We start from the raw sequence: 71,893 nt of genomic DNA on the forward strand, positions 1-71,893 counted from the left end.
CGGGCCCAGCCACTCTGCGGCATGTGGTATCTTCCCGGACCGGGGCACGAACCTGTGTCCCCTGCATCGGCAGGCGGACTCTCAACCACTGCGCCACCAGGCAAGCCCTCCCGTTCTGTTCTTTAAGCTCACTCCTTTCAGGCCTTTGTGCAGAAGTCTTCACTGTTGGAAGCTGCTACATTCTGATCACCCTAAATCAATATTCTCCCAGCCTTTTAAGTTTGTTCATTTGTTCTTTCATTAATTCATTTATTTGTTCATCCCCAAACATTTGAGCATCTATTTTGCAAAAAAGACGCTAAGCCAGAATGTATGGGAGAAACAACAATAAATCAGAGGTGAAATTTTGGGGAGCTTACGTGATTGCATGTGGTGGGGTTGTCAGGCTGAAATAGTGATAATACCATGGGCCTTCACCGGTGTAGGCACACTTGAAGGAATAGAGGAGGAAAACATATATGTACTGAATGATATATTAAACATTTTGCCAGGTATGTATATATTATCTCACTTAATGTCCGGGACCCACAATGTTCCTCCCTCCAGCTGTGTTCTGGACACATCCCTTTTGGCCTAAGCGTTCTTGATTTCTCTCTCTCAAGGTCTCTCTCTCTCTCTCTCCTATGTTTGTAATGTCTTCCTGATGGTTCTTTCTCTTCAGCATATAAATTTAAGTATTATTATCAGTAATAATATTTTGAGCTCTTACTATGTGCCAGGCAGATACTACAAGTGATGGGCTGTGTAATGTCTCCCCAGAGATATCCCATCCTAATCCTCAGGAATATGTGGATATGTTGTCATACATGGTAAAAGGGACTTTGAAGATATCATTAAGTTAAGGATTTTGAAATGGGGAAATTATCCTGGATTATCTGGGTGGGCCAGATGTAGTCACAAGCATCCTTTTAGAAGTCAGACAGAAAGCAATGTGACAACAGAAGCAGAGAGACAGAGAGACAGAGATTGGAAGATGCTCTATTGCTGGCTTTGAATATGGAGGAAGGGGGCCACAAACCAAAGAATACAGGCAGCCTCTAGAAGCTAGAAAAGGCAAAGAAACAGATTCTTTCCTAGATCCTTCAAAAGTAATGCAGCCTTGCCAACCCATTTTAAGACCTCTGATTTCCAGAACTTAAGATAATAAATTTATGTACTTTTAAGGCATGAAGTTTTTAGTAATTTGTTACAGCCACAATAGGAAACTAATACTCCAAGCTAAGTCTCTCTTATCTTTATTTTTTTTTTTTAGTGTATTTATATATTTTTTTCTTTTTGGCTGCATTGGGTCTTCATTGCTGCTCACAGGCTTTCTCTAGTTGCGGCAAGCGGCAGCTACTCTTCATTGCAGCGCACGGGCTTCTCATTGTGGTGGCTTCTCTTGTTGCAGAGCACAGGCATGTGGGCTTCAGTACTTGTGGCTCGTGGGCTCTAGAGTGCAGGCTCATTAGTTGTGGCGCACAGGCTTAGTTGCTCTGCAGCATGTGGGATCTTCCTGGACCAGGGCTCGAACCTGTGTCCCCTGCATTGGCAGGTGGATTCTTAGCCACTGTGCCATCAGGGAAGAAGGAAGGAAGGAAGGGAGGAAGGGAGGGAGGGAGGGAGGGAGGGAGGGAGGGAGGGAGGGAGGGAGGGAGGAAGGAAGGAAGGAAGGAAGGAAGGAAGGAAGGAAGGAAGGAAGGAAGGAAAGGGGGGAGGGAGGGAGGGAGGGAGGGAGGGAGGGAGGGAGGAAGGAAGGAAGGAAGGAAGGAAGGAAGGGAGACAGAAAAAGTCCCTTCCTCAATGTGTGTTGTCTCTCCTTTCCATCAAAGTCAAGTTTCTTGAGAAAGGCCCTTTCCACCTCCTTTGTCCTGCACTTGCTTCTAACCCCAGTTTGATCTGGTATTCATCTCTACCGATGAATCATTTTTCCCCAGGGCCAACAACAACCTCTTCATCCCAAATGTATGAACACTTTTCAAATTCTGTCCTGACATTTCAGAATTGACCAATTCCTCTTTCTTGAAACCCTTCGCTCCCCTTAGTTTTGGTAGACACCTGCACAATTTCCCTCCTACCTAGGCTTCTCCTTAGTCCCCTTGCATCCCATTGCCTTTTTATATGCTTGGTGTTTCCCTAGAGTCCACCCTCAGTCTCTCAATCTCTTTATCTTCTGAAATCCTCTCTGAGTGATTTTGTCCATTCTCACGGTTTCAGTGACAACCTGTTGCCAATGGCTCTCCAATCTGTATCTTTGCCCAGATCTCATTCCTTACCCCATACTTCTAAATGTAACGGCCGATTGTCTTGCCTAGTTGACTATTCAACGTTACTATGAGCATCTCAAACCCTCACATCCAAATTCTTTCTAATTATCTTTCCTTTCAAGCCTGCTTCTCCTCTATACTCAGTCTCTGAACAAAGAAACCTGGGAGTCATGAGAAAACACTCTTTCTTCCTGAGTCCCTGCACTTAGTTTCAATACTGTCAATCCCACTTCTGAATCACATCCCCTCCTCTTTATAATCATTGCTTCTACCTTAGTTCAAACTTTTATTTCCTGGTACTTATTCGTTCTTGCCTGGATCACTGCAATAGTTTAACAATTGGTCTTCTTAATTCTTCTTCTTTTTTAAATTGAAGTATAGTTGATTTACAATGTTCTTCTTACTTCTAGTAGTCCTACGCCCTTATAATCTATCCTACTTCATGTTAACAGAGTAATATATATAAATAAGTCAGACCATTTTACTCCTGAAAATCCATCATTTGGATCCCTATTATCTTAAAGTCCAAATGTCACCATGTGGTATATAAACTCTTCATTCACTTTGTCCTTCCATGCCTACTTGCCTAGTTCCTTTCCCTTTCATGCTTTCCCATGCATATTATACTCCTTTATGAAAGACAACTTTCATCAAACCGAAGTAGCAGGTAGCAAAGTGGTGGAGGGCAGCGGTTCTGGACTCAGACTTCCTGGTTTGAGTCTTGGCTTCATCACTTATTAAGTAAACTGTGATTGGGACTTACCTGGTGGTGCAGTGGTTAAGACTCTGAGCTCCTAATAGAGGGGGCCCGGGTTTGATCCCTGGTCAGGGTACTGGATTCCACATGCATGCCACAACTAAGAGTTTGCATACCACAACTAAGGAGCCTGCGAGCCGCAACTAAGGAGCCCATGAGCTGCAACTAAGACCCAGCCCAACCTAAAAAAAAAGAGAGGATAAAACAAAAAATAGGGTTTCCCTGGTGGTGCAGTGGTTGAGAGCCCGCCTGCTGATGCAGGGGACATGGGTTTGTGCCCCGGTTCGGGAAGATCCCACATGCCACGGAGCGGCTGGGCCCGTGAGCCATGGCCGCTGAGCCTGCGCGTCCGGAGCCTGCGCTCCGCAACGGGAGAGGCCACAACAGTGAGAGGCCCGCGTACCGCAAAAAAAAAAAAAAACAAAAAAAAACAAAAAGAAAAAAAATAAAAGTAATTGTTTAAAAGAAAAAGTAAACTGTGATCTTGTTCAATACATTTACTTCACCTCTCCCTGCCTTATTTATACCTTATACCTTAACCTCTTCATCTATCAAATAGGCATACTATGTATTTCAAACAGTTGTTCTGAGAATCAAATGATGTAACACTTGTCGAGCTCTTAGAGTGGCGTCCGACAGTGTTCAGCAAGGGTTTGCTTCTGTTATTTCCTGGCCTCTGTACTGGGTGTTTTTTCTGCCCACAATCCTGCATCTCTCCCCTCTCCCTTCCGGCTTGGTCAATCTCTACTTTAAGGCTAAGCCAGTGTTATTTCCCCTGGGAAGCTTTCCCTAACCTCCACCATCTCCAGGCCATAGATGCAAAGCTCTGTCATGGTTCCTGGTGATGAAACTGTTTTTTTCCCTCACTAGATTGTACCTTGAGAGCAGGAATTGTGTCTTCACTCTAGTGTCCCCAGCAACTAGCATATAAATGCTGCTCCACAAACATTTGTTGGATAAATGGGTAAATGTGATATTCTGGATAAATTCATGTTTCAGCTAATCCAGGAATTTGGCTCTTCAGACAAAATGCTGCCCCCATTTTAAAACAGAGAGTAGACAATTCAGGGCAGGGGACATTAGGAGGATCTTTTGTCTGGAACTGCTTCCTAAGAACGATATCTTATTTCATGCCAGGGCTCTGAGAGCCAAGGGGCATTTTTCCACAGGCCTGTGGCACAGCTCTTCCTTTCTGCTCCATTGTGGGGGGGTGGACAGGAAGGAAAAGGGGAGAAGGAAGGAGTGGCTCCAGCTCCTGAGAACTCTACCTAGTGTCCGAGCACAGGAATATGCTTATTTTGGAAAGCTGTTCATCCTTCATCCTGTTGCCAGTAGCATGAAGGGCCCTGGTTCGACATACATTAAAGCTCCCTCCGCCCTTCTAGGTCAGTTAAAAATATTTTGTTGAACAAATGAATGAAGGAATGTTGCAGCCAGAGGCTGCAGTGCAGTCATAGGAGAAGCAATCCTTTCCATTCCAACACAGAGAAATAGTGGGAAGGGAGATCCTACTGGATGGAGTCAAACTTCTAAACAACTGGGAAAGGGATTCTGGGCTTGTGAGGAACGGAGCCAAAGTTTAGGGTAATCCCCCATCCTTGGCTATCTCACAATTTCCTCTCTTGCAAACTTTGCAAATGCTTACAGGGCAGGTTGATCAAATAAAACTAATGTATAAAAGCGCAGGTTCTAATACAGCACTTCAGATGTTTCAGAGATGTTCTAACAACATAACCTGATATGTAAAGTAGGAGTAGAGCACAACAGTTCTCAGGGACGTAGAGGTAGCAGGGACAATGGCATGTCAGCAGGACCCTAGGCTCTTTCAAATCACACAGACTCTTTGCCAAAGCCTAGGAATCCTTCATTCATGTATCTAGTGCTATCTGTGTGTGAGGCATTATGAGACAAAGATGAGCAAAACTGACGCTGTCCCAGCCCCTGTGGGGCTTGGTCTCATGGGGAAGGTATAGCAAGAGTCATTTAGAACATAACATACTAAGTGTTATAAGGGAGGCAAGGGGACCTTTGGAAGTGATAGATCAGTGTCCTGCCTAAGGCTTGGCAGTGTTAAGATTTCTTCCCGGCAGCGATGCTATCTACGTTGTTACATAAAACATGAGAAGGAACTAGTCACAGACAAAGGGAAGAAAAGAGAAGGTGTGAGGTGTTTGACAAGTGTTCTCAGCAAAGGAGATGGCGTTTTTTTTTTGTTGTTGTTTTGTTTTGTTTTTTTTTGCGGTACGCAGGCCTCTCCCGTTGCGGAGCACAGGCTCCGGACGCGCAGGCTCAGCGGCCATGGCTCACGGGCCCAGCCGCTCCGCAGCATGTGGGATCTTCCCAGACCGGGGCACGAACCCACGTCCCCTGCATCGGCAGGCGGACTCTCAACCACTGCGCCCCCGGGGAAGACCGAGATGGCGTTTTTGTTGCAGGACATTAAGTAGGACTCATTCGGTACCCTGAAATTGTCAGCTATTCTGCTAAACCAAGAGGTACCATGAAGAGGTGGCAAGTCAGTTCTGTTATCCCAAACCATAGCCCAGTACCCCATCCTCTACCTCCCCAGGAAATAAATAGAAGATGGTGTGGAGGTGGAAAGGGAAAAGGGATTGATGGAATCATGTGTCTGTCACCAGCCAAGGGACTGAGTGCTGTGCGTTTTGTCCTCACCTCCCCCGAGTGAGGGGTCTCCAAGGGAACCACTCATAGAAATTGATGGGCTGGCAAGGAGAGACTGCATCTCAGTCGCTGGTTGGATACCTGCTGTTGAGCTTGCTGATCTGTTCTCTGTGATCGTTGGAATAAGGAGTGAAGGTTGACGGGGAAAAAGGGCTGTCACTCCTACAATGTGGTTTAGCAGGGACATGTGAGTTTCCTGTAAGTCAAAGGAACAGTGTGAAAATCAACACAGCTGGAGCCATCTTGCTGGTCCTCCTCCCAAGAAAACCAGTAGCCAGGGGAGCTTAGTTATACAGCCAAAGGCAGGACCTGAGGCCTCGTGGGAAGCAGTTAGGCTGGAGCAGATGTCCCATCAGGGGACTGTGCGATGGAGAGAGCTCCCAGGAAACTAATCCATGTGCCCATAAGAGTTAGCATTTGGGCACCTTCCAAATGGAAGGTATCCACCATCAGTCAGCTTTAGCCTGAGAGGCAAACAACCAACTGATGATTGCCATGACATGCCCAGTTAGGTAAAAGGATGTTTTGCCCTTCGTCCCAGACCCTCTTCCAGGTCCCAACACAACGAGTAGCTTAAATTAGCAAAACAGAGAGTTCTATTAAAGGACAGAATGCACCAGTTCCCCAAACTGAGTCCCACGCTGAAGACTGGCTGGTGCTGAGGGGAAGGAAGGAATGTAAACTTGATATGAGACTGAAGTTTTAAAATGGACTAACTACACTAGGCTGGACTTCTAATAACTAAGCTAACAGAAAGCTACAGAATCTTTCAGAGCCGAAAAGGGAGAACTGACAGAGTATGGCGGATGGCATCGCTTAAAAGCAAGCCAGGACTGTGTTCAGAAGAGTTCAGAATGCTTATTACATTGTTTCCACAGGCAAAAAGGCCCTGAGGTAAGAAGCAGCCTCTGTGTTAAAGTACAACCTTGAGGATATTATGCTAACTGAAATAAGCCAGTCACAAAAGGACAACTACTGTGTGATTCCACTTACACGAGGTACCTAGAGTAGTCAAGTTAATAGAGACCGAAAGTAGAATGGTGGTTGCCAGGGGCTGGAAGCAATGGAGGGATGGGGAGTTATTGTTCAAAGAGTTCACAGTTTCGGTTTGGAAAGATGAAAAAGTTCTGGAGACAGACTGTGGTGACGGTTGCACAACAATGTACATGTAATTAATGCCACTGAAGTGTACACTTAAAAATGTTTACAATCGTAAATTTTATGTTATGTATATTTCATCACAATAAAAGAAAAACATTTTAAAGATTAAAAAAAAAAAAAAGAACGTAGTATTTGAAAGTGATTGGAACATAGAGTGAGAGAAGGCTGGAGGAGTAGGAAGAGGCCAGGCAATGAAACCCTTGTTAAGGTGTTGGTACTTTATTTTAGGGGCACAGGGAAGTCATGACACATTTTAATGATCACATTTGCACTTTAGAATAATCCAACAAGTGGTGGGGTGGGAACTGGAGATGGAGAAATCATTTAAGCAAGAGATGATCTTGATCTGTGAATGACAGTAGGGATGGAGAAAAGGGGTCAGATGGGTTGATATTCAGGTAGAGAATTATCAGGAATTGCTGGTAGAGGGGAAAACCCAACAAAACTTCTCTTTCCCCACTTCTCCTTCCAGCTGACCTCCCAAATGCTGTCCCATTTCCAGTTCCTTTCTTTCACTTCATTCGACGATGCTGGACCAATGCTCAGCTGGATCATTTGGTTCTCTGGGGCACTACGCTTAGGAGGCAGCTTTGCTCTCCTACGGGGACCTGGAGGGCTGTGGGCACCAGCAGTTTGCAAACAGCCCTCCCAGCAGCGCGAAGACACAGGCTGAGTCTCAAATGTCACCCAGGTTTCACATACCAGTAGGTCCTAACGGAAGATTAACTGACTTGCCCAATACCCCACAGCTGATTTGTTACAAAGCGCAAATTTCAACTCCAGCTTTAGGGATTTTTTTTTTTTTTTTTTAGGGATCTTTTAGTAACACTTCATTGCTGCTTCCCGATGTTAAACAAGAGAAAGAAAATGAAAAAAAGGACAGCATTACCCAAACTACAATGCCCTGAGCACAGCAACGGAAACAACCAGATTGACTGTCGGGTCTTCCTCTAGGTGTGCGCGTGCTGCAAGTCCGAGGCCCGCCGCGGCGAAGGTCAAGAAGTGAGTACTGGCTTCCGGTACGAGGCCAGCCCCGGAATCGGTGGGACAGTGCGCTTGTGCTGCAGGTCCTAGGCCAGCCCCGGAAGAGGTGGGGAAGGAACCTAAAAGGAGAGGGTTGGCGCTATCCGTCAGCCTAGGCAGCCCACGTTCGGTTAGCAGAACCCATGCCATGGACGACCCCTTCCTTACACTTACGACGGCTGCCTTACGGTCTGGCCGTAAACACTGCACCTTTAGATTCCCCGAGGGCCAAAGAGAACACGGTACCGGAAGCACCCTCTTCTCTCGCGGCTTTTCCGGGGGCAGAGGAAATTGGCGAAGCCCATTGGCTAGTGGGGATCAGAAGAGGGTGAGTCACTCGGCCTGCGCGTGGGGCACTATGGGTGTTGTAGTTCCGGGCACCAGGGTCCAGTCTTCTAGAGAGAAATCTTGGAGTCCAGTGGGTGCAGGGAAGCTGCTTGCACAGGGGAATCGGTGTGGAGTAGCTGCGTGGGTGGCTTTGTTCTGCTATTTCTTTTGGGTGAGACCTTGCTCTTTCTGTCTGCCTTCAGGGGCCTTCAATTTGTTCCATACTTGGGGCTTCCCCCTTTATAAGCTCCCGTCACATGCAGATCCCTTTTACAATTCCAAGCTGGCTCCGACTGATCTTAAGTTCCTTGTCTCGGCTATCTTCCTCACACCCAGGCCCTGGAATCCTCCTTCATCCTTCTTTCTCCCGTGAGTACCTTTTCTTGTCTCTGTCCTAGACAGAGCCCATCTTAACAGTGCCCTTAGCCCATGAGGCATGCCAACGGCCCCAAGAAAAGGCTGTCACAGCAAATGTTTGTAGGCACAGAAGATCTGAGTTTTCCACTTCAGCAGCCTTGCAGCTCACTTCTTTTTTGTTTCTCTTGATATTGCAATTGCCTCTTTTCTGATTCTACCTCTGTGTAGTCTCTCTTCTTAAGTCTGTTGGGCAACCTTGGTCGTAGGTGGTCCCTCTTTGGTCCTGTCAGTTTGTCTCTGGCCTCACATTTTGGTTATAGAACAGAGGGTGCACACCTGAGCTGACTTATACGACAGAGAGGGGGAAATGAAAGAAACTGGGTAGAAAAAAAAGAATTCGCAGAACTAGGTTTTATAGAAGTCAGAAAAATATATGGTGCAAGTGGGGGAAGAGAGCAATCCTTTTCTTCTTGTACCTCCACAAACAGTTTAGTGCTGGCTGTGAGCAGGGCCCTGGGGGCTCCGTGCTGGGGATGCACTAGCCGGAAACCACCTAGATACTGGGGGTCCAGTCCAGGAGGACACAGACATGCAGGTAAGCAGCAGTGCAGGATGGCATCAATCTCTGTCCTACCTTCCTGTGCGTTCCTCTGCTCATTCTCATCCTTCCCTCAGCTCATTCCAAAGTACTTTGCCTCTTCATAGCTCCCTCTGTTCCATGTTCTTCTTTCCACTCCCAAGCTCCCTCTCCCCTTGTTCTGACCCAAGCCATTTCTTTTGTATCTTTCTGTTTTGTCACTTTGACACCAGAAGGTGTTGCAGGGAAAGCCATGCTCATGGGGGATTTAGTAACACAGACTGCTCCATGCTTAGCCTTCATCCTTGTGTGAGAAATGTCTATTAATCGTCATCTCATTCCAGGGTGATCTCTTAGCATTTATACACACTGCTTGGACTAGAATCACTTGCAGATCTTTTATACCGAATGCTCCAGAATCATGGAATGTCATGCAACCTAAATTGACTTAATTCTGCTGCCTATTGAGCAATGGGAGGAATCTGAGGTTTGAAGAGTTAATCTCATGGAGACAGGAGGGACCCATTGATTTGTGATAAGAAGTAGAACCCTGCATGACTGGGGAAGAAAACCCTTAGCATTTTTTTTAAAGCATGCCTTAATGGATTGGCTGGGCTAGAACAGAAATATTACCTTTCAAAAGATATTTCTGAACCGTAAATTTAGAAATCGTTTTTTATTCCCCTAGTCTATTCTAAATTGTCTTATTGGAGGCAATGCAATAGGGGGTGGTGGTGGATAGATTTCCAAATAATAGATAATCTAATAACCAAGCTTATTTAAAGAATGCTCTCCACAGCTACTGAAGGCTGTGCACCCTAGAGCCCGTGTGCCACAACTACTGAGCCCATGCTCCGCAACTACTGAAGCCCATGTGCTCTAGGGCCCACGTGCTGCAACTACTGAAGCCCGTGTGCTCTAGGGCCTGTGTGCCGCAACTACAGGGCTCTCATGCCACAACTACTGAGCTCGCATGCAGCAACTATGAGCCTGCACGCCTAGAGCCCATGCTGTGCAACAGGAGAAGCCACAGCAACGAGAAGCCTGTGCACTGCAAAGAAGAGTAGCCCCTGCTCGTTGCAACTAAAGAAAGTCTGTCCACAGCAATGAAGACCCAATGCAGCCACAAAAAGAAAAAAAAAAAAAAGAAGAATTCTTTGCAATGCCTTTGGACAGTAGATTTACCTCTAGGATTGTTTATGACTGATACTATTTCATTTGCATTCCTTGAGAATGGGACGCACCATAAAGAAGTGAAATTTCATCTTCTATTATGCTTAAAATAATTCCCCTCTAAGTCCCTCCATCATCTGATCCCCAGTTACCTCTCTAATCTCACTTCCTACCCTCTTCCTTATGGTCACTCTACTCTAGCTACCCTGGCTTTATTGCTGTTTCATAAACATCCCATGCATACTCCCTCTGCCTGGAATACTCTTTTTCAGGTAACTTGTTCAGGGCTTTACTCAAATATTCATTTCATCAGAGAGGCCTTCTCTGATTACCTTATCTATAATAAAATAGAGCCTTTATTACTCTATCCCTGTGTTAAGTAGTATCACTTCTTGAAAATATTATATATTTGTTTACTTGCTTATTGTCTGTTTCCCAGACTAGAAAATAAGCTCCATGAGAGTATGGTCCTAATCTGTTTCCTTTGTCCCTAGAACATGGTGTATAGAAAGCACTCAATTGTAGGATGAAAGGATTTAAAAAAAACATTTACAGAGCACTTATTATGTGTCAGCCACTGTGTGTATAACGAATAGTGTGGGATCTACAGAGACGAATAAGATAATAGTCCTTAACTTTGAACAATCTGCAGTCTAGAAAAACTATAGAACAATCTTAGGATCTTTCCTTAAATTGTAGCTAAGCCAAAGGTCATGTCTCAGGAGCCAAGGTCACCTGTGGTGTATTTGGAATGTAGTATCATTTGTCCCATTTGGCATACTTCTGAACTGGCCTCTGTGCTGCTCTGTTATTTCTGGGACCACTTCCCACCATGTCCTTGTGTAGAAGGATGAGCCCGCCTAGTCAAAGAGCACACAAAAGTTGTTATTGCTTTACTTCTGTCTGGCCTCCTGGCTGCCGATCTCACTCCCCTTCTAGGGCATCCAGTTCACCACCACCAGAGTGACTGTCACCAACCACAGGTCTTACCACATCTCCCATTTTAAGCCCTTCAGTTGGCAACTCCTTACTTGGCATTCCAGGCACCCCCTTCTCCCCTCCCCTAATCTGACTCCTGTTTACCTCAACAGCTTTATCTTCCTCTGTGCTTTTCCTGACTTGATGATTCAGAAATATGAAATTTGCAGTTCCCTGACTATGTTACTATTTTGTTTTTCTCTGTGTTGTTCTCTTTGCCTAGAATGCCCTTTCCCTTAATCCTTGCCTTACTACAGTGGTCTTTCACAACTCAGCTAGAGGAACACATCTTCCAAGAAGCTTTAACAGTTCTCCTCTCCTGCCCAGGATGGATGAGTTTCCTTTCCTATGTCCCTCTCCTTTTCTCAGAACAAAACAACATGGCAGTACTCATTAATCTCTTTCTACTTACTAGATTGTAGGTCCTTTGAAGGTGGTCATGTGAAGGGCTTACTGCATGGTATTTAAGAGTACAGACCTTGGAGTCAGTCAGACCCAGGTTTGAATTCCAGCTCTGCTTGTTGGCCGTATGTCTTTGGGTCAGTCACGTGACTCTTTGAGCCTGTTTCCTCTTCAGTACAATGATCTAATTGTACTCACCTTTGTATCCCCAGTTTCTGGTACCATGCTCAATGAATTCAACTTGGTTGTCTCTTTGTAGATTCCTGTTTTTTTTTTATTTATCTTTTATCCAATAGCGATTTATTTATTTAAATTATTTATTTATTTTATCTTTGACTGTGTTGGGTCTTAGTTGCAGCATGCAGGATCTTTCTTTGCGGCATGCAAGCTTCTTGCTAGTTGTGGCGGTCGATTTTCTTTCTCTAGTTGTGGCGCACAGGCTCCAGGGCACCGGGCTCCATAGTTGTAGCGTGCAGATTCCAGAGCACATGGGCTCTGTAGTTTGCAGCATGCAATGAAATTGAGGAATGAAATTGAGTTATTTGTAGTGAGGTGGATGGACCTAGAGTCTGTCATACAGAGTAAAGTAAGTCCGAAAGAGAAAAATAAATACACATATATATGGAACCTCAACCAGGCTTCCTGGTTGAGGTGTGCGAGTTCAGTAGTTGTGGCACGTGGGCTTAGTTGCCCCATGGCATGTGGGATCTTAGTTCCCTGACCAGGGATCAAACCCATGTCCCCTGTATTGTATGGCGGATTCTTTACCACTGGACCACCAGGGAAATCCCTGTAGATTTCTTTCTTTTTTTAAAAAATATAAATTTATTTTATTTATTTTTATTTTTGGCTGTGTTGGGTCTCCATTGCTGTGCGTGGGCTTTCTCTAGTTGTGGTAAGCGGGGGCTACTCTTCGTTGCAGTGCGTGGGCTTCTCATTGTGGTGGCTTCTCTTGTGGAGCAGGGCTCTAGGTACAGGGGCTTCAGTAGTTGTAGCACGCAGGCTCAGTAGTTGTGGCTCGCGGGCTCTAGAGCGCAGGCTCAGTCGTTGTGATGCACAGGCTTAGTTGCTCTGCGGCATGTGGAATCTTCCCGGACCAGGGCTCAAACCCGTGTCCCCTGCATTGGCAGGTGTATTCTTAACCACTGTGCCACCAGGGAACCACTGTGCCACCAGGGAAACCCCCCTGTAGATTTCTTTACGTTCTCCCTCTCTTGTTCATACAGGTTCAAGATGGCTGACTCTTGGTTATAAGAGCAGTAGGCCTGACCTGAGTGAGTGATGGGTGATTGTGTGTATCTGAGAGAGAGAGAGAGAGAGAGATAGAGAGAGAGAGAGAGAGGGAGAGGGTGGGAGGGAGGGAGAGGGAGAGAGAGAGGGAGAGAGAGAATATTAATGTATCAGTAGGTTATATTGCACTCAATCTTGCTCCATTTGAGAGTTAAAAGTGGATAGTATGTGTCTAATTAGGGTCAGATGGTGGCAGTAGGAATGATGAGTAGGTTTGGTCAAGCAAAATAAGACTGGGAAAGATTAAGCTTTCAAACCATTTACCTGCTTTTATACACTTCCAGTTTAAAACCCACAAAAACAACCAAATTTGAATGTGGTTAATTAAATTGACATCTTAAACTTTAAGGTAGTTTTTATTTTGATTCATGGTATGGAAACTTTAACTTAGTCATTACTTTTGTTTCACAAAACCATGAGAGAAGGAGATTTCAGGTCTAAAAGTTGTCATTTGGTTGATGCTCTGGTAGATCCACTTTAGAGAATGGGTTATCGCATATTAAAGTCTCATTTCAGCCTAGCTTTTAAAAAACTTTTGGTTGTAGAACTTCCAGAATCTTCTTTTTATGTCCTTCAAAGCATGACATATGCAATAAAGCAAGTATTGTGCTTCTCTTAAAAGAATGTGGTTAATAAGAGTTGACAATAAAGGGAGTTGGGTCTCACGGCCCCAACGATTCCTCCAAGATAATGCAAACACATTACATCACTGTTCTACTCCCTTATGATGCTTGAAAACTTACTGTACATATTCCTCTTAAAGATAATTCAGTGCAATTTAAAATGGTGCCTAATTTCCTCAGAAGAAAACTGCTCACTTAAAACAATTAACCACTCTAAAAGGCCCACCTCAGTTGATCTTTCTTCCTACCTGAATAAATTCTTTAAAAAAAAAATAGAAAAAAAAGAGTTGGAACTTAACAGTTGAGAGTGGACCAAACATCATTTTGATTTTCTTCCTTTGTTTTGAATTCTTCAGAAGAAAAATGTTGGATTCTCCTAGTAACTAATATAAGGCCTGTTATTCTTTATTTTTTTCTCAGGTCTAGATGCAGAATATTTCCAGGGTATCTGAGCATACTGAAACATTACAAGAAAGGTCAATAAGTGTTGCACAGCATCCAAACTGGAAAAAGTTCAGCAACAGGAAGGCAGTGAAAGATAAAGAGGGTACCACCAAGAAAAATGTGTCAGTGCTTTCCCCTAAGATGTTCTTGTCTCAAAGAAGCAGTCCCAGGGGAATGGATTTGCATACACATGAGTTTGGGAAGAGCTTCAGTTGGCATGCCATCCTTAGAGAATATACTTGAGGAGAAATCCATATGTGTGTGTGTGTGTGTGTGTGTGTGTGTGTGTGTGTGTGTGTGTGTGTCCAGTGTGGCAAAGCTTCCTTTAGAGCTTTCATTTCATACAGCACTAGAGTTCTTATTAGTGAAAAAGCCTATAAACATACTGAGTTTCACAAAAAGTTCGGCCACATTCCACCCTCATTGAGCACTGGAGAAACCTCTACGTGTAATAACAGGGACTGTTTTCATTTGAGTCTCAGATCTCATTGTGTGTCAGAGAACACCTATTTTGTTTTTTAACATCTTTATTGGAGTATAATTGCTTTACATTGTTGTGTTAGTTGCTGTTGTATAACAAAGTGAATCAGCTATATGTATACATATATCCCCATATCCCCGCCCTCTTGCATCTCCCTCCCACACTCCTATCCCACCCCTCTAGGTAGTCACAAAGCACTGAGCTGCTCTCCCTGTGCTATGCGGCTGCTTCTCACTAGCTAGCTATTTTACATTTGGTAGTGTATATATGTCCGTGCCACTCTCTCACTTCATCCCAGCTTACCCTTCCCACTCCCCGTGTCCTCAAGTCCATTCTCTATGTCTGCGTCTTTATTCCTGTCCTGCCCCTAGGTTCTTCAGAACCATTTTCTTTTTTAGATTCCATATATATGTGTGTATTTATTTTTCTCTTTCTGACTTACTTTACTCTGTATGACAGACTCTAGGTCCATCCACCTCACTACAAATAACTCAATTTCATTTCTTTCTATGGTTGGGTAATATTCCATTGTATATATGTGCCACATCTTTTTATCCATTCATCTGTCGATGGACACTTAGGTTGCTTCCATGTCCTGGCTATTGTAAATAGTGCAGCAATGAACACTGTGGTACATGACTCTTTTTTATTTAAAATTAATTAATTTATTTTTATTTTTGGCTGCGTTGGGTCTTTGCTGCCGTGTGCAGGCTTCTCATTGCAGTGGCTTCTCTTGTTGCGGAGCACAGGCTCTAGGCGGATCAAAAAAGATCTTGCTGTGGTTTATGTCAAAGAGTGTTCTTCCTATGTTTTCCTCTGAGAGTTTTATAGTGTCCAGTCTTACACTTAGGTCTCTAATCCATGTTGAGTTTATTTTTGTGTATGGTGTTAGGAAGTGTTCTAATTTCATTCTTTTACATGTAGCTGTCCAGTTTTCCCAGCATCACTTATTGAAGAGACTGTCTTTTCTCCATTGTATATCCACGCCTCCTTTGTCATAGATTAGTTGACCGTAGGTGCGTGGGTTTATCTCTAGGCTTTCTATCCTGTTCCATTGATCTATATTTGGGTTTTTGTGCCAGTACTATATTGTCTTGATTACTGTAGGCTTGCAGTATAGTCTGAAGTCAGCAAGTCTGATTCCTCCATCTCTGTTTTTTTCCCTCAAGATTGCTTTGGTTATTCGGGGTCTTTTGTGTCTCTGTACAAATCTTAACATTTTTTGTTCTAGTTCTGTAAAAAATGCCATTCTAATTTGATAGGGATTGCATTGAATCTGTAGATTGCTTTGGGTAGTATAGTCATTTTCACAATATTGGTTCTTCCAAGCCAAGAACATGGTATATCTCTCCATCTGTTTGTGTCATCTTTGATTTCTTACATCAGTGTCTTATAGTTTTCTGAGTACAGGTCTTTTACCACCTTAGGTAGGTTTATTCCTAGGTATTTTGTTCTTTTTGTTGCGGTGGTGATTGGGATTGTTTCCTTAATTTCTTTTTCTGATCTTTCATTGTTAGTGTATAGGAATGCAAGAGATTTCTGTGCATTAATTTTGTATCCTACAACTTTACCAAATTCATTGATTAGCTCTAGTAGTTTTCTGGTGGCATCTTTAGGATTCTCTATGTATAGTATCAGATCATCTGCAAACAGTGACAGTTTTACTTCTTCTTTTCCAATTTGTATTCCTTTCTTTCTTTTTCTTCTCTGATTGCTGTGGCTAGGACTTCCAAAACTATGTTGAATAATAGTGGTGAGAGTGGACATCCTTGTCTTGTTCCTGATCTTAGAGGAAATGCTTTCAGTTTTTCACCATTGAGAATGATGTTTGCTGTGGTTTTGTCATATATGGCCTTTATTATGTTTAGGTAGGTTCCATCTATGCCCACTTTCTGGAGAGTTTTTACCATAATGGGTGTTGAATTTTGTCAAAAGCTTTTTCTGCATCTATTGAGATGATCATATGGTTTTTTTCCTTCAATTTGTTAATATGGTGTATCAGATTGATTGATTTGCATATATTGAAGAATCCCTGCATCCCTGGGATAAATCCCACTTGATCATGGTGTATGATCCTTTTAATGTGTTGTTGGATTCTGTTTGCTAGTATTTTGTTGAGGATTTTTGCATCTATATTCATCAGTGATGTTGGCCTGTAATTTTCTTTTTTTGTACTATCTTTATCTGGTTTTGGTATCAGGGTGATGGTGGCCTCATAGAATGAGCTTGGGAGTGTTCCTTCCTATGCAGATTTTTGGAAGAGTTTGAGAAGGATGGGTGTTAGCTCTTCTCTAAATGTTTGATAGAATTCACCTGTGAAGCCATCTGGCCCTGGACTTTTGTTTATTGGAAGATTTTTAATCACAGTTTCAATTTCACTACTTGTGATTGGTCTGTTCATATTTTCTATTTCTTCCTTGTTCAGTCTTGGAAGGTTATACCTTTGTAAGAATTTGTCCATTTCTTCCAGATTGTCCATTTTATTAGCATAGAGTTCCTTGTAGTAGTCTCTTAGGATGCTTTGTATTTCTGTGGTGTACGTTGTAACTTCTCCTTTTTCATTTCTAATTTTATTGATATGAGTCCTCTCCCTCTTTTCCTTGTTGAGTCTGGCTAAAGGTGTATCAATTTTGTTTATCTTCTCAAAGAACCAGCTTTTAGTTTTATTGATCTTTGCTATTGTTTTCTTTGGTTTTATTTCATTTATTTCTTCTCTGATCTTTATGATTTCTTTCCTTCTACTAACTTTGGGTGTTATTTGTTCTTCTTTCTCTATTTCTTTTAGGTGTAAGGTTAGATTATTTATTTGAGATTTTTCTTGTTTCTTGAGGTAGGATTGTATCACTGTAAACTTCCCTCTTAGCACTGATTTTGCTGCATCCCATAGGTTTTGGATCATTGTGATTTTGTTGTCATTTGTTTCTACGTATTTTTTTATTTCCTCTTTGATTTCTTCAGTGATCTCTTGGTTATTTAGTAACGTACTGTTTAGCCTCCATGTGTTTGTGTTTTTTACATTTTTTTCCCTGTAATTGATTTCTAATCTCATAGCGTTGTGGTCGGAAAAGATGCTTGATATGATTTCAATTTTCTTAAAATTACTGAGGCTTTATTTGTGACCCAAGATGTGATCTATCCTGGAGAATGTTCCATGTGCACTTGAGAAGAAAGTGTAATCTGCTCTTTTTGGATGGAATGTCCTATAAATATCTATTAAATCTATCCCATCTATTGTGTCATTTAAAGCTTGTGTTTCCTTATTAATTTTCTGTCTGGATGATCTGTCCACTGGTGTAAGTGAGGTGTTAAATTCCCCCACTATTATTGTGTTACTGTTGATTTCCTCTTTTATAGCTGTTAGCACTTGCCTTATGTATTGAGGTGCTCCTATGTTGGGTGCATATATATTTATAATTGTTATATCTTCTTCTTGAATTGATCCCTTGATCATTATGTAGTGTCCTTCCTTGTCTCTTGTAACATTCTTTATTTTAAAGTCTACTTTACCTGATATGAGTATAGCTACTCCAGCTTTCTTCTGATTTCCATTTGCATGGAATATCTTTTTCCATCCCCTCACTTTTAGTCTGTATGTGTCCCTAGGTCTGAAATGGGTCTCTTGTAGGCAGCATATATATTGGTCTTGTTTTCCTATCCATTCAGCGAGGCTTTGTCTTTTGGTTGGAGCTTTGGTTGGAGCATTCACATTTAAGGTAATTATCGATATGTATATTCATATTACCATTTTTTAATTGTTATGGGTTTGTTTTTGTAGGTCCTTTTCTTCTCTTGTGTTTCCCACTTAGAGAAGTTCCTTTAGTATTTGTTATAGAGCTGGTTTGGTGGTACTGAATTATCTTAGCTTTTGCTTGTCTGTAAAGGTTTTGATTTCTCTGTCGAATCTGAATGAGATCCTTGCCGGGTAGAGTAATCTTGGTTGTAGGTTCTCCCCTTTCATCACTTTAAATGTATCATGCCACTCCCTTCTTGCTTGTAAAGTGTCTGCTGAGAAATCAGCTGTTCACCTTACGGGAGTTCCCTTGTATGTTATTTTTCCCTTGTTGCTTTCAATAATTTTTCTTTGCCTTCAGTTTTTGTCAGTTTAATTACTATGTGCCTCAGCATGTTTCTCCTTGGGTTTATCCTGCCTGGGACTCTCTGTTCTTCCTGGACTTGGGTGGCTATTTCCTTTCCCACGTTAGGGAAATTTTCGACTGTAATCTCTCTAAATATTTTCTTGGGTCCTTTCTCTCTCTCTTCTCCTTCTGGGACCCCTATAATGCAAATTTTGTTGCGTTTAATACTGAGACCTATTAGGCTGTCTTCATTTCTTTTCATTCTTTTTTCTTAATGTGTTCTGTGGCAGTGAATTCCACCATTCTGTCTTCCAGATCACTTATCCGTTTTCCTGCCTCAGTTATTCTGCTATTGATTCCTTCTAGTGTAGTTTTCATTTCAGTTATTGTATTGTTCATCTCTGTTTGTTCTTTAATTCTTCTAAATGTTTGCTCTGTAATTATTCTAGGTCTTTGTTAAACATTTCTTGTATCTTCTGAATTTTTGTCTCTGTTCTTTTTCTGAAGTCATGGATCATCTTTTTTTTTTTTTTTTTTTTTTCATGGATCATCTTTACTATCATTATTCTGTATTTTTTTTGGAAGGTTTCCTATCTCCACTTCATTTAATTGTTTTTCTGGGATTTCCTCTTGTCCCTTCATCTGGCACATAGCCCTCTGCCTTTTCGTCTTGTCTATCTTTCTGTGAATGTGGATTTTGTTCCACAGGCTGCAGAATTGTAGTACTTTGTGCTTCTGCTGTCTGCCCTCTGGTGGCCGAGGCTATCTGAGAGGCTTGTGTAAGCTTCCTGATGGGAGGGACTGGTGGTGGGTGGAGCTGGCTGTTGCTCTGGTGGGCAGAGCTCAGTAAAACTTTAATCCGCTTGTCTGCTGATGGGTCAGGCTGGGTTCCCTCCCTGTTGGTTGTTTGGCCTGAGGCAACCCAGCACTGGAGCCTACCTGGCTCTTTGGTTGGGCTAATGGTGGACTCTGGGAGAGCTCGTGCCAAGGAGTACTTCCCAGAACTTCTGCTGCCAGTGTCCTTGTCCCCACAATGAGCCACAGCCACCCCCCCACCCCCTCCACAGGAGACCCTCCAACACTAGCAGGTAGGTCTGGTTCAGTCTCCTATGGGGTCACTGCTCCTTCCCCCAGGTCCTAATGTGCACACTGCTTTGCCTGTGCCCTCCAAGAGTCGAATCTCTGTTTCCCCGAGTCCTGTCAAAGTCCTGCATTCAAATCCCGCTAGCCTTCAACGTCTGATTCTCTGGGAATTCCTCCTCCTTTTGCCAGAACCCCAGGTTGGGAAGCCTGACATGGGGCTCAGAACCTTCACTCCAGTGGGTGGACTTCTGTGGTATAAGTGTTCTCCAGTCTGTGAGTCACCCACCCAGCAGTTATGGGATTTGATTTTGTTGTGATTGCGCCCCTCCTACCATCTCATTGCAGACTCTCCTTTGTCATTGGGTGTGGGCTAATTTTTTGGGTGAGTTCCAGTGTCTTCCTGTGAATGATTTTTCTGCAGTTAGTTGTGAATCCAGTGCTCTCGCAAGAGGGAGTGAGTGCACATCCTTCTACTCCATCATCTTGAACCTAGCAGAGTTAGATATATCTTAACTTTTGTGAATTGTAACCCCAGAGAATATGTCCCATCTGTGTTCTATTTTTACAGTTGGAGCTCCTAGGCTCATGATAGAAAAATGCAGTCTTAGAGCCTACACTGACTTTTAACATAACTACATCCTTTTCCTCTTTCTCTTCCTTTTACCCAGCAGGAAATAACTGTGGGGAAAAACCAGATCAGTTATAGACAAAATAAAGAAACTCTAATTTTCTTTGCAATTTGGCTACAATTTAAACACAATAAGCAATTTTCTGGCTAGGATATGAAAGGATGTAGAAAATCTTTGTTCCCATGGTAACACCAAAAATTTAGATACTATAAAACTTGTAGTTATGTATGAAACTATTGAAGAGAAGTGATTGTAAGAAAATCCCAGATGGACTGACTTTCAGAGACAGGACCTCTTTATACATGACTATCAAAAATGGCAGTGTCTGGAGGCAACGTTGGAGAAGAAAGCCTGCCAAGATTGAGATAGATGAAAGATTAACAATGGTGGGAACAGGTTCCAGAGACTGGAGTCTAGAAGACTCTCAAATGCAGTAATATTTACTTGGACTAACAATTTTCCCTGGCTTACCACTCCTGTTTTGCTGAGTAAAGGGCAGTGATTGTGGACCTAGTCTAGAGAATACATGAGACTAGATGATATACTCTAGTCTCATGTATTTGCAAGGTGCCTAGTAAAAAGGGCTCTTCTACCATGGGTTCAAAAGATGAAACTGAGTTCCAACTCCCATCGGATCCCAGGATTAAACATTGATAAGATCAAAGAAATTGGACGTAGACAGGAACAGCTGTGGCACTGGGAGGAAGGTTAACCAGAGGTGAAGTCAATATTAAAAATTGTTGCCTTAGGCCAAGATTAACTTGATACATGGTGATATCTAAATAAACACATGTTCACTTTAGTAGCCACATATTGGAATGAGATTGCACATTCTTAGAAATAAATATAAAGCAAAAGAGTTGTATAGTTAAATCTCCACTGCTATCTATAAACAATGTCCAATATATCATAAAGCACTGTGAAATATGTGATGAAAATGGAACACATAAAAAGAAACCAAAGAAACATATCCACAGAAATGCAGATACTGGAATTAGCAGGAAAAAAAGCTTAAAACTAGTAATATAAATATATTTGGCTTGTGTCACTGGCTTGGGCTAGCTCTGTCCCTCAAGTAAAGATCACTGCTTCTCTCAAATTGACTGACTCTGTATGGCTCTTTCTCATTCTAGGTTCCAGTAACAACCCCCTCTCCTTGGTCATTAATGCATTTTGGTAGAAATAATGGCTACCAAAAAAAAAAACCCTCACAAAAGCAAAACCTTTACAGGTAAATATTTTTAAAATTTATTTTATTTAATTTATTTTTGGCTGCGTTGGGTCTTCGTTGTTGTGCACAGGCTTTCTCTAGTTGCGGCGAGTGGGGGCTACTCTTCATTGCGGTGTGCGGGCTTCTCATTGCAGTGGCTTCTCTTGTTGTGGAGCAGGGGCTCTAGGCACGCGGGCTTCAGTAGTTGTGGCATGCAGGCTCAGTAGCTGTGGCTCGTGGGCTCTACAGCTCAGGCTCAGTAGTTGTGGCTCATGAGCTTAGTTGCTCCGCAGCACGTGGGATCTTCCCGAACAAGGGCTTGAACCCATGTCCCCTGCATTGGCAGGCGTATTCTTAACCACTGCACCACAAGGGAAGCCCCCTTTACAGGTAAATTTTAACAACTGACTTCTCAATTAGTTTTTACCACATATAATTTTTTCATATGCAAAAGAATTGATCCCAATGAGTATACTTTTAATAAAAATATAAAGTTGGGAAAAAATAATTTATTTAATTGTGGTTTTAGAATAATGAAATTAAATTGGCTTAATGGAATTTACTTGGTATACTTTCTCATAGATATTTTAATTTGAAGATTTAAGTAGAGCAACTCTCAAAAGCTGGAGGAAATAGGATTTTTAGACTACAAATGCAATGTAGAGATCTCATTTAAGGCTGACTGTAACTATGGGAAAAAATATGGAGGAAGTAACTCAGAGTCAGATAAAATCCTACACTTACAGCAGTCTTATTACAAAGTTCCCCACATTAATGTAGTTTACTTACAAGGTACCAAATTGAGTTTGCCTGCTCTTCTTAAAGTGGTGGGTTAAGATGTGTCCCAACAGATGAACAGCTCTTACTGCAGGTGACTGTCCACATCAGGCACTGGGTTTTTGATTCAGAATGGAGGGAAGCTTAGCTACATAGAATTTTCAGAAGAATTTCATTTTAGACACCTGAGAAGCTGTAACTTGATGCTTGTGAATGTCTATATTTCACCACTAGATGTCACCGGGAGATAAGCAGTTACTGACCAGACTGTAGCTTATTGGAAGTTTTCTTATGAAAAAAAATTGATCGATTTTGTGAATATATTTTTTGTTTGTTTGCTCATAAAAACCTGGTAGTATCAGACACCTCTTATGACCTGCATCACATCTTCTAGCCCTCTATTTTTTCCCCAGCCATTGCTAAGGCAACTGGTTAGAGAGCCTAACTTGATCTGCACTGGGTATCTTGCATTTTTGCGCTAAGGCTTTTCTCATGGTGTGGTTGGAACACCTGTGAGCAGCTGCTTATCACGTTTGGATGCTCAAAACTGTAAGTGTGTGGGAATTAACACTCCTCGGGGCAATCCCTGACGCTTAGGGAACAGGGGTCATGGATATGTGCTCCCCTCATCTGCCTCAGGCTGATAACACTGAGCCACAGTCTGCAGGATTCATCAGAGGGTTCCAGTGGGATCAGATCCTAGTTTTCCATAGTGGTGGCCAATCTGATAACACACCATTTTACTGGCTTTCTATCCTTTCCTGTTTTACTGAGTGTCCCACTCCTAATACCTGGCATCATGCCCCTAAATAAAGTCTTACCTATAAAGCTCCCTTTGTCATTGCAGTGTACTTTGACTTTCTCTCCTTTCCTATTTTAGATCTGCTTTCCTGAAGGGACATAAGCACAATCTACTACCCTGATAAAGAATATTTTCAGCCCCCAGAAATCTCCCTCTTAGTTCCACTTCCCAGATAACATCTTTTAAGGACAACAAATACTCTGATCTCCATGTCCAGGGTTTAGTTTTGATTCTGTTTTTGAACTTCATGTTACTAGAATCATACAGTAAGACTTATTTTGTGTCTGCCTTCTCTCACTCAACATTATTTTTGTGATTTTATTCATGTTGTGACATGCAGCAGTAATTTATTATTTTTCATTGCTGTGTAGTATACCATTGTGTGAATATACCAAAATTTACTCATTCTACTCTGGATAGAAATTCAAATTATTTCCAGATTTTAGGTGTGTTGGGCAATGCAGTTTTGAACATTTTTGTACATGTTTTTTGTGAACATAAACACTCATTTCTCTTGGAATATACATGTAAATGAAATCCTGGGTCACAGGTTATATATAATTTTTACATTCAATAAATAATGACAAACAGGTTTTCATAGTGTTTATACCAATCTACCTTCTATCTTATCCACATCCTAATTCATATTTGATATATTAACCCTTTTAATTTTAACCCTTCTGGCATGGGTGTAGAGCATCCAATTGTTATTTTGGTTCACGTTTCCCTGTTGACTAATTGTACTTAACATATTTTCATATGCCTTTGAGCTATTTATGTACACTCTTTTGTGAAGTACCAGTTTAAGATTTTAGCTATTGTGTGTGTGTGTGTGTGTGTGTGTGTGTGTGTGTGTGTGTGTGTGTTTCTGTGGTGGGGAGGGGATTCAGTCTTTTAATTGTTGAATTGAAGTTCTTTATAATTTCTGTATACAAATCCTTTGTTGGATATGCATTGTGATATTTTCTACAAGTCTTGGTTTACTCTTCACTCTCTTAAAGTTGTATTTTGATGAAAAGGATTTCTTGTTAATGGGATACAATTTATTGACATTTTTCTTTATGACTTTTATTCTACTCTTGTAATTTATTTACCCTTACCCCAAGGTCATGAGATATTCTCCTTAATCTGTGGTTCTCAAACTCGAGTGGACGTCAGAATCATCTGGAAGGCTTTTTAAAGTGTATCTTGTTGGGACCCACCTCCAGAGTTTCTAATTCTTTAGGTCAGGGAAGAGGCCCAAGAATCTGCATTTCTTATGGCTTCCAAATGATGCAGATTCTTCTGGTCTGAGGTTCCCACTTTGCAAACCTCTGTACAATTTTATCTTTGAGAAGCTTAACTACTTTACTTCTTACATTTATATCTATAATATACCTGGATTTGATTTTTGTGTACAGTGTGAAATAGGGGTAAAATTGTATTTTTTCAGTGTTAGTTAATTGCTTACTAACGCTGATATGCAGTACCAGTTGTGTTGTAGTTTCAGCGTCCATAGGTGAGTATATGGGTCTGTTTCTGGACTCATTCTGATCCTTTCTTCTATGAGTCTATCCTTGCACCAATGCAATGTAGTAAAGTAATCTTATTTACTCTAGGTTTATACTAAATCTCGATACTAGAGTGACTCTTCCTACTTTTCTCTTCTTCTTTAAGCGCATCTTGTGAAAGGAGAGGAAAAATATAATGTTGATTTTTGGGCTTAATAAAGAAAAGTTAGACTTATTTCTACATGTTAAAAAACAGAGATGTCTATTTAAGTGTAAACACTGGGGCAACAATTATTAATAAGAAAACAATACAGAATTATAGACTTTTTGGAAGTTAGGGGTTACTTTCATAAGCCAGAGCAACAGTCTCTGAAGTCTAGACATCTATAGGGCACCTCTGTTAAAAAAACAAATTTGAAACTCAGTAAGACTTTGAAAAGTGACGAGGTAAAGTGAAGATTTTGAAAGTGAATATATCCTGTGTTATGGGCTGAATTGTGTCTCCCTGAAATTCATATGTTGGAGCCCTAATGCCCGGCATCTCAGAATGCAGCTGTATTTGGAGAGAGGGCCTTTGGAAAGGTAATTAAGTTAAGATGAGGCTGCTAGGGTGGCCCCTAATCTAATGTGAGTGGTATCCTTATAAGAAGAGGAAATTCATACACACAAAGAGTCAAGAGGATGTACATGCACAGAGGAAATATGGTCTGAGGACATTGATGTGAGAAGATGGCCATCTACAAGCTGAAGAGAGAGACCTCAGGAGAAACCAAATCTGCTGACACCTTGATCTTGGACTTCTGGCCTCTAGAACACTGAGAAATACATTTTTGTTGTTTGAGTCACCCAGTCTGTGGTAGTTGTTATGGCAACACTAGCCAACTCATACATCTGGTGTTGGCAAAATTTCTTTTAGGTGATTAGCCATTAAGCAAGGTAGACAAGCATATAACGACCATAGCAGGATAATAATTAAACTTTTAGGCAGCATTTTAGAACATATGAGGGAAAATCAAAGTCTTCTTAAAATAGTTTTCATAGAGGATGCTATTAAGGAGAATTCTTGAGTAAACATATAGCAAAGAATGGTTTCACCTACTTTCCGTCTGATTATGTGTCCCTAAAAAATAAACTGGGAAAAAACGATATTAAATGTAATTGGCACGAGAAGAGGCACCTAATAGGTGTGTTGACTATTATCCTTCTTATGTAGTGATTCTGAAACAGGTAAGAACCATTAAGCAGCATGGCCAAGAAAATGTTCTCTGACTGTCCAAGATTCTCATCAGCTTCTTATGGAAGCGTTAAAGTTGATATCTAACACACAAGGTGTTATATGGGTGCTCATTATGTAGGTTCAACCTTCTTGACATCTTCATCAATTTCTGAATTAAAAACCACTTGAAATATTCCCATGGGTATATAGTCTCACTGCCTCAGTCCTATATGATTATTGAAGCCAATATTTGGGGCTCTGAGTGAGCAAGGCCATGTAAGCAGTACAAATATAGATAAAGTGGATTTAATGAGGCTCATTCCACCCCTGTACTTTCTCTCACAGTAGAATCATCAACCTCTACATCTGTGGTTCGTTCACAACACTCTAGATTTATGGTTGGTTTACATGTTTCTTTTTCTAGAGTGTGAGCTTCTGTCTTCTACACTTTCTCATCTTAGTGTTCAGCATGTCCCTTGGTATTTATTAAACATTGATTAAATTATTAAGACAAAACTGAAATCTAAGAGAAAAGAACTTTGCTTTAAATTGATTTATATTCTAAGTTACCTACATCTTTGAGCTGCTTTCTTCACTATAAAAAATTAAGATTATTTTTCAAATCATTAATTTGTTTGGAGCTTTTGTTTTTAATGAATCTAAAGATTTATGCCTTTTATTAATTCTGGAAAATTCCCAGCCATTACTTCTTCAAATATTTCCTCTTCTCATTATGTGTTTTGTCTCCTAATGAAATTTCTATTGGGCTTATACTGGATTTCATGTTAGTCTTCATATCTCTTAACTTCTTTTTTTCATATTCAAGTCTTTAGTGCTGTATTTCATTGTAGGAAATTCTTCAGATATCCCAATCTAGATATATTTAAAAAGTGCTTTCTCTCTCTCTCACTCTTTTTTTTTTTGACTGTGTTGGGTCTTTGTTGCTGTGCGTGGGCTTTCTCTAGTTGCGGCAAGCGAGGTCTACTCTTCGTTGTGGTGCACGGGCTTCTCATTGCAGTGGCTTCTCTTGTTGCGGAACCCGGGCTCTAGGCATGCGGGCTTCAGTAGTTGTGGCTCGTGGGCTCTAGAGCGCAGGCTTAGTAGTTGTGGTGCCTGGGATTAGTTGCTCTGCAGCATGTGGGATCTTCCCAGACCAGGGATCGGACCTGTGTCCTCTGCATTGGTAGGCAGATTCTTAACCACTGCGCAACATGGGAAGTCCAAAATTGCTTTCTCTTTTTGTTGCTTAATCCATGCATTGAGTTTTTAATTGAAGTGTTCAGAATATTTATTTCTGGAGGCTTAATCTGCCTGGTAGTTGTTGATAATGTCTCTTTCTCTTCTGGTATTATTCCTTTTATATCTTTAAGCTTTTAAAATAGAATTTCCTCTATGTGTGATTTCTTCAGGGATTTAACCTGTTCTTTGTTTGTTTGCCTACTATCCTTCATGATGGAATATTTCTTTCTGTGTTCTCTAATTTTGGATTGTGGCCTCATGTTAGGAAAGGCTTTATGTGTGGGAATCCTTTGCAGCTTGTGTTGAAGGTGCTTCTCTCGAGATCAACTTTTCTTTGAATTTCACCAAGTGTCGCAGAAATATTACAAACTTAAAATCACCTTTTATTTTAATTTGTTGGATTTTGTATTCTAGGATCACACAAGCAGAATATTTTTGAGCTCCTATCTCAGATTTATGATCAGTAATTCTCAGAATGAGAAACAAACAAACAAGCCAATATTCAGTAAACACACAGGTAAGCTTTCTTCCCTGTATATTTAGGTGTAAACCTTTTCACTGAGATGAGAGCACAGGAGGAAACTCAGCTGCAAATTTCACTTTGTTTGCCTGGTCTCAAGGCCTTGTCTCCTGATCCAAGTAACCACAATAGCCAAACCCCTATGGAACCCACACGATGTCTTGTATGCCCAAGTATCATTTCCTGTTTGCATCCCTGGGTTTCCATTTTTTCTATTTTTTCTTCCCTTATTTTATCATGAATGCAGCTGTGTATTCAAAAAAGAATTAAAAGGCATTTTTTACCTTGAATTTCTGGGTCTTTTCAAGTTGTAATGTGACATTTTGCCAAAAATAGAATCCATAACTGTGTATTATGTATTTATACACAGGAATTCAAGAATTGTATGGTAAAACAAGGCTTTAGATTTGAAATTGAGGCAGAAAGAAAAGACTGAGATTAGATTGAATAGGTAGGGACTATGAGAAGATGGAGAGGAGATCCTGGGAGCTGAGATAAAGGCTTAGTGGAGAATGGCTGGGAAGACACGGAAGAGGGAGAAAGAAGTGGGGAGAAGCAAAGCGGGGAAGGAGGAGAACACACAGGTGGGAAGGAACAGGAGCACAGTAAGGCACAAAAATGTTAGAGCCATTTCCAACATTTAGAAATTCTAATATGAATTTCTAATTCATATTAGAAAATACTCAGTTCTTTTCACTCAGTCATTTTACAGAGAAGGAAACTAAGGCCAGAATGCTGATATGATTTCTCCAATTCACTGTATCCAGCAGTTGTCTGTCCAGGAGTTCATTTTGACTCTCAGACCAAAGATCCTTTTACTGGAAAAGATTTGCTGTGAGGGGCGAGAAGCACACAGACCGGATTCCTGAAGCCAGAAAGGCAAGCAAAAAACTTGAAGCAGAGAGGGAGAGAAAATGAGGCCAGTAAAAGGCAAATGGTTATAAGAGGCAGTGGATTTCTTTAGCAGGGAAGTTGAAGTTTCTGTTGGTGGGGAGGGGAATGTAAGATGACTGTGTAAGACCATGTGGGGAGGGGAGCTCACATCTGTGTCCTGAGGAAGCAGGAATTCAAGAGCTGTGATGGTGTTTGGAGGAGCACAAAGTAAGAGCTGTTAGAAAGAACATGAGAATGCTGGTGGCCTAAGCACCAATGAGTCAAGTCTTGACCAATGAGTCAAGAAGGATCCCCGGGCTGTCTGGTGACCCAGGGAAGAATGCTGGACTCCCCTAGGATAGCTAGGGTACCCTGCCATCTTGAATTCTTTTTTTTTTATTAGTTTTTATTGGAGTATAGTTGCTTTACAATGTTGTGTTAGTTTCTGCTGTACAGCAAAGTGAATCAGCTATATGTATACATGTATCCATCTTAGTGTACTTTTTTTGTTTGTTTGTTTTAATTGGCTAGTGTTACTGTCTCTTGGGCAAAAGAATTCATAGGGCAAGTGCAGACCCTCTTAGGCACCTGGGGGCTTCCCTCTCCTTGCTTTTTTTTGTGTGTTTTTAATAACTTTTCATCCAAATGCAGACATCTTGTGGACAAAAATAGACACTGAGGTAAAGAGTGTTTTTGTCTTATTTTCTTGGCCTCAAAATGAACTTGTCTTTTTTTTTTTTTTTTTGCTAAGCATCAAGTGTGTCGATTTCAGTCAATGAGTTAGGAGTTAACTGGGTTTGTGTGTTTTGTTGTTTCAACAGCCTTCAAATTCCTCTGGCATTACCTTGTTTGAACAGTAGGACTATCTGCTAAAGATTTTTTTCTTAATGTCTGCCTCACTCTCAGGCTTCAATATTTCCTTTGTGAGGTGCCTCAAGATTTATGGTCATACTGCTGCCTCTCTTGCAGCAGTAGAATGTTCCTGTTACTCTGTGCTGGCTCACCTGCTTGGGACGGAGAGTAGGAGCATTATCTTTATGCTGACTCAGTCTCATTATTAAGCATTGTCTTTCTGTTTTAGCGCTTGGGCATCCTAAGTGTTCCTGCCTTCCTCTCAGCAGCATGGAACCTCTAATAGTTGAGGACAGGATGTTTTAGTGTCCCTTCCCCACTTTTTCCTCTTTCTCCAATTGCTGTGTGTCTTCTTCACCTGTGCCCTGAAGACAGTAGAGCTTTTTGCCCTCCCCCACTGACCTCCCCTCCCTCACCAGGTTAAGGTTTTTTTTCTGTGTGGGAGATAGTGGAGAAAGATCTGGTTGGGACTTCCTGCCTTTCTCAGATCTCAGGCCTGTGCCGCGAGGAAGGATTTCTCTGGCCTATATCCTTGATTCCAATCTTTCAGGAGCCCCTGGGGAGGTCCATGGAAAAATCCTAGAGATATAAGTGAATTTCCCTTATCTGTGACTCTTAGGGGTTCTATATAGTTATGCTAGACTTTAGGAATTTATTAACAATTTTAGCTGAATTATTCTTCCTGGCTTATGTAGCATCTGGCATCTGTCCCAAGTAAGCAATGCATCTCCTATTTCCTTGGAGGAATCGTTCCTTAAATTCTGGGTTAATTGGTTGCCCTGATACTTCAGTGCTGTGATGGTTTCAAGAAAAGTTGTGATTTTGGTTATCCAGCTTTTAAAATTACAAGTATTCAAGTGAAGCTCTTTCCAGCTTTCTATGTTCTAATTTTAACTTTGCAAAAAATGTTTTTCCTTGAATTAGCCTGAGATAATTTTTGTTTACTTATACACCAATAAATAACAAAATAAATAGCCTAAATACATTTATATGGGCGATAAATAGAATAAAGAAATATTTAAGAGACTTTAAACAGTTATAAACACCGTGAAAGAGGAAGGTCAGCATGTCCAGCAGAGACCAGTGTATGATAAGGCAGGCATGGAACATTCAAGCAGGACCAATGAGAAGAGAATCTTGGATAAATAACCCCAGAATATTCTATTAACTTCACTTCCCACATATTCTCACTGCTTTCTTATTATAAATGTTGACCTAAAACAAATAGACGACCAGGTATTTCTCCAGCAAAATTGGGTTCATTCAGGATGAGCAGAGAATTGCAGTTTGGCATCTGCAATCATGGCGAGCCACGTAAAAGCTTGAGCACCCCCACCTGGGGCCTCTGACACTATTGAATTGAGGGTTTTATTTATTAACTTCTTACATCAGTAAGAGTACATTTACAGCAGGACCCTTTGTAAACTTCATGCTTATTAGCATATATTTTAATTCTAAGTAAAACTCTGAAGTTTCTCATTTCATCAAGTAGGGTCACAAGTAATGGTTTCTGATTTTTTTTATCAACTTTATTGGAGTATAATTGCTTTACAATGGTGTGTTAGTTTCTGCTTTATAACAAAGTGAATCAGTTATACATATACACAAATCCCCATATCTCTTCCCTGTTGTGTCTCCCTCCCTCCCACCCTCCCTATCCCACCCCTCTAGGTGGTCACAAAGCACTGAGCTGATCTCCCTGTGCTGTGTGTCTGCTTCCCACTAGCTATCGGTTTTACAATTGGTAGTGTATACATGTCCATGCCACTCTCTCACTTTGTCCCAGCTTACCCTTCACCCTCCCCATAACCTCACATCCATTCTCTAGTAGGTCTGTGTCTTTATTCCCGTCTTACCCCTAGGTTCTTCATGACCTTTTTTTTTTTTTTTAGATTCCATATATATGTGTTAGCATACGGTATTAGTTTTTGTTTTTCTGACTTACTTCACTCTGTATGAGAGACTCTAGGTCCATCCACCTCACTACAAATAACTCAATTTTGTTTCTTTTTATGGTTGAGTAATATTCCATTGTATATATGTGCCACATCTTCTTTATCCATTCATCTGTTGATGGACGCTTAGGTTACTTCCATGTCCTGGCTATTGTAAATAGAGCTGCAATAACATTGTGGTGCATGACTCTTTTTGGATTATTGTTTTCTCAGTGTATATGCCCAGTAGTGGGATTGCTGGGTCGGATGGTAGTTCTATTTTTAGCTTTTTAAGGAACCTCCATACTGTTCTCCATAGTGGTTGTACCAATTCACATTCCCACCAGCAGTGCAAGAGTGTTCCCTTTTCTCCACACCCTCTCCAGCATTTATTGTTTGTAGATTTTTTGATGATGGCCATTCTGACTGGTGTGAGTTGATACCTCATTGTAGTTTTGATTTGCATTTCTCTAATGATTAGTGATGTTGAGCATCCTTTCATGTGTTTGTTGGCAATCCCAACTAATTTTAGGAGGCACTCTTTTCATTACACCAAACCAGCAAGAATTTTTCCAGGAAAAAAAACAAACCAAATATTAAAATAGTAACCATTAGCTAATCTCATTTATGTATATTTACTCAGAAATTATCTATAACTGACTCAAATAAAATACTTGCAAATATAAACAAACACCACATAAAGTGGGATTTATCCAGAGAATGCAAGGTTTGTCTACCAATAAAAATCACTTGATAGAATCCCTTACTTTAACAGATTAAGGAAATAAAACCATAAAATCATCTCTAGAATTATAGAAAAAGCATTTGATATATTTAAATATCCATTCTGATAAAACATTACTAACTCAGAACAAAAGGAAACTTCCACTGTATGGTCAAATGTAACTACACACAGCCTGCTTGAGATAAATTTTTTTTTTTTTTTTTTGCGGTACGCGGGCCTCTCACTGTTGTGGCCTCTCCCGTTGCGGAGCACAGGCTCCGGACGCGCAGGCTCAGCGGCCATGGCTCACGGGCCCAGCCGCTCCGCGGCATGTGGGATCTTCCCGGACCGGGGCACGAACCCGCGTCCCCTGCATCGGCAGGCGGACTCTCAACCACTGCGCCACCGGGGAAGCCCCTTGAGATAAATTTAATTGTGAATGTTTAAAAACATTCCAGTGAAAATCAAATACAAGTTGTGTGCCTACTATAATCTTCACCATTCAATAGAATACTGAGTCCTAGTTAATCTAGTAAGGCAAGAAAAATAAGGAGGGATTAAAAGAGGAATTAAAGAAAAGATATTATTTGAAGGTCATGTGATTGTATATAAGAAAAAAATAAGTAAAATGTTGGGAATAAAAAGAGAGCTCAGGAATTATCTAGATAAAAATTAACATAAATAAAAACTGAAAGGATTTCAAGAGAATAGGTATTCTTTCAGATGGTATGATTTCTACCTATAAAACTAATAGAATAAAAAGGGAACCATTAGAACTAACATGAAAGTTTAGCAACTAATGCAGACACAAAATAAATATTAAAAAATCAACAAACTTTTTTTTTGTAACAAACAAACTAAGATACCATTTATAATAGCATCAAAAACTATAAAATAGCTAAAAATTAGTGCAAGAGAGAATATACAAGTATTCTGCAGGGAGATTTTAATAACTATTAGGATCATGAAAGTATTTCTGATTAATAGGAGTTGTATGGAAGAAATTATTATACGAAATTACAGTTCTCTTTATTCTATAACTTCAGTAAATTCCTAGTTAACATTCTAGCTGAATTTTTCTAGGTACTTAGTAAACCTATTTTTTTATATTGTATGGAAGAATAAATGGCTACATAGATCTAAATTATTTTTGAATGGAATAAAGTCTTTAATGCAAAAAGCAATACTAGAAAGTTAGCAGCATATATTATGGAAGAATATTGTTATGATCTATTAGTGCAGATAATTATTTCTTAAATTAAATTTCCAAACTGGAAAATCTAGAGCCTTGGGAGAATTGGCCTGTGGGGGGTTGTCCCACCCCCGCCTCCCCATCCCATGTATACATGCACAGTTCCAGTTAACCAGTGGGCCCTCGAGGGGGCCTAAATGCTGACGTCTTTCCCTCCTAGCCTTAACCCCTAAGGGCTTAGTCTCTCCCAGAGCCTGTAACTAAGTTAAGTCCTGCTGGGCAGGGGTCCTGGGTTCTCCACCTCTTGGGGGACAGGAATGGGCATGCCCAGTTTGGGTGGGGAGAGCATAGATGTTCCACTGTTTTGCATATTGTTACTTCTGTATCACAAGCTGTGTAAAATTGATGTTTTTTTGAAAAAAAAAGATTAATTTAAACGTAAAAATTGTTGAATTTTACTTTCTAAAATTAAGGCTTTCTCTTTTTTTTTTTTTAACATCTTTATTGGGGTATAATTGCTTTACAATAGTGTGTTAGTTTCTGATTTATAACAAAGTGAATCAGCTATACATATACATGTGCTCCCATGTGTCTTCCCTCTTGCGTCTCCCTCCCTCCCACTCTCCCCCTCCCACCCCTCCAGGCTGTCCCAAAGCCCCGAGCTAATATCCCTGTGCCTTGCGGCTGCTTCCCCCTAGCTATCTACCTTACTACGTTTGTTAATGTGTATATGTCCATGACTCTTTATCGCCCTGTCAAAACTCACCCTTCCCCCTCCCCATATCCTCAAGTCCGTTTTCCAGTAGGTCTGCGCCTCTATTCCTGTCTTATCCCTAGGTTCTTCATGACATTTTTTCCCCTTAAATTCCATATATATGTGTTAGCATACGGTATTTGTCTTTGTCTTTCTGACTTACTTCACTCTGTATGACAGACTCTAGGTCTATCCATCTCATTACAAATAACTCAATTTCATTTCTTTTTAAGGCTGAGTAATATTCCATTGTGTATATGTGCCACATCTTCTTTATCCATTCGTCCGATGATGGGCGCTTAGGTTCTTTCCATCTCCGGGCTATTGTAAATAGAGCTGCAATGAACATTTTGGTACATGACTCTTTTTGAATTATGGTTTTCTCAGGGTATATGCCCAGTAGTGGGATTGCTGGGTCATATGGTAATTCTATTTGTAGTTTTTTAAGGAACCTCCATACTGTTCTCCATAGTGGCTGAACCAATTCACATTCCCACCAGCAGTGCAAGAGTGTCCCCTTTTCTCCACATCCTCTCCAGCATTTATTGTTTCTAGATTTTTTGATGATGGCCATTCTGACTGGTGTGAGATGATATCTCATTGTAGTTTTGATTTGCATTTCTCTAATGATTAATGATGTTGAGCATTCTTTCATGTGTTTGTTGGCATTCTGTATATCTTCTTTGGAGAAATGTCTGTTTAGGTCTTCTGCCCATTTTTGGATGGGGTTGTTTGTTTTTTTGTTATTGAGCTGCATGAGCTGCTTGTAAATTTTGGAGATTAATCCTTTGTCAGTTGCTTCATTTGCAAATATTTTCTCCCATTCTGAGGGTTGTCTTTTGGTCTTGATTATGGTTTCCTTTGCTGTGCAAAAGCTTTGAAGTTTCATTAGGTCCCATTTGTTTATTTTTGTTTTTATTTCCATTACTCTAGGAGGTGGGTCAGAAAAGATCTTGCTGTGATTTATGTCATAGAGTGTTCTTCCTATGTTTTCCTCTAAGAGTTTGATAGTTTCTGGCCTTACATTTAGGTCTTTAATCCATTTTGAGCTTATTTTTGTGTATGGTGTTAGGAAGTGATCTAATCTCATACTTTTACATGTACCTGTCCAGTTTTCCCAGCACCATTTATTGAAGAGGCTGTCCTTTCTCCACTGTACATTCCTGCCTCCTTTATCAAAGATAAGGTGTCCATATGTGCGTGGGTTTATCTCTGGGCTTTCTATCCTGTTCCACTGATCTATCTTTCTGTTTTTGTGCCAGTACCATACTGTCTTGATTACTGTTGCTTTGTAGTATAGTCTGAAGTCAGGGAGCCTGATTCCTCCAGCTCCTTTTTTCGTTCTCAAGATTGCTTTGGCTATTCGGGGTCTTTTGTGTTTCCATACAAATTGCGAAATTTTTTGTTCTAGTTCTGTGAAAAATGCCAGTGGTAGTTTGATAGGGATTGCATTGAATCTGTAGATTGCTTTGGGTAGTAGAGTCATTTTCACAATGTTGATTCTTCCATCCACGAACATGGTATATCTCTCCATCTATTTGTATCATCTTTAATTTCTTTCATCAGTGTCTTATAATTTTCTGCATACAGGTCTTTCGTATCCTTAGGTAGGTTTATTCCTAGATATTTTATTCTTTTTGTTGCCATGGTAAATGGGAGTGTTTTCTTGATTTCACTTTCAGATTTTTCATCATTAGTATATAGGAATGTCAGAGATTTCTGTGCATTAATTTTGTATCCTGCTACTTTACCAAATTCATTGATTAGCTCTAGTAGTTTTCTGGTAGCATCTTTAGGATTCTCTATGTATAGTATCATGTCATCTGCAAACAGTGACAGCTTTACTTCTTCTTTTCCGATGTGGATTCCTTTTATTTCCTTTTCTTCTCTGATTGCTGTGGCTAAAACTTCCAAAACTATGTTGAATAAGAGTGGTGAGAGTGGGCAACCTTGTCTTGTTCCTGATCTTAGTGGAAATGCTTTCAGTTTTTCACCATTGAGGATGATGTTTGCTGTGGGCTTGTCATATATGGCCTTTATTATGTTGAGGAAAGTTCCCTCTATGCCTACTTTCTGGAGGGTTTTTATCATAAATGGGTGTTGAATTTTGTCGAAAGCTTTCTCTGCATCTATTGAGATGATCATATGGTTTTTCTCCTTCAATTTGTTAATATGGTTTATCACATTGATAGATTTGCGTATATTGAAGAATCCTTGCATTCCTGGAATAAACCCCACTTGATCATGGTGTATGATCCTTTTAATGTGCTGTTCGATTCTGTTTGCTAGTATTTTGTTGAGGATTTTTGCATCTATGTTCATCAGTGATATTGGCCTGTAGTTTTCTTTCTTTGTGACATCCTTGTCTGGTTTTGGTATCAAGGTGATGGTGGCCTCGTAAAAGGAATTTGGGAGTGTTCCTCCCTCTGCTATATTTTGGAAGAGTTTGAGAAGGATAGGTCTTAGCTCTTCTCTAAACGTTTGATAGAATTCACCTGTGAAGCCATCTGGTCCTGGGCTTTTGTTTGTTGGAAGATTTTTAATCACAGTTTCAATTTCAGTGCTTGTGATTGGTCTGTTCATATTTTCTATTTCTTCCTGATTCAGTCTTGGCAGGTTGTGCATTTCTAAGAATTTGTCCATTTCTTCCAGATTGTCCATTTTATTGGCATAGAGTTGCTTGTAGTAATCTCTCATGATTTTTTTTTATTTCTGCAGTGTCAGTTGTTATTTCTCCTTTCTCATTTCTAATTCTATTGATTTGAGTCTTCTCCCTTTTTTTCTTGATGAGTCTGGCTAGTGGTTTATCTATTTTGTTTATCTTCTCAAAGAACCAGCTTTTAGTTTTATTGATCTTTGCTACCGTTTCCTTCATTTCTTTTTCATTTATTTCTGATCTGATTTTTATGATTTCTTTCCTTCTGCTAGCTTTGGGGCTTTTTTGTTCTTCTTTCTCTAATTGCTTGAGGTGCAAGGTTAGGTTGTTTATTCGAGATGTTTCCTGCTTCTTAAGGTGGGCTTGTATTGCTATAAACTTCCCCCTTAGAACTGCTTTTGCTGCATCCCATAGGTTTTGGGTCGTTGTGTCTCCATTGTCATTTGTTTCTAGGTATTTTTTTATTTCCTCTTTGATTTCTTCAGTGATCACTTCATTATTAAGTAGTGTATTGTTTAGCCTCCATGTGTTTGTATATTTTACAGATCTTTTCCTGTAATTGATATCTAGTCTCATGGCGTTGTGGTCAGAAAAGATACTTGATACAATTTCAATTTTCTTAAATTTACCAAGGCTTGATTTGTGACCCAAGATATGATCTATCCTGGAGAATGTTCCATGAGCACTTGAGAAAAATGTGTATTCTGTTGTTTTTGGATGGAGTGTCCTATAAATATCAATTAAGTCCATCTTGTTTAATGTATCATTTAAAGCTTGTGTTTCCTTATTTATTTTCATTTTGGATGATCTGTCCATGGGTGAAAGTGGGGTGTTAAAGTCCCCTACTATGAATGTGTTACTGTCAATTTCCCCTTTTATGGCTGTTAGTATTTGCCTTACGTATTGAGGTGCTCCTATGTTGGGTGTATAAATATTTACAATTGTTATATCTTCTTCTTGGATCGATCCCTTGATCATTATGTAGTGTCCTTCTTTATCCCTTTTAATAGTCCTTATTTTAAAGTCTATTTTGTCTGATATGAGAATTGCTACTCCAGCTTTCTTTTGGTTTCCATTTGCATGGAATATCTTTTTCCATCCCCTTACTTTCAGTCTGTATGTGTCTCTAGGTCTGAGGTGGGTCTCTTGTAGACAGCATATATAAGGGTCTTGTTTTTGTATCCATTCAGCCAATCTGTGTCTTTTGGTGGGAGCATTTAGTCCATTTACATTTAAGGTAATTATCGATATGTATGTTCCTATTCCCATTTTCTATATTGTTTTGGGTTCGTTATTATAGGTCGTTTCCTTCTTTTGCATTTCTTATCTAGAGAAGTTCCTTTAGCATTTGTTGTAAAGCTGGTTTGGTGGTGCTGAACTCTCTCAGCTTTTGCTTGTCTGTAAAGGTTTTAATTTCTCCATCAAATCTGAATGAGATCCTTGCTGGGTAGAGTAATCTTGGTTGCAGGTTTTTCTCCTTCATCACTTTCAGTATGTCCTGCCACTCCCTTCTGGCTTGTAGTGTTTCTGCTGAGAGATCAGCTGTTAACCTTATGGGGATTCCCTTGTGTGTTATTTGTTGTTTTTCCCTTGCTGCTTTTAATATGCTTTCTTTGTATTTAATTTTTGATAGTTTGATTAATATGTGTCTTGGCGTATTTCTCCTTGTATTTATCCTGTATGGGACTCTCTGTGCTTCCTGGACTTGATTAACTATTTCCTTTCCCATATTAGGGAAGTTTTCAACTATAATCTCTTCAAATATTTTCTCAGTCCCTTTCTTTTTTCCTTCTTCTTCTGGAACCCCTATAATTCGAATGTTGGTGCGTTTAATGTTGTCCCAGAGGTCTCTGAGACTGTCCTCAGTTCTTTTCATTCTTTTTTCTTTATTCTGCTCTGCAGTAGTTATTTCCACTACTTTATCTTCCAGGTCACTTATCCATTCTTCTGCCTCAGTTATTCTGCTATTGATCCTATCTAGAGTACTTTTAATTTCATTTATTGCGTTGTTCATCGTTGCTTGTTTCATCTTTATGTCTTCTAGGTCCTTGTTAACTGTTTCTTGCATTTTGTCCATTCTACTTCCAAGATTTCGGATCATCCTTACTATCATTATTCTGAATTCTTTTTCAGGTAGATTGCCTATTTCCTCTTCATTTGTTAGGTCTGGTGGGTTTTTATCTTGCTCCTTCATCTGCTGTGTGTTTTTCTGTCTTCTCATTTTGCTTATCTTACTGTGTTTGGGGTCTCCTTTTTGCAGGCTGCACGTTCGTAGTTCCCGTTGTTTTTGATGTCTGTCTCCAGTGGCTAAGGTTGTTTCAGCGGGTTGTGTAGGCTTCCTGGTGGAGGGGACTAGTGCCTGTGTTGTGCTGGATGAGGATGGATCTTGTCTCTCTAGTGGGCAGGTTCACGTCTGGTGGTGTGTTTTGGGGTGTCTGTGGCCTTATTCTGATTTTAGGCATCCTCTCTGCTAATGGGTGGGGTTGTGTTCCTGTTTTGCTAGTTGTTTGGCATAGGTTGTCCAGCACTGTGGCTTGCTGGTCGTTGAGTGAAGCTGGGTGCTGGTGTTAAGATGGAGGTCTCTGGGAGATTTCCACCGTTTAATATTATGTGGAGCTGGGAGGTCTCTTGTTGATCAGTGTCCTGAAGTTGGCTCTCCTACCTCAGAGGCAGAGCCCTGCCTCCTGGGCTAGAGTAATCTGGAGCCAAGGCACCAAGAGCCTTTCATCCACACGGCTCAGAATAAAAGGGAGGAAAAGTAGAGAGAATTATTAGAAGTATGAGGAAAGAAAGAAGGAAAGGAGGAAAGGAAGGAAGGAAGAAAGAAGCAAAGAAGGAAAGAAAGGAGGGAGGGAGGGAGGAAGGAAGGAAGGAAGGAGGGAAAGAAGGAGAAAATGTAGAGAGAATTAGTAGAAGTATGAGGAAAGAAAGAGGGAAAGGAGGAAAGGAAGGAAGGAAGAAAGAAGCAAAGAAGGAAAGAAAGGAGGGAGGGAGGGAGGGAGGAAGGAAAGAAGGAGGGAAAGAAGGAGAAAATGTAGAGAGAATTAGTAGAAGTATGAGGAAAGAAAGAAGGAAAGGAGGAAAGGAAGGAAGGAAGAAAGAAGCAAAGAAGGAAAGAAAGGGAGGGAGGGGGGAAGGAAGGAAGGAAGGAGGGAAAGAAGGAGAAAATGTAGAGAGAATTAGGAGAAGTTTGAGGAAAGAAAGAAGGAAAGGAGGAAAGGAGGAAAGGAAGGAAGGAAGAAAGAAGCAAAGAAGGAAAGAAAGGAGGGAGGGAGGGAGGGAGGAAGGGAGGAAGGAAGGAGGGAAAGAAGGAAAAAAGACAGAAAGAAAGAAGATACAGTAAAAATAAAATAAAGTATAATATAGTTATTGTACTAAAAAATATTTAGAAAGAAAAAAAAAAAAAAAAGAACAGATAGAACCCTAGGACAAATGTTGGAAACAAAGCTATACAGAGAAAATCTTACACTGAAGCATACACATACGTGTTCACAAAGAGAGCCAAAGGGGGAAAAATCATAAATCCTGCTCCCAGAGACCACCTCCTCAACCTGGGGTGATTCGCTGTCTAAAGGAGGGAAGGAAGGAAGGAAAGAAAGAAAGAACGAAGGTAAAGTACAACAAAGTTATTACAATTAAAATTAATTATTAAGAAAAAAAATTTTTTTTTAAAAAAAAAACCATGGACGGATAGAGCCCTAGGACAAATGTTGGAAGCAAAGCTATACAGAGAAAATCTTACACAGAAACATACACATACACGTTCACAAAGAGAGGCAAAGGGGGAAAAATCATAAATCCTGCTCCCAGAGACCACCCCCTCAACCTGGGGTGATTTGCTGTCTAAAGGAGGGGAGGAGGGAAGGAAAGAAAGAAAGAAAGAACGAAGGTAAAGTTCAATAAAGTTATTACAATTAAAATTAATTATTAAAAAAAAATTTTTTTTTTTTTTAAAAAAAAAAAAAACCATGGACGGATAGAGCCCTAGGACAAATGGTGGAAGCAAGAGTATACAGACAAGATCTCACACAGAAGCATACACGCACATATTCACAAAAAGAGGAAAAGGGGAAAAAATCACAGATCTCGCTCCTAAATTCCCCCTCTTCAATTTGGGATCACTCCCTGTCTATTCAGGTATTCCACACTGCAGGGCACATCAAGTTGATTGTGGAGCTTCAATCCGCCGCCTCGGCGGCTGCCGGGAGAAACCTACCCCTTTCCTCCCTGCTCTCACAGCTCACAGGAGCTCAGCTTTGTACCCGGCCCTGCCCCTGCGCGCAGATCGCTGGAGGGCGTCTGTTTTTTTGCTCAGACAGGACGGGGTTAAAGGAGCCGCTGATTCGGGACCTCCGGCTCACTCAGGCCGGGGGTTGGGGGATGGGGGAAGGCGGGGCACTGCGTGCGGGGCGGGCCTGCGGCGGCAGAGGCGGCGTGACGCTGCGTCAGAGGCCGGCGTGACGCTGCACCGGCCCGAGACCCGCCGTGCGCACTCGCGGGGAAGTTGTCCCTGGATCCCGGGAACCTGGCAGTGGCGGCCCGCACAGGCTCCGCGGAAGAGGGGCGCGGAGAGTGACCTGTGCTCGCACACAGCCCCCCTGGTGGCGGCAGCAGCAGCCCCAGCGTCTCCCGCCCGTCTCTGGGCTCCGCGGTTTCAGCCGCGGCTCGCGCCCGTCTCTGGGGCTCGCGCTTCCCGCCGCGGCTCGCGCCCGTCTCGGGGGCTCGCGCCCTCAGCCGCAGCTCGCGCCCGTCTCTGGGGTTCGCGCTTTTAGCCGCGGCTCGCGCCCGTCTCTGGAGTTCCTTTAAGCAGCGCTCTTAAACCCCTCTCCTCGCGCACCAGGAAACAAAGAGGGAAGAAAAAGTCTCTTGCCTCTTCGGCCGGTGCAGGCTTTTCCCCGAACTCCCTCCCGGCTAGTCGTGGCGCACCAACCCCTTCAGGCTATGCTCAAGCCGCCAACTCCAGTCCTCTCCCTGCGCTCTGTCCAAAACCGAAACCCGAGCCTCAGCTCGCAGCCCCGCCCGCCCCGGCGGGTGAGCAGACAAGCCTCTCGGGTTGGTGAGTGCCGGTCGGCACCGATCGTCTGTGCAGGAATCTGCCCACTTTGCCCTCCGCACCCGGTGCTGTGCGCTACTCCGCGGTGCCGAAGCTCCCCCCTCCGCCTCCCGCAGTCTCCGCCCGCGGAGGGGCTTCCTAGTGTGTGGAAACTTTTCCTCCTTCACAGCTCCCTCCCACTGATGCAGGTGCCGTCCTTATTCTTTTGTCTCTGTTTTTTCTTTTTTCTTTTGCCCTACCCAGGTACGTGGGGAGTTTCTTGCCTTTTGGGAGCTCTGAGGTCTTCTGCCAGCCTTCAGTAGGTGTTCTGTAGGAGTTGTTCCACGTGTAGATGTATTTCTGGTGTATCCGTGAGGAGGAAGGCGATCTCCACGTCCTACTCTTCCGCCATCTTCCCGCCGACCCTCAAGGCTTTCTCTTCAATAAAGTATACACCCAGCAAAATTAGTGGGTGAAAAACTGAAGGAAGTATTTGAAATTTTTAAAACAAAATGTGTATATGTATTTTGTACATATATACAAAGAGTAATATGGGAAGCTCTTTAAAAGAGTGCTGAGTGAACTACATTAACAAATAAAGAACACATATAATACTATTTGTTGAAATTAAAGTTACACTTAAACTCATTGATAGAGTAATGAAAATTAAGACAAGATCTCATTTTATACCACTAAATTTACAAAATTAAAAAGCTGCAGGAGCCCGGTGTTTGCAGGGTTGTGAAATAGATGGAAATCCCCATATATTGATGGTGATGATATAATTCTGAAGAGTTTGCGGTAGCAACTTGTCTAATGACGTACATATTGACCCTGCAATCCCACTTCTGAATATGTGTAATGGGAAATGTTTACCCAGCTCCAAGAGAGAACATATGTAGAGATGGTTATCACAGAGTTTTTATGGTAGTGAGGGGTTGGAAGCATGCTCGATGTTCATCTCTATGGAAACACCTAAGAAAAGTGCAGTATATCCACACTATGAGATTTTATGTAACAGGTATTGATAGAAACAAAAACTTGACACAGAATAACAGGGGAAGGTCTTTAAAAGAGTGCTGAATGAAATAATATTAATAGTATAGTATAATACCATCTGTGGAAATTAAAGCTGTAGACATCAAACAATACCACATTTTATAAGAACACCTAGCAGGATAATATATTTATACTTTAGAATGTGGGGAAGAGAAGGATATGGGGATAAGTAAATAAATATTTCACAAAGGAAGTCTGCTTGAACAAATGGTGTCCACGAGCCATAATGGAGGAGAATGATTAAGTCAACAATCTGCACTTAAGATTCCAAAGGCAAAACACAGCATAACAAAATAAAAATTGGAAAATGTTTAATGAGTGAGTTGGGATGATGGGTTGCACCGTGAGTAGTTCCTTCTCAGGGGAAAAACATAAAAAATGTAATATCATATAAAATACTTGTTTGTCTAAGAACAGAATAAAAATATCTGCAACATTAAAACACTGAAAACGTGAGTTTTTGTAATCATCAAAGGCTACAGGATTGGGATAAGTTTCTATACCTTACCACTGGGTGGCAGTAGAGATTAAAACAGCATCTTTTCAGCATCTTCATTATTATTCAAAAATTAGAAGTGTTATGGCCCCCAAATCGTCAAACAGCTTACAAATCCATGCTTAAATTCACAATAACATGTTATCTCTAAAACTAATTGAAAGCCACTTACAAAAGCATGCATGTAATATTAAAGATATATCAATGAAAATTTAGGAATTGAATCCAAAGGAAGATATGGCCAGTAAGTAAGATGAAATCAAGAATGGAGTAAATTAAAAAACAAAGTGTCACGACACCTTATACACCCTATACATGTGGGTCATGAATTATTGGAGGACTTATAAAGTGATTAAGACAGGATCAATTACACATTCACAGTGTCTAGAAGAAACAGACAAATACGTTGTTCAGGGAAAGTATCACTCTTCCTGGTCCTGAGGCCACAAGGAAGATTCTCCCATCAGTTCTTATAGAGAATAAACTATTTGGTGCAGTAAAAAATGTTCTCAAGGAGTATTCTTTCAGTAAATTTTATGAGGTTCACAGGCCCATTTTAAGTCTCTTAAAGTAAGGTGATCATGCCAGCCTAAAACAAAAAGTGGGGAAAGTAACTATGCAACACGCAGCATCTGGTCCACCTGTGCAGCTCTCTGATGTTCTGGCAAACTCAATGGCAGATCTTATATAATCTACAGGAGTGAGTAGACTCTAAGTCTCCCATAAATATTGTTTATGTTGAACTAACTTGAGTTTTTTTTTAGCAGCAGAGACTTTCAGGTTATGTACATACACCGTATATATGACAGTTTTATATTATCTGTTAAATGCAGAGCAGTAACTTTAATAATCAGTGGAGTTGTAGGTGGAATTTGCAATTGCAAATTTCTTGTGGCTTTTGGAGACCTACTCACGGACTGTTGTTTGAATCTTAGGTTTGCTCCCAGGAGGCTGATAATATCTGCAGTGAGGACCAAGATTCTTCCTGAGATATAATTTGGTTCTGCTCTAATACAGAGGCGCTTGTTGGCCTACCTACAACTCCATCCATCCTCAATGCACAACCTATTCTACTTCAGAGAGAATGCCAGATATAACTTTAGAAGGGAAATATTTAAAATGATTATGAGCCCTAATTTGGGTATAAAGTGTCAGAGAAACACTCATGGGCTTTGAACAATGTTATTTCCAGGAGACCTATTCAAGTTACCAACTATACATTTATGTACCTAAATAGACAGATGAATTACCAAATGGGGTTATATAGCACAGACAACTGGTTGTCTCCCAGAATCTATTTTGCACTTCCTCTAGAATATATTAACAAGCAATTATTAGCTGGGCAGAATAAAACTACATCTCTTAGGGACCCTCTTAGCTGGTTGTGGTTATGTGACTGAGGTCTGATTAATGCAGTGTACAGCTCCTGCAAAGTGGATCTGAGCGGTGTGGGGTGGGGGTGAGTGTGTTTGGCTTATTCCTTTTTCCTTACTGTCGGCTAAAAGGTGGATTTGATGGAAGGACCTCTTACATCCAACTCAGAGAACAGGATGACCTTTGGAATGAGGACCAAGCATGGCGAAGACCAAAAGAAAACAAAAAAAGCAAAGACAAAACCCCCCAAACAAAAGAGGAAACGGGAACCAAATCCCGGACACAGTGAGATGCCATAACAACCCTGAATTGCCTACTTCTGTCTTTTCACAAGAGAGGGAAATATAACTACATGTTTTTAAAGATATTGTTCATTTGAATTTTCTGTCACTTGCAGCCACATTTGATCCTAACTAATCCAAGATGTTAGTTGAATATCAATTGATAACTTTGGCTTTCCTTTTGCCACTGTGGCCGTGAGTACGCTCAGGCTTCAGAAGAGGCTTGCTTCCAGTGTCCTTTGCGGCAGCAAAAGGAAGGTCTGGTTGGACGCCGTTGAGACTAGTGAAATCTTCAATGCCAACTCCCATCAGCAGATCTGGAAGCTGATCAAAGATGGGCTGATTGGGCTTCCCTGGTGGCGCAGTGGTTGAGAGTCTGCCTGCCGATGCAGGCGACACGGGTTCGTGCCCCGGTCCGGGAAGATCCCACATGCCGCGGAGCAGCTGGGCCCGTGAGCCATGGCCGCCGGGCCTGCGCGTCCGGAGCCTGTACTCCGCAGCGGGAGAGGCCACAAGAGTGACAGGCCCGTGTACCGCAAAAAAAAAAAAAAAAAATGTATATATATATATGGGCTGATCATCCAGAAGCCTACGACTGTCCATTCCCAGGCTTGAAGCCGGAAAAATACCTCGGCCTGCTTATGGACCTAGGTAAGTGAAAGTGTACTGCCAGTGCTCGAATGCCCAAGAAGGTAACCTAGATGAGGAGAAGGATAAGAATTCCACGCCGGTTGCTCAGAAGATACTGTGAATCTAAGAAGATTGACCGCCACATGTATCACAGCCTGTACCTGAAAGTGAAGGGTAATGTGTTCAAAAACAAGCAGGTTCTCATGGAACATATCCACAAGCTTGCAAGAAGCTTCAGACCAACTAGGCTGAGGCCCGCAGGTCTAAGACCAGGGAAGCATGAGAGCAACGTGAAGACGGGTTCCAAGCCAAGAAGGGGGAAATCATCAAGGCTTTGTCCAAGGAGGAAGAGACCAAGAAATAGGTTCTCCCCATCTTGTCTGTACATAGTGGCCTCAGCAATTACATAGATCACTCATTCAATAAAATGAGACTTTATCTGCCTAAAAATGTGTTGATAGCTTTGGTTTATTTTCTGCTAAGGCTAAATCAAAATTTTCACAGTAACACCCATGTTATCTGTATCTAGTTTTATTTATTTATTTATTTATCTATTTATTTATTTATTTTTGCGGTACGCGGGCTTCTCACTGCTGTGGCCTCTCCTGTTGCCGAGCACAGGCTCTGGACGTGCAGGCTCAGCAGCCATGGCTCACGGGCCCAGCCGCTCTGCGGCATGTGGAATCTTCCCGGACCGGGGCACGAACCCACGTCCCTTGCATCGGCAGGTGGACTCCCAACCACTGCACCACCAGGGAAGCCCCTCTAGTTTTATTTTTATCTGTATATTTTCTAAGGGAAAGGAGAAAATGCAACCAGTCATTCCAAAATTTATACAAAAAGAAACATGTTAAAAATCAGAGTGAACTTCTGGGAAAACAGTAAAGGGAAATATTTCATAATTCATCCCATTGAAATAAACCCAAAATAGAAAAAGGAACTTCCTCTGTACTGAGCCTAGAGAACAGCTGTAACTTAAAACAAAACCAAGGAAAGTCTATAACTTATAAACAAGGTTGGAATAAATTTTTAGCATACATTTTCACTCATTTTAAATAAAATGGAAGGTCGATGGATGTCCGTAGTTTAGGATAATAAGTTTAATTCATAAGAGAATTAATAAAGGCTGCTGGGGCCTTTGTTAGAATACAAGTTTGGAGGGGAAAATTGTTATGGAAATGGAGAACAAATTAATCTGTGAGAAACCTTTGTCTTTAGAAATTAGGGAATGCCCACATGAGTCTCTGGCCTCGTGAGTGTGTAGTGACCCATATGGTTCAACATGGAGCTTTTTTAAAAATTTTTAATTAAAAAATTTTTTATTGGAGTATAGTTGATTTACAATGTTGTGTTAGTTTCAGGTGTACAGCAAGGTGCTCCGTTTTATATATATATATATATATATATGTACACTCTTTTTTAGATTCTTTTGCCATATAGGTCATTAAAGAGTATTGAATATAGTTCCCTATGCTATACAGTAGGTCCTTATTAGTTATCTATTTTATATATAGTAGTGTGTCTATGTCAGTTTCAATCTCCCAATTTATCCCCCTCACCCTTACTGCCTGGTAACCATAAGTTTGTTTTCTACATTTGTGACTCTATTTCCATCCTGTAAATAAGTTCATTTGTACCATTTTTTTAGGTTCCACATATAAGCGATATCATATGATATTTGTCTTTCTCTGTCTGACTTACTTCACTCAGTATGACAGTCTCTAAGTCCATCCACGTTGCTGCAAATGGCATTATTCCATTCCTTTTCATGGCTAATATTTCATTGTATATATGTACTGCATCTTCTTTATCCATTCTCTACATGGAGCTTTTTGTATGCCATGTAGTTGCCTTTATATTGTTGTGGCCTGAGCAGGTTTTTGTAGGACTTTGCTTCTCGTGTCCATTTGAGGGTTTACTGTGGCAAGTTGCTGCTACTTAGGATGGCTTTGTCCAAGTCAAGTGGCTATTTTTATACAGATGAGTGTCATAGGTCAGTTTCTGAGAAAACGTACTCAGGTGGATGTCTGCATGCAGAAGGCTTGCTGGGAGTGCTTTCAGGAACAGCAGGACTGAGGAGAGGGGGAGGTTGAACTGTGATGCAGTTTCAGTAGAGGATTTAGTCAAACTCACAGAGAGTTCTGGAGCTAGGATGACCCTTCAGAGACTTCCTAAAACTAGGTAATGGGACTTAACTTTTTACTCACATATTTGGTATGTGCTCTCAGGGAAGGGATGTCCCCTTGGACAGAGCAACTCTCCCACTGAAGGCAATGCCTGGAGAGGGACATGTCTGTGAGATGTCAGCAGCCAACACTCCCTCAGGCTGAGGGAAACACTTATGTTTGTCCTGAAGCGGGTACACTGGTGGCTCCACAGCATCCACTAGAGCAAGAGTGCATTTCTACGGAAGTAGAAATTTACTTGCCAAGGCTTAAGTAAACACACAGGCCTCACAAACAAAGTTAGTGTTGAAAACACTGGCCACAAAGCACATCTTAGGAAATGTGCATGAGATTCTATGAGCAATGACCTTCAATTAGGCTGCCTCAGGAGGAATGGCTGAGGCAAATTATCTGTTAAAGGAATCAGAGACTGTTAGATACAGATTATTTTAAAGCATTAGGCAACAAAACAATTAGTGCCAGTTTTTGCCTTGGTTTTCAGTCTGGACTAGGTGTGATAAGCTTTGATAATTTGGTTCCTCTCCTATATTATTTTGAACTAGCTTCATGGTCAAGGAGACCTGTGAAGAAATTCACCTTGAATTTACATGTTTTATACACATGCTCAGGGGTCACTTCCCACTATAGAGTCTCAACTTGCCTGTACCAGTGTTGTTGTTGCCTAGATTTCTGAGACATAAATTGAGGCTCCACACATGAAAGGATGGTAGGTTTTATTAATGAACAATTAAAAAAAAAGTAGAGGCCTTCTGCTTCTAGAAATGATGGACTATCTAATTTGAACCAACTCTCTTGTCAAGGACAAGTAGAAAACACGAGAAAATTTAAAATAAAATCTGCCTGAAGACATTGAAGAACCAACAAAGGAGAAATAAATTACTGGGTCAATATCTAGGAGAAGACAGAAATTCACAGAATGAGCCCTGTAGTTGGGGCTGCTTTTCCAGTAAGAGCATCTGCTGATTCCATGAGAGGCAGATAAAAACACTGAGAAGTTCAGCAAAGCTTTCACCAGACTTGCAAATCGTCAAAGATATCACTGGTGCCTGAACTTTAGGTTACCATCTTAAAGGGCTGCATCTGAAGTAAGTGTGAAGCAGAAGGACAGTAACTTCGCATTCTATATACTTTGATCTATGCACATTCTTTTTAAAATTTTGGTATTAAAAGATATAGTAAAAGCCTATCTATAAATAGTTTTAAAATACCATACAAAAATGGTACTATTACTTTTCAGTCTCCAACAAAACATTGGAGTGTATTGAAAATATAAATATGAAATTAAAAGCATTGTTAAATATAAGAGAAGAAGTGCTTATGCCATCATGGGATTAGGAATTCAATTTGTGGTAATCTTCAATACTTCTTTGGAAAATTTGAAGATATTAATAAAATTATGGGTTCCAGAAAACAAGCCAAATGTATACTTCCAAAAATATCCTTTAGGTTGATGGACTTGGTACTAGTTTGCCATGGTATTTTAGTAAAATTAATACCATAAGCAGAATGATATTAGAATCCCAATCCAATGTACTTAATTCCTTCCAAGCTTCAAAGGATTAAGGCATTCTTTAAAGAAAAATGAAGTGATATGTCAATAAGAAGATATTATGGATGTTAACAAATTATAATTTTTAAATTTTGACTCCAAATCTTACAATATAAAGTCAGTCTTTACTTTGCATAATAGTGTGGGATGCTAAAAAATGATCATGCAAAGTGAAACCAAGCAAAAGACCTAAATAATCAATGGGAAAATTATGATCATTCCATCACCTTTAAAAATTTTTGTCGAAACATTAAAAAACCCTCTTACTGTTGGTTATAAACACACAGTTGACCCTTGAGCAATGTGAGGGTCACAGTCATAAAATCTGTGTATAACTGTACAGCTGGCCCTCTGTGTCTGTGTTTCCATATCTGTGGATTCAACCAACTGTGGATTGTGTAGTACTGTATTTATTGAAAAAAATCTATGTAAAAGTGGACTCACGTAGTTTAAACCTATGTTGTTTTGGGGTCAACTGTATAGGGATATTGAAAACAATAGTAACACTAGTATTAATTTAGCATGTTGTCACTGAAAATGATTAAAATATCCAGAATTTAAATGTTTTATTTTCTTGTAAATATTTACCAAGAGCGGTTTGAACTGTGCTTGTTTTATTCTCATTCTATAACTTATAGATATGGAGTATCTTTTCTATGCCTTGGTGAATTTTCATAATTCTTTCTAAGACTGGGCCAGCTTCCAATTTACACTGAGTTTTTGATACATTGAGAGTTCTTTAAATGTGAAGTTTTCTGTAGGCGTCACTTCGTCTGGGACACCTTCATCCTTTTCATTTATATTGATAAGTTTGCTTTCACTAAGTTCCTCTAGGTTCATATCGATAATTTCTCAACCAGTGGCAGTGTCAACATTCCCCACGTCTGCTATTTCTTCTATGACTTTATTTACATTCAATTCAAATCTCACTTCCAGCATTTTCATTTTCATCTTTCTTGGCCGATTCCCTCTTTCTATTATTCTTCGTTTAAATGTCACACGGATTTATTATCGGGATACAAGGAGATAATGCAGGTACAGTTGGCCCCGGAACAATGTGGGGTTAGGGGGACCAACTCTTTGCGCAATTGAAAATCCACATGTAAATTTACGGTTGGTCCTCCGAGCCCACAGTTCTGCATGTGCAGACTCACCCAACCTCTGCTCGTGTAGTACTGTGACTGTATTTACTGAAAAAAAACAATTAACGTATGAGTGGACTCATGCAGTTCAAACCATATTGTTCAAGGGTCAACTGTACACATTTTGCTGTCCATGCATGGAACAGAATTAACAGCCACCGACAGACTGTGAAAGAAGTGTTGTGATTGGTCACTGATGTCATTGGTTACTGATTGCACTTTTATTATTTCCATAGTCGTTCATAGAATGAAGAGTTACTAGTAAAGTTTGTGCTTTGTTCAATTACTAATCTTTAGTATACTGTGGCAACTGAAATTGAGCCATGTTGTTGGGGGATTGGTATTATTTAAATAAACCATGGTAACTGAAATTTGTGTATACTGAAATTGTGCAAAGCAAGGACTGCCTATATTAGAAAAAAGAAGATTGTATTGGTCATGGATCCCTAGAATTCAGGTTTGTGTCTTCTTCTGCGAAGCGACCAGCTTGAAACCAATTTTTTTTTCAGTTGTAAGATACTTAATATTTATTTATTTTGTACATCTTTACTGGAGTATAATTGCTTTACAATTGTGTGTTAGTTTCTACTTTATAACAAAGTGAATCAGTTATACATATATATATGTTCCCATGTCTCTTCCCTCTTGCCTCTCCCTCCCTTCCACCCTCCCTATCCCACCCCTCCAGGCGGTCACAAAGCACAGAGCTGATCTCCCTGTGCTATGCGGCTGCTTCCCACTAGCTATCTACCTTACGTTTGGTAGTGTATATATGTCCATACCACTCTCTCGCTTTGTCACAGCTTACCCTTCCCCCTCCCCATATCCTCAAGTCCATTCTCTAGTAGGCCTGTGTCTTTACTCCTGTCTTACCCCTAGGTTCTTCATGACTTTTTTCCCCCTTAAATTCCATACATATGTGTTAGCATATGGTATTTGTCTCTCTTTCTGACTTACTTCATTCTGTATGACAGACTCTAGGTCTATCCACCTCATTACAAATAGCTCAATTTCATTTCTTTTTATGGCTGAGTAATATTCCATTGTATATATGTGCCACATCTTCTTTATCCATTCATCCAATGATGGACACTTAGGTTGTTTCCATCTCCAGGCTATTGTAAATAGAGCAGCAATGAACATTTTGGTACATGGCTCTTTTTGAATTATGGTTTTCTCAGGGTATATGCCCAGTAGTGGGATTGCTGGGTCATATGGTAGTTCTATTTGTAGTTTTTTAAGGAACCTCCATACTGTTCTCCATAGTGGCTGAACCAATCCACATTCCCACCAGCAGTGCAAGGGTGTCCCCTTTTCTCCACATCCTCTCCAGCATTTATTGTTTCTAGATTTTTTGATGATGGCCATTCTGACTGGTGTGAGATGATATCTCATTGTAGTTTTGATTTGCATTTCTCTAATGATTAATGATGTTGAGCATTCTCTCATGTGTTTGTTGGCATTCTGTATATCTTCTTTGGAGAAATGTCTGTTTAGGTCTTCTGCCCATTTTTGGATGGGGTTGTTTGTTTTTTTGTTATTGAGCTGCATGAGCTGCTTGTAAATTTTGGAGATTAATCCTTTGTCAGTTGCTTCATTTGCAAATGTTTTCTCCCATTCTGAGGGTTGTCTTTGGGTCTTGATTATGGTTTCCTTTGCTGTGCAAAAGCTTTGAAGTTTCATTAGGTCCCATTTGTTTATTTTTGTTTTTATTTCCATTATTCTAGGAGGTGGGTCAGAAAGGATCTTGCTGTGATTTATGTCATAGAGTGTTCTTCATATGTTTTCCTCTAAGAGTTTGATAGTTTCTGGCCTTACATTTAGGTCTTTAATCCATTTTGAGCTTATTTTTGTGTATGGTGTTAGGGAGTGATCTAATCTCATACTTTTACATGTACCTGTCCAGTTTTCCTAGCACCAGATATTGAAGAGGCTCTCCTTTCTCCACTGTACATTCCTGCCTCCTTTATCAAAGATAAGGTGTCCATATGTGCGTGGGTTTATCTCTGGGCTTTCTATCCTGTTCCACTGATCTATCTTTCTGTTTTTGTGCCAGTACCATACTGTCTTGCTTACTGTTGCTTTGTAGTATAGTCTGAAGTCAGGGAGCCTGATTCTTCCAGCTCCTTTTTTCGTTCTCAAGATTGCTTTGGCTATTCGGGGTCTTTTGTGTTTCCATACAAATTGCGAAATTTTTTGTTCTAGTTCTGTGAAAAATGCCAGTGGTAGTTTGATAGGGATTGCATTGAATCTGTAGATTGCTTTGGGTAGTAGAGTCATTTTCACAATGTTGATTCTTCCCATCCAAGAACATGGTATATCTCTCCATCTATTTGTATCATCTTTAATTTCTTTCATCAGTGTCTTATAATTTTCTGCATACAGGTCTTTCATCTCCTTAGGTAGGTTTATTCCTAGATATTTTATTCTTTTTGTTGCAATGGTAAATGGGAGTGTTTTCTTGATTTCACTTTCAGATTTTTCATCATTAGTATATAGGAATGCCAGAGATTTCTGTGCATTAATTTTGTATCCTGCTACTTTACCAAATTCATTGATTAGCTCTAGTAGTTTTCTGGTAGCATCTTTAGGATTCTCTATGTATAGTATCATGTCATCTGCAAACAGTGACAGCTTTACTTCTTCTTGTCCGATTTGGATTCCTTTTATTTCCTTTTCTTCTCTGATTGCTGTGGCTAAAACTTCCAAAACTATGTTGAATAAGAGTGGTGAGAGTGGGCAACCTTGTCTAGTTCCTGATCTTAGTGGAAATGCTTGCAGTTTTTCACCATTGAGGATGATGTTTGCTGTGGGCTTGTCATATATGGCCTTTATTATGTTGAGGAAAGTTCCCTCTATGCCTACTTTCTGGAGGATTTTTATCATAAATGGGTGTTGAATTTTGTCGAAAGCTTTCTCTGCATCTATTGAGATGATCATATGGTTTTTCTCCTTCAATTTGTTAATATGGTTTATCACATTGATAGATTTGCGTATATTGAAGAACCCTTGCATTCCTAGAATAAACCCCACTTGATCATGGTGTATGATCCTCTTAATGTGCTGTTGGATTCTGTTTGCTAGTATTTTGTTGAGGATTTTTGCATCTATGTTCATCAGTGATATTGGCCTGTAGTTTTCTTTCTTTGTGACATCCTTGTCTGGTTTTGGTATCAAGGTGATGGTGGCCTCGTAGAAGGAATTTGGGAGTGTTCCTCCCTCTGCTATATTTTGGAAGAGTTTGAGAAGGATAGGTCTTAGCTCTTCTCTAAACGTTTGTTAGAATTCACCTGTGAAGCCATCTGGTCCTGGGCTTTTGTTTGTTGGAAGATTTTTAATCACAGTTTCAATTTCAGTGCTTGTGATTGGTCTGTTCATATTTTCTATTTCTTCCTGATTCAGTCTTGGCAGGTTGTGCCTTTCTAAGAATTTGTCCATTTCTTCCAGATTGTCCATTTTATTGGCATAGAGTTGCTTGTAGTAATCTCTCATGATTTTTTTTATTTCTGCAGTGTCAGTTGTTACTTCTCCTTTTTCATTTCTAATTCTATTGATTTGAGTCTTCTCCTTTTTTTTCTTGATGAGTCTGGCTAGTGGTTTATCTATTTTGTTTATCTTCTCAAAGAACCAGCTTTTAGTTTTATTGATCTTTGCTATCGTTTCCTTCATTTCTTTTTCATTTATTTCTGATCTGATTTTTATGATTTCTTTCCTTCTGCTAGCTTTGGGGTTTTCTTGGTCTTCTTTCTCTAATTGCTTGAGGTGCAAGGTTAGGTTGTTTATTCGAGATGTTTCCTGCTTCTTAAGGTGGGCTTGTATTGCTATAAACTTCCCCCTTAGAACTGCTTTTGCTGCATCCCATAGGTTTTGGGTCGTGTGTCTCCATTGTCATTTGTTTCTAGGTATTTTTTTATTTCCTCTTTGATTTCTTCAGTGATCACTTCATTATTAAGTAGTGTATTGTTTAGCCTCCATGTGTTTGTATTTTTTACTGATCTTTTCCTGTAATTGATATCTAGTCTCATGCCGTTGTGGTCAGAAAAGATACTTGATACAATTTCAGTTTTCTTAAATTTATCAAGGCTTGATTTGTGACCCAAGATATGATCTATCCTGGAGAATATTCCATGAGCACTTGAGAAAAATGTGTATTCTGTTGTTTTTGGATGGAGTGTCCTATAAATATCAATTAAGTCCATCTTGTTTAATGGATCATTTAAAGCTTGTGTTTCCTTATTTATTTTCATTTTGGATGATCTGTCCATGGGTGAAAGTGGGGTGTTAAAGTCCCCTACTATGAATGTGTTACTGTCGATCTCCCCTTTTATGGCTGTTAGTATTTGCCTTATGTATTGAGGTGCTCCTATGTTGGGTGCATAAATATTTACAATTGTTATATCTTCTTCTTGGATCGATCCCTTGATCATTATGTAGTGTCCTTTATCCCTTTTAATAGTCCTTATTTTAAAGTCTATTTTGTCTGATATGAGAATTGCTACTCCAGCTTTCTTTTGGTTTCCATTTGCATGGAATATCTTTTTCCATCCCCTTACTTTCAGTCTGTATGTGTCTCTAGGTCTGAAGTGGGTCTCTTGTAGACAGCATATATAAGGGTCTTGTTTTTGTATCCATTCAGCCAATCTGTGTCTTTTGGTGGGAGCATTTAGTCCATTTACATTTAAGGTAATTATCGATATGTATGTTCCTATTCCCATTTTCTATATTGTTTTGGGTTCGTTATTATAGGTCTTTTCCTTCTCTTATGTTTCTTGTCTAGAGAAGTTCCTTTAGCATTTGTTGTAAGGCTGGTTTGGTGGTGCTGAACTCTCTCAGCTTTTGCTTGTCTGTAAAGGTTTTAATTTCTCCATCAAATCTGAATGAGATCCTTGCTGGGTAGAGTAGTCTTGGTTGCAGGTTTTTCTCCTTCATCACTTTCAGTATGTCCTGCCACTCCCTTCTGGCTTGTAGGATTTCTGCTGAGAGATCAGCTGTTAACCTTATGGGGATTCCCTTGTGTGTTATTTGTTGTTTTTCCCTTGCTGCTTTTAATATGCTTTCTTTGTATTTAATTTTTGATAGTTTGATTAATATGTGTCTTGGCGTATTTCTCCTTGTATTTATCCTGTATGGGACTCTCTGTGCTTCCTGGACTTGATTAACTATTTCCTTTCCCATATTAGGGAAGTTTTCAACTATAATCTCTGCAAATATTTTCTCAGTCCCTTTCTTTTTCTTCTGGAACCCCTATAATTCGAATGTTGGTGCGTTTCATGTTGTCCCAGAGGTCTCTAAGACTGTCCTCAGTTCTTTTCATTCTTTTTTCTTTATTCTGCTCTGCAGTAGTTATTTCCACTACTTTATCTTCCAGGTCACTTATCCGTTCTTCCGCCTCAGTTATTCTGCTATTGATCCTATCTAGAGTACTTTTAATTTCATTTATTGCGTTGTTCATCGTTGCTTGTTTCATCTTTATGTCTTCTAGGTCCTTGTTAACTGTTTCTTGCATTTTGTCCATTCTACTTCCAAGATTTCGGATCATCCTTACTATCATTATTCTGAATTCTTTTTCAGGTAGATTGCCTATTTCCTCTTCATTTGTTAGGTCTGGTGGGTTTTTATCTTGCTCCTTCATCTGCTGTGTGTTTTTCTGTCTTCTCATTTTGCTTATCTTACTGTGTTTGGGGTCTCCTTTTTGCAGGCTGCACGTTCGTAGTTCCCGTTGTTTTTGATGTCTGTCTCCAGTGGCTAAGGTTGTTTCAGTGGGTTGTGTAGGCTTCCTGGTGGAGGGGACTAGTGCCTGTGTTGTGCTGGATGAGGCTGGATCTTGTCTCTCTAGTGGGCAGGTTCACGTCTGGTGGTGTGTTTTGGGGTGTCTGTGGCCTTATTATGATTTTAGGCAGCCTCTCTGCTAATGGGTGGGGTTGTGTTCCTGTTTTGCTAGTTGTTTGGCATAGGTTGTCCAGCACTGTGGCTTGCTGGTCGTTGAGTGAAGCTGGGTGCTGGTGTTAAGATGGAGGTCTCTGGGAGATTTCCACCGTTTAATATTATGTGGAGCTGGGAGGTCTCTTCTTGACCAGTGTCCTGAAGTTGGCTCTCCTACCTCAGAGGCAGAGCCCTGACTCCTGGCTGGAGTACCAAGAGCCTTTCATCCACACGGCTCAGAATAAAAGGGAGAAAAAGTAGAGAGAATTAGTAGAAGTATGAGGAAAGAAAGAAGGAAAGGAGGAAAGGAAGGAAGGAAGAAAGAAGCAAAGAAGGAAAGAAAGGAGGGAGGAAGGAAGGAAGGAAGGAGGGAAAGAAGGAGAAAATGTAGAGAGAATTAGTAGAAGTATGAGGAAAGAAAGAAGGAAAGGAGGAAAGGAAGGAAGGAAGAAAGAAGCAAAGAAGGAAAGAAAGGAGGGAGGTAGGGAGGGAGGAAGGAAGGAAGGAAGGAGGGAAAGAAGGAGAAAATGTAGAGAGAATTAGTAGAAGTATGAGGAAAGAAAGAAAGAAAGGAGGAAAGGAAGGAAGGAAGGAAGAAAGAAGCAAAGAAGGAAAGAAAGGAGGGAGGGAGGGAGGGAGGAAGGAAGGAGGGAAAGAAGGAGAAAATGTAGAGAGAATTAGTAGAAGTATGAGGAAAGAAAGAAGGAAAGGGGGAAAGGAAGGAAGGAAGAAAGAAGCAAAGAAGGAAAGAAAGGAGGGAGGGAGGGAGGAAGGAAGGAACGAAGGAGGGAAGGAAGGAAAAAAGACAGAAAGAAAGAAGATACAGTAAAAATAAAATAAAGTATAATATAGTTATTGAACTAAAAAATATTTAGAAAAAAAAAAGGGACGGATAGAACCCTAGGACAAATGTTGGAAGCAAAGCTATACAGAGAAAATCTTACACAGAAGCATACACATACACGTTCACAAAAAGAGGCAAAGGGGGAAAAATCATAAATCCTGCTCCCAGAGACCACCTCCTCAACCTGGGGTGATTCGCTGTCTAAAGGAGGGAAGGAAGGAAGGAAAGAAAGAAAGAAAGAATGAAGGTAAAGTACAATAAAGTTATTACAATTAAAATTAATTATTAAGAAAAAAAAATTTTTTTAAAAAACCATGGACGGATAGAGCCCTAGGACAAATGGTGGAAGCAAGAGTATACAGACAAGATCTCACACAGAAGCATACACGCACACATTCACAAAAAGAGGAAAAGGGAAAAAAATCACAGATCTCGCTCCTAAATTCCACCTCTTCAATTTGGGATCACTCCCTGTCTATTCAGGTATTCCACAGATGCAGGGCACATCAAGTTGATTGTGGAGCTTCAATCTGCTGCCTCCGCGGCTGCCGGGAGAGACCTCCCCCTCTCCTCCCTGCTCTCACAGCTCACAGGAGCTCAGCTTTGTACCCGGCCCTGCCCCTGCGCGCAGGTCACTGGAGGGCGTCTGTTTTTTGCTCAGACAGGACGGGGTTAAAGGAGCCGCTGATTCGGGGGCTCCGGCTCACTCAGGCCGGGGGTTGGGGGATGGGGGAAGGAGGGGCACTGCATGCGGGGCGGGCCTGCGGCGGCAGAGGCAGCGTGACGTTGCGGCAGAGGCTGGCGTGACGTTGCACCAGCCTGAGGCCCGCTGTGCGTACTCCCGGGGAAGTTGTCCCTGGATCCCGGGAACCTGGCAGTGGCGGGCTGCACAGGCTCCGCGGAAGAGGGGCGTGGAGAGTGACCTGTGCTCGCACACAGCCCCCCTGGTGGCGGCAGCAGCAGCCCTAGCGTCTCCTGCCCGTCTCTGGGGTCCGCGGTTCTAGCCGCGGTTCGCGCCCGTCTCTGGAGTTCCTTTAAGCAGTGCTCTTAAACCCCTCTCCTCGCGCATCAGGAAACAAAGAGGGAAGAAAAAGTCTCTTGCCTCTTCGGCCGGTGCAGGCTTTTCCCCGAACTCCCTCCCGGCTAGTCGTGGCGCACCAACCCCTTCAGGCTATGTTCAAGCCGCCAACCCCAGTCCTCTCCCTGCGCTCCGTCCAAAACCGAAACCCGAGCCTCAGCTCGCAGCCCCGCCGGCCCCGGCGGGTGAGCAGACAAGCCTCTCGGGTTGGTAAGTGCCGGTCGGCACCGATCGTCTGTGCAGGAATCTGCCCGCTTTGCCCTCCGCACCCGGTGCTGTGCGCTACTCCGCGGTCCCGAAGCTCCCCCCTCCGCCTCCCGCAGTCTCCGCCCGCGGAGGGGCTTCCTAGTGTGTGGAAACTTTTCCTCCTTCACAGCTCCCTCCCACTGGTGCAGGTGCCGTCCTTATTCTTTTGTCTCTGTTTTTTCTTTTTTTCTTTTGCCCTACCCAGGTACGTGGGGAGTTTCTTGCCTTTTGGGAGCTCTGAGGTCTTCTGCCAGCCTTCAGTAGGTGTTCTGTAGGAGTTGTTCCACGTGTAGATGTATTTCTGGTGTATCCGTGAGGAGGAAGGCGATCTCCACGTCTTACTCTTCCGCCATCTTCCCTTCTCCCTCAATTTTTAAAAAGCTGACAAACAAGGATATATTGTACAACACAGAGAATATAGCCAATATTTTATAATAACTATAAATGGAGTGTAACCTATAAAAATTGTGAATCACTGTGCTGTATGCCTGTAATTTGTATAAAATTGCACATCAACTATACTTCAATTTTTAAAAAGCTGACAAAATTCTAGAAATAATACATTATCCAGAGAAATAATTTAAAAACGATCATTTTATTTAGAGAACATGGAAAGATAATCCAGTCTGTTGTCCAGCATAAGTTGATCAGAATTGTTTTTCTTTTTTACTGATTGCTGAGAAAAAAACTTTACGTATTCTATGGGTTTGGGCAAATATAGAGTGGCATATATCCATCATTATAATATCATATAGAGTATTTTCACCATCCTAAAAATCCTCTGTGCCCTACCTCTTCATGCCTCCTCTCCTGGAACCACTTTTTTTTGATATTAATTTCTTGGATTGGGCATTCCAAATTAATTAGAATATTTTCAATGCCAAACTCATGTGAGGCAAACCTGTGATTAAGAAATTTCATAAGAATAATTTAAAAAATTCCTAGGCAGAGCATAAGGCAACCATAACGTTCCTTGTTATTTCCCTGTTCAGTTGGATGGATTTTTTTTTCTGGTCCAGTTTCACTGAGGGTGTAGTAGAAAGTCTCATAACAACCTGCATTTTTTTTTTTTTTGGTGGGGGGAGTGATCTCAAGACATTACCTCTTCACCCATGTGGCTACTGTAGACAAAAGCCTTGGGAACCAACCCTCGACAATGCCCTGGGAAGCTTCTATTTCCCACTCTTGTTTTCAATGTCTTATTTGATTTGCTTCTTGAAGACTTTCTTATCATCTTGTAAGGTCAGCATATGCATGACAGCATAAACATGTATAAATAATTTATAAAACTATAAATTAAAACTAAAAAAATTTATAAAACTATAAAACTATAGTTTTAAAACTTAAAAATAATTTATAAAACTATAAAACTATAAAAAAGGTAAGAAATGCATACCTTTCCCCCATGCTCTTCTTTCTGAAAAGGCTCTGAATACTGCAATTAGTTTTTGAGTCGTCTCACATCTCAGACCTTTCTCCCACCCCCCAAATCCAAACTATAAAACTTACCTGGTATATCTCTGTTTTGTGGTAGTTTTTTCTTGTTCATTTCTTGGCTTCTATTTTGCAAAAAAAAAAAAAAAAAAAGCATCTTGCCTGTTGTTCATATATTTACACAAAGAAATCTAACGGTCTAATGATAAGGCAATGCTTTATGTTTCAAAATTTAGCCAAGGTGGTGAGCAGCACTTAGAATGAATGGATAAATTAGGGAGGAGTGGTGACAAAATAGAGATGAGACCTTGGGGACTCAGATTAAGGGTAAATAGAGAGTATTATGGAGCCATAGAAAAGTAAGAAATGAGGCCCAGGAGGCACAGAAAGAAAAGACTATGTAAATAAAAACGAATGTGAACACAGACGGAGTCAAAGAATGTTAAAGTTGAAGCAGAATTGGAGAATGTCAAGTTCTTTTAGTCCAATCATTTTACAGTGGGAGAAATTGAGACCCAGGGCAGTGATCAATGCATTCTAGTAAGTGATTTACCCTAGATCTCAGGGTGGGACCCTTCCTACTGCTGTAGGTGTGAGATGGGGGAGGACACAGGACAGAGGCAGGGACTGCTGCTGGGAGCCAGAAAGTGGAGAGACTAGCTTGAAGACGAGCTAATGGGGAAATGAAAGGCCAAGTAAAAGGCGTGTTGTGGAAGGCAGTGGGGTTTCTGGAATAGGGAAGTGTGCAGAGGGTGAGATTTCTGCTGGCAGAGAGGGGGTGAGGGGGTAGAGTGTGACACTGGGGCAGGGACAGGACACTGGAGTGCTGAGGACAGTGCTCTCTAGCAGGAAAACCACCCACTGAGGTGAGCTTGGGGGAGGGCCAGGTAAGAGCCCAGGGAAAGGCAAGCATGAGGATGCCTGTGGCCTGAGCACCAATGGGGTGAGAAGAGGGAGCTTGGGGAAGGCTGGTGACAGAGGAAGAGCACTGGGCTCCCCCAGAACAGCCAGGACCCTCAGCCAGGCTGGATTATAATCAGAGGATGTCCCACCCATCTCAGATTATTCTTTGGGGGTCCTGTGTGTCTAGAGGGCCTATATAACCAACTCCTTCTCTCTCTATTGCATTTCATACAGATTTCAGACTCTTGCATTTATGTTCATAAGTGTTCACTGGTACAAATTGCCTTGTCAGTTTCCCTTTTCACAGATCCCACTCCTTTCACCTCCCCCACCCTTTTTCTCGTGGAATGATATATCTATATGAGCCTTTTTATATAAAATTGACATACATAGTAGGAGTTTGGATTATTTTTCATGAAAGTAATTGAAATATTTTAAGCATCAGCTTGACATGATCAGGTGTACATTTTTATAGCAATTCTGAACCAGAGTGCTGAACAGATAGGGAGAGGGTTTGGATTGTGTTGCACGAATAAGGGCTTGTGGCAGTGACCTGGGTCACATAGGATGAAAGCATTTGGCATTTGGGTCCCAGAATCAAATACGATAAAGCAGTGATTTAAATGCTTTGCATGCATGTAAATGATTGTCAACACACACCCACACTCAGAAACCATAATGTGGGTTAGAGAGACTAGGTAAGAGGGATGAGATAAGAAAGAGGGGCCATTGAGAACGTTGGGAAGAGGTAATGGCAAAGTGCCAGAGGAAAGGGGCAGTGAGGAGGGAGGTCCAGTTGGGTGTATAAACCAAAGGAATTCTTCTAGATTAAAAGAGACTGGAGCGGAGCAGCTGGGCCCGTGGGCCATGGCCACTGCGCCTGCGCGTCCGGGGCCTGTGCTCCGCGACAGGAGGGGCCGCAACAGTGAGAGGCCCATGTACCGCAAAAAACAAAACAAAACAAAACAAAAAAAAAAGAGACTGGAAGCAGAGCAATTGTTTAATATTACCCTCTTATTTAACAGATGTGGAAATAAAGGATTGGGGGGGTGAGATAACCTTTTAACATCACACCGGAGCTTTTCTGAAGTAATAAATATGAAGAAAGCTGAGGTCAAGGAGAACAGCTGGAAGCCAGAGACTTTAAAAAAAAATCTGCAAGTCAAGGGCTGGAGCGGAAATGAGAGGCAGAGTGTGAGGACAGAGCTGTAGAAGACACAGTATTTCTGTGACGTGCAGTGTGGGTGAGGAAGAGATTTGTCAGTTGGAAGAGAGAGGAAGTCACAATAGAGTACTGAGAAAAAGGTTTGCTGAAATTAGAGATCAAACAGCAGCTCTGAGGGTCAGAAGTTCCCAACGCAATGCTGCTTCTGCCACTTCTATTGCTAGCAGTTATTGTCCCAGGTGGTGACAGTAAGGATGGTAAGAGGAACTCTGGAAGCTCCCAGAACAGGTGCAGGGGGTCTGGATGAAAGCATGCTGCTCCAGCCCTCTACGCCCATTCTGGAGGTTGGGGATGGAGCTAGAAGCCTTGGGGCAGGACAATGTTAGGCTCTGTGTTGTTGTTCAGACTCTGGGTTCTTTATCATTTCATCCTGATTCTTTCTTTCTCCTCACTCTTCTTATCCTTCCACCACCCACAGCCTTCCAGGGGCCAACCTCTTACCATGTTATCCAGATTTTGACCTTTGCCAACAGCACCTGGGCACAAGGTCAATCCTCAGGCTGGCTGGATGATTTTCAGATTCATGGCTGGGACAGTGACTCGGGCACTGCCACTTTCCTGAAGCCCTGGTCCAAGGGCAACTTCAGTGATGAGGAGATTATTGAGCTGGAGGGCCTATTCCAAGCCTACTTCATTGGATTCACCAAGGAAGTACAGGAATATGTCAGTAAAGTCCAGGTTGAATGTGAGTACAGTCCTCTGCTCCGGGGAGATTCCCAATGGTTTTTCTCTCTCCTGGTTAAGGCTATTACTCTCTTGGATCTTGGTCCCATCCTCCCACTTTACCCAACTGCATGCACACACTTCTCCAGAGTAGTCTCCAACTCTGACTCCACACCTCCAACAAGTATCCCAGATTCTTCCTGTTTCTTGCACCCCTGTGTGATAAATGAAGGTCCCCCTTTGTAACCATCTCCTGGTTTGTTTGTGCATAACTGGCTTCTCTCTAACCCCAAGGACAAAGCCCTCACTTCTCCACTCTGTGCCTGAGTGAACTGAAGTGTGACTTCCTCCTCCTCCAATCCATCTCCTCAAGCATCTCCTGCTGATCCCTTCTCTCAGTGTAACTCTCCCCTTCACCCTGGAATGCTGTACTCCTGAGTCCATCACAAGCTGCTCCCCTTCTCCCCTCATGCCCACCCTACAGCCTTACAGCAGACCATCCCCACCATTTATGACATGCATACCTTTCCCCAATGCTCTTCTTTCTGAAAAGGCTCTGAATACTGCAATTAGTTTTTGAGTCATCCCACATCTCAGACCTTTCTCCCACCCCCCAAATCCAAAGCCCCACGTCCTTTCCCCATAACTTTCTTTCTTGTTTGCTTTTTAATAACTTTGTCCCTGTTTTCCTTGTATCCAGACCCCTTTGTGATCCAGTGCATAGCAGGCTGTAAGTTGCATTCTGGGAAGTCCATAGGAAGCTTTTTGAGGGCAGCTTTAGGAGGACTGGATTTCGCGAGCATTAAGAATCATTCATGTGCACCTGCCCCAGAGGGCGGCAGCAGGGCGCAGCACTTCTGTGCACTCGTCCCTCAGTACAAAGACATCTGGGATATCATAGAGACGCTCCTCTCAGAAACCTGCCCTCGGTTTCTCCTTGGTGTCCTCGATGCAGGGAAGGCCGAACTACAGAGGCAAGGTTAGTTCTTTTCTCTTCATAAGACTTTTCTATTTCAGGTCCTGCCACTTTTGAATTCAAGAGTAGGAGGTACCTAAGGAGGGAGGGGCTTAATCAATAAATGATTTGATTCCCATAAGAGTAGAAGAGGTCACTGTCCAAACTTGTGGGTTTCTGAATGCCTATGCTCTAGATTAGAATCATAATCTGACAGTCTCCCTGCCTCTTCCTGCCCCAGTGAAGCCCGAGGCCTGGCTGTCCAGTGACCCCAGTCCTGGGCCTGGCCGTCTGTTGCTGGTATGCCATGTCTCAGGATTCTACCCGAAACCTGTGTGGGTGATGTGGATGAGGGGCGAGCAGAAGCAGTCTGGCACTCAGCGAGGTGATACCGTGCCCAATGCTGATGGGACATGGTATCTCCGAGTAACCCTGCATGTGACAGCTGGGGAGGAGACTGGCCTGAGTTGCCGAGTGAAGCACAGCAGTCTAGGAGACCAGGACATCATCATCTACTGGGGTGAGTAAGGACTGGGGCCCAGCTGGGAATGGGAGGAGATGGTCCTCAAGCACAGAGGAAGGGACTGGGAAAATGGAGGGATTTGATGGATGAGATAGGGAGGGACGGGGGTGGAGAAAGGAATGGAGTGAGGGAAGGAGAGAGAGAGAGAGGCAGAGAGTCAGAGAGAGAAAAAGAGACAGAGAGATAGAGGTTGAGATTTATTCCTGGGACTACAGTTCCAAGAGGAATGAAAATAGATGATCTAAGGTATAGAAGAGATAAGAATGAAGGACTTATAGACTGGGTGGGATGGGGTAAGAGGGAGAGACAAAGGGTGGCTGTGGATATATGATATCCAGGAATATGAGGGAGAGAATCACAGATGCCTATGCGTCAGAAGCTGATAGTGGTGGTGCTGACACTCAGGTGGGTAACAAAGCCAGGAGAACTAGAGAATGGGTTTGAAGTGATATCCCTGTGTCCTCTCCCAATTGCCAGGTCACCCCACCTCCGTCAGATTGATACTTTTGGCAATATTAGTGCCCTCCTTGGTCCTTTTGATATGTCTTGCATTATGGTTTTTGAGGCGCTGGTGAGTTTTCCTTTTTAATCTTTCTTTTTTGTCCATCCTCTCACTCTTTCCCTCCATTTTATCTATTACATAGTTTAGCCTCAGTATTTCCAGCAGACCCTTTCCCATTTCTTCCCCACTCCCATCTTTAGGTAAATCTATTTTTTAAAAAAATATTTATTTATTTATTTGGTTGTGCTGGGTCTTAGTTGCAGCAGGCGGACCCCTTAGTTGCAGCACGTGGATTCCTTAATTGAGGCAGGTGGGCTCCCCAGTTATGGCTCATGGGCTCCTTAGTTGTGACATACAAACTCTTAGTTGCGGCATGCGTGTGGGATCCAGTTCCCTGACCAGGGATTGACCCAGGCCTGCTGCATTGGGAGCACAGAGTCTTATCCACTGTGCCACCAGGGAAGTCCTGATAAATCTATTTTTTAAAAATTGTGGTAAAATATACATGACTTAAAAACTTACTGCATTAGTCATTTTTAAACATACAGTTTAGTAATATTAAGTACATTCACATTTTGTGCAACCCATCTCTAGAACTTTTTTTATCTTGTAAACTAAAACTCTGCCCATTAAACCACATTCCCCATTCCTTGCTCCCCTAGTCCCTGGCAACCACCATGCTACTTTCTGTCTATATGAATCTGATTACTCTAGGTACCTCATATAAATGGAATCATCACTATTTGTCTTTTTGTGACTGGTTATTCCACTTAGCATAATGTCCTTATAATTCATTCATGTGGTGTTATGTATTAGAATTTCTTTCCTTTTTAAGGCTGTTTTGTTTATCCGTTCAGCTGTCGATGGACATTTGGGTTGATTCTACCTTTTGGCTATTGTGAATAATGCTGTTATGAACATGGTGTACAAATATCTCTTATGTAGAACAATTTTTTGCTTGTGGTCTTAACAGGTCCTTTCAGAATATCTCATGAGCCCTCACCATGTCTCCATTTCCATTTGGGATCAGTAACCAGGAGTCCAGAAACTCTGTCAGCCCAGGAGTCAACCTCATCGTATTTTATCAAATAATCATCAGATTTGGACAAATCAGAGTGCCCATAGTTTGTAAGATAAATCACAATTTATACACTAGCAGAAAAATAATTAAAAATTGTTATTATGAGACAATATCAATAGTAGGGTCCACTCAGATTTCATAGATGTGAGGTGAGAAAGAATATACCTCGGAATAAGTGAAATGATGTCCATGACTTAACAGTGACATCCCCTTGGCTTCTTATTTGAACTCTTTTGTTGTGATTCTGCTGAAATATCATTTGTTAAAGTGAGCTAACTATAATTATGCTGAGATAATTGTATTTGCAGAGATGCTGAACTATTTTAACATAGTATCTCTGTCTCTGCTTGGACGATTTTCTAACCATGAGGGCCAGCTGAGCAGCTTCTTTCTCCAGGAAGCCTTCTTTAATGCTACAGTGAAAGTAACCCTCCCTTGTGTGCTGTCATGCAGAGATCCACATTACTCTGTACCCACAACGTTGCAGTTCTTTTTGTTTTTCTTTTCTTTCTACTTATAAGTTCCTGGAGAGAAAGGTTTGCTCTAGATGGATCCCAGGCAAGATCTCTCACTTGCATATGTGTTTGTTTAATAAAATAATCTAAGTTGCTATAACTGCCACGTTAATGGTCTTTTTTTTTCAATATTATCTCCTTCCTTTTTTTCCTCTTTAGTTGACATTCTAGAGTTTCCTCTTATTGAGATATTCTTACATAGCAAAAAATATCACACTCTCCTTGTTTCTGCCCTGAGCTCCTCTGGAGAAAACCACTTCTGCCCATATTATAACTACAGTTTACATATAAAGATTAATCAGAAAAGGATCCTGTTTCTCATTTCCCAGTGCGAATGCATGAGAGGCAGGATGGGTGAGGAGTAATAGTGCAGATGGGTTGTTAAATATTCAAGCAAAGAGTCAAGAGGGCTTTTCTTGCTCTCAGGGACTTTGATATCTGTGGTTTATCAAGTCAGTTACATTGTTGACTTTATGTTTATTGATTCTTTTGCTTATTCCACAGTTTTCTAGAAACCTCATTAAAAAAATCCAAATTCATTTAATTAAAAGAATAGGAAGGGGGAAGAGGGGAGAATTTGGGTATATATATATATATATATATATATATATATTTATACACACACATATATATATATATATATATAAATTTTATTTTACTGTTTGTGTTTAATGCAAATCAATCCCATAACATGAGAAGTTACTCTGAACCAAAGCATAAATACACAAACACAATATACAATCCAAAATAGATGTACAGCATTCAGGTATGAAACAAAAGAGAAGGTTCGTTCACACACATAGTAGCTTGAGATCTGTTGGGTATGGTTGTTCCAGTGTAGATTTCTAAAGATGGAAAAAAATGACTTTGGTTATCAAGACTATTGTGGCCATATTAGATTTTGGAACATCTAAGCATCAGTGTATGATCATGCGAACAAAAGACTTAGGGAGTGTCTATTTTTAAAAAGGTTTCCGTGCATCAAGGCAGTTGTGAAAAGATTTACTTTCCAAAATCAAGCCCACTTTAGGCTTAGGACCAGGTTCTAACTATTTAAAAATATTGATTGATAACAGAAAGTGTTCTGAATGTGGCTATTCTGATTCAGTTTTAAAAAAAGTATTTACAGAAAAGAGTATAAAAGTTTTTCTGAATTTAACGTAAGCAAGCTTCCAGTCTTCCCTTGCCAAATATATTTGATTTATAGTTTAGCTCCTTCACATATTTGCTTTTTTAATTTCAAGATTTGTCAATCTTACCTTCAAAACAGATCATTTTTTAAACTGTAAAAAGTATTCGACATTATGCAGAAATAAAAAGCATTTTGAAATTAGTTGAGATCAATATAATTCTACTCTTTGTTATCTGTTTAGCTAAATGAATCTAGTGCTCTTTTTGAATAAGAATAGTTGATAAGTATAGAAGCAAAATGTACTCGTTATGCTTGGATTTGGGGTAGATTCCAATCCATCATTGCCCTGGTACATATCAATGACTATATAAAAATTCAAATGCAATGTCAAACCCAATCCCCAAGGGAAAGATTTCAGTTCCCAAGAGAACAGTGATAGCTTAACATAAAACTTTCTCTAGGGTACATCAGCATTAAATTAGTACTGCTGAAACAACCCATTGAGGATTTACAGTAGCACCTGGAAGTTCCTTCTAATGTACATATAAATAGAATCACAGACGCTTTCTGTTTTACCTCATTGTTTTATGGCCTTATAAATTTAATGAGCCAAATGAAAACTGAATCTCTGTTCTACATCTCATTCTTTATCTCTAAGTAAGATAAAATCTATTCTTTCAAGGTAGAGTTTTATGTGTCCATACTTCTTAAGCCACATTTAAGGAAATCGTCTCTTAACTAATTTTGGATGTTGTCTCTCTTCATCTTGTACAGGAAACTCCAGCAGATTTAATATTAGCATTCATCATCTAGTCAAACCCTTCACATGCTCTTCAAACCAATCAAATTTGGGATCCTCAGCAGTTTCTGTCAATAAAATAAGGTGTGGAACTAGCAGATTAATTCAATGAAGACCTGTTTCTTTTTTTCCTTTGTCACACGGGATGTCTGGATGCCATGTGAATTGGGTTTAGAGGATGGGGAAGTATAGATGTTTCTTGGCCTGAGTCTCTTAACAGTAGAGATGTAGAAGGGAGAGCGAGATCACCAAGAGACTGGCTGTTGACTGCAGAGCACAGTCACTTGCCTTGGTGGTGGCATTCGCTGGATTGGGGGCAGCTGAGGTATGCTGGGAGGAGTTTCTTGAAGGTGTTACAACAGTTGTTTGATTTGAATAAATCTGCGTAGGTAAGAGCAGTGTCAGAAGCAGCAGCCCCAGTCCGAGCCTGGCCACCACTGCTCTGCCCATGCCTGCTCCGCCGGTGTGCAGTGCATCTCACTGGATGCGGGGTGCGTGGAGGACTGTTGGCTCCGGGCGGACGCAGGCAAGGTCTGGGTATATTTTTTGAAGGACTTAGGAAGGGAGATCAGAGCAAGCGGAATTTTTCGGAAGCCAGGGGTACTGGAAGCAGTTCTCCCACCTGGACATTTTAGAACAACATGGACTTTAGGATTTGGGCAGGGTAGGAAATGACTGAAGACATAGTTTTTTCTCTCTGCATTAGCACAGCTGTTTATTTCTCCAGGATGCATTAAACTCCAACTCATTTTATAGAGCCAACATGCTGTCCTATGCTTCACTGCACCCTCAGCTACAGGCCAGGGCCCTGATTAGAGTGTTTCATGGAGTGTTGACTATGGACCACCAGCAGGAGTAGTACCTGTGAGCTTGTTAGATGAAGACATTTTCAGGCCCCACTCTAGACTTACTGAGTCAGAAAATCCTGGAATGGGGACTAGAATGCTGTGTTTTAATTAGCCTTTTAGGTTATTCAGATGAACATTTAATTTTAAGAAACTCTTGTCTAAAGACTTCTCAGGCTTTGGACTGTTGACACTTTGGGCTGCATAATTCTTTGTTATGGAGGGTTGTTCAATGCACTGCAGGATTTTTAGCAGCATCCCTGGCCACTACTCACTGGGTGCCAGTAGTACCTCCCCAGTTACAATAACCAAATATATCTTCAGACATTTCCAAATGTCCCTCGGGGGCAAAATTGACCCCAGATGAGAACCAAGGTCTAAGATAATGAACAGAATTTCACCTCCTCCCTCAGCACTTAGTTGGAATAATTGGTGATCCCACTTAAATAAAGCAATAGTTTATATTTGGTGGTTGAGGAAGGAGGGACTCTGTCTTGGGGGTATGATGCCTTCAAAACTCCAAGTTGCTATAGAATTTTGTTCCATAGGTAAAGCTGGCCCAGGAATGAAGTTCACAAATAGAACAGAATGATGACAGAGCCAAAGACCACATGTGGAGACTGACCTACCTCTGGATATTTTAGTTATATGAGCACAACAGATTTCATTTTTGCAGTACGTGGGCCTCTCACTGTCGTGGCCTCTTCTGTTGCGGAGCACAGGCTCCGGACGCACAGGCTCAGCGGCCACGGCTCACGGGCCCAGCCGCTCCGCGGCATGTGGGATCTTCCCGGACCGGGACACGAACCCGTGTCCCCTGCATCGGCAGGCGGACCCTCAACCACTGTGCCACCAGGGGAGCCCTCATTTTTCCTTTTAAAAGAACTGAGTTAGAATATTTACTTGCTTAAAAATTCTGATATTACTATGCTTTCTGATGTCTTGTAACAGTTTTTCCACATTCTTACTATGCCTTTCCTTGTTTTCTTTACTCTTCTTATTCTCCTCCTTCCCCCAAGTCATCATCCCTCAAAGGTGGTTTCTTGGACTTGTGATTTTCCTCTGTGTCCTTACCTTGGAAAACCTTAATTTACCCGTGACTTTAACTATGACCTCTGGATGACTGACTTTCAAAAACAGATCTTCAGTCTCAGAATATAAGGGCTTTTCAACTCTTTTTATATGAGAGTTTGTGTGCATGTGTATGTGTTTGTGTAGTTTTTGCTAATCTATAGAAATATGTTAAAAGATATTTTGTCCTTGTTTCCAGTATCCGTGTTAAATTAACTTATTAAGTTTAATATTTTATCTGTAGGTCCTTTTGGATTTTCTATGCATACTCTCATGACAGCTCTAAGTATGAAAATTCCAGTTGTTTCTTTTCAATCCTCATGATCTCTTTTATTGCATTTTCTTGCTCAGTGGCACTTGTTGTGAACAGCAGTACACTGTTGAATAGAATTGACATCTGACATTCTCATCTTTTTACTTGTATTGGATAAGAATTATTCAAGAGAATATTAGCTATGATAATTGCTGCAAGTGTTTCATGTACACTTTTTATTAGATTAAGAACACTTTCAAAGTTGCTAAATGTTTTTTATTATTATTATTATGGATGGCTACTGAATTTCATTAGGGCTTATCATGAAATGACAAAATCTTTTACATATTTTTTTTCCTTTTAATGTTGTGAGTCACACTTATTGAATCTCAAATGGTAAAACAAAATTGTGTTTCTGCAACTTATCTGTCTTGTTCATAAAGTATTATGTGAATTCAGTTGCTAATATTTTGTTTATAATGTTTTTTAGTTCTTATAATTTCTTTGGTATTTTGAGGGTTTTTAACCTCCTAAAACAAGTCAAGAAATCTTTCCTCTGTTTTTGTTCTCTGGGAGAGTTTCTGTTATATGTTTATTTTTAAAATAAAAATTTGGTAAAATTCAGTAGTGAAGACATGTGTTGGGAAGTTTTTGCACGGGAGGGAGTTTTAAATTTCACAGATAATTTTTAAAAATAAAAATAATGGGGCTTCCCTGGTGGTGCAGTGGTTATGAATCTGTCTGCCAATGCAGGAGATACAGGTACGAGCCCTGGTCCAGGAAGATCCCACATGCTGCGGAGCAACTAATCTCGTACGCCACAACTACTGAGCCTGTTCTCTAGAGCCCACGAGCCACAACTACTGAGCCCGTGTGCCACAACTACTGAAGCCCACATGCCTAGAGCCCATGCTCCCAAGAAGAAGCCACCACAATGAAAAGCCTGTGCATCACAATGAAGAGTAGCCCCCGCTCGTGGCAACCAGAGAAAAGCCCACATGCAGCAATGAAGACCCAATGCAGCCAAAAAAATAAAAGTAAATAAAATAAAATAAATAAATTTATAAAAAAAAAATAAATATAACTCTTTTCAAATTGTCTATTTCTTTGTGTCCTCTTTGGTAAGTTGTGTTTTTAAAGGATTTGTCCAAGTTGTTCAGAGTTCTAATTTACTGTTGGCTTGTGCATAATATCTTCTTTTTATCATGTTAATGTCTATAGGGTTCATAATTATGTACCCCACCTTTTTTAACCAGATCTTAGAAATCGGTTCTCTCCCTTTTCTTTGTTTTCTCTCTCTGATCTTGACAGGAGATTATCAATTTTATAAATTTTTTCAAAAACTATGTTTTGAGTTGTTGGTTATTTCTATGATTGTATCATTTTCTTTATTATCTCCTTCCTTCTACTCTCTTTGCATTTATTCTGTTGTGATATAAGGACTCTGATCACCCAGTTCCAATGTGTGAGGGAGGGGGTTTCCTCACACAACCAAGAATCAACACTTTGGACCAGCTTGGGTGTCCTATAATTCAATTCAATTCTGATGCTATCTACCTGGATATAGCATCAGATTCCACAGTTTAAGGGTTCAGACCTACAAGA

The 71,893-nt window shown here is 40.9% G+C and overlaps 1 protein-coding gene and 1 pseudogene across 1 annotated transcript; both read left to right on the forward strand.

Moving 5' to 3' along the window:
* The first annotated feature begins 8,017 nt into the window (after positions 1–8,017).
* On the forward strand, positions 8,018–45,784 carry LOC136139009 (large ribosomal subunit protein eL19-like; annotated as a pseudogene).
* Positions 45,785–62,080: 16,296 nt separating this feature from the next.
* LOC136138620 (T-cell surface glycoprotein CD1b-2-like) lies at positions 62,081–65,614 on the forward strand. The gene is made up of 6 exons (XM_065897379.1): positions 62,081–62,146; positions 62,368–62,634; positions 63,313–63,591; positions 63,809–64,087; positions 64,568–64,661; positions 65,566–65,614. The coding sequence occupies exons 1-6, from the start codon at positions 62,086–62,088 to the stop codon at positions 65,585–65,587; spliced, it is 1,002 nt and encodes a 333-aa protein (XP_065753451.1). The 5' UTR covers positions 62,081–62,085; the 3' UTR covers positions 65,588–65,614.
* The last annotated feature ends 6,279 nt before the right edge of the window (positions 65,615–71,893 follow it).

This window comes from Phocoena phocoena, chromosome 1 (genome assembly GCF_963924675.1).
Source record: "Phocoena phocoena chromosome 1, mPhoPho1.1, whole genome shotgun sequence".
Classification (NCBI taxonomy): Eukaryota; Metazoa; Chordata; class Mammalia; order Artiodactyla; family Phocoenidae; genus Phocoena; species Phocoena phocoena.

What these genes read in the sequence shown, in the direction of transcription:
- LOC136138620 (XM_065897379.1), top strand. Translation starts at nt 62,086, where the DNA reads ATGCTGCTTCTGCCACTTCTATTGCTAGCAGTTATTGTCCCAGGTGGT. An exon ending in AGGTGGTGACAGTAAGGATG is followed by an intron (nt 62,147 to 62,367) that starts GTAAGAGGAACT and finishes CACCACCCACAG; the next exon opens with CCTTCCAGGGGCCAACCTCT. An exon ending in GGCCGAACTACAGAGGCAAG is followed by an intron (nt 63,592 to 63,808) that starts GTTAGTTCTTTT and finishes TTCCTGCCCCAG; the next exon opens with TGAAGCCCGAGGCCTGGCTG.